The sequence below is a fragment of the Brachyistius frenatus genome, unplaced genomic scaffold, assembly GCF_029030835.1.
Source record: "Brachyistius frenatus isolate BFR_SWC_R1_liver_20210118 unplaced genomic scaffold, ASM2903083v1 Contig_18, whole genome shotgun sequence".
Taxonomy (NCBI): Eukaryota; Metazoa; Chordata; class Actinopteri; family Embiotocidae; genus Brachyistius; species Brachyistius frenatus.
This window is the reverse complement of record NW_027210617.1, coordinates 843071-906696: the sequence shown is the minus strand read 5'-3', so window position 1 is coordinate 906696 and position 63626 is coordinate 843071. Positions and strand designations below refer to the sequence as shown.

Below are 63626 nucleotides of genomic sequence, written 5' to 3'. Positions count from 1 at the left end.
CACACACCCCCGCCTTCTACCCACTCTCTAAACAGCACCCCCCTCCCGCCCCCCACACACAGCTGTTTCCCTCCTCTGGGAGACTCTTGAAGGCCAACTGTGCAGCCACTGAAATGAGCTGCTAATCCCTGTACAGGCTCCCAAGCATATTACAATGCGCCACAGCCATCGGTTCATCCGCCACTGTGTGAGCGCGTGCTGTTAGTCTATATGCATGCATGTGTACGTTTAGGCAAGTGTCAATCTGTTTGAGTGCCAGCTGCATGAAGCAGCGTGTACACACAAGAGGGGGAAAATGATTGTTGTTCGTGTCCTGCGTGACCTCAGTAATAGCTATATATCCCCTTGCAGCATTTTCTAAGAGCGTAACCAATTGCCATCACAGGAAGAAGATTCACACTTATTCCCAACAAGTGTTTCAGCCTCCCCTCTCTGCCTATCATTGGAACGAAGTCATTACTGGTGCTTATGAAAGTGAAATGAATGAGAGTGTAAGGGGATGGATGAGAGGTCATGGCCTCAGGGCCTCTCTGGAGTGAGAATGCATAAACTCATCACCTGGTACTGATGGAGGACCGCTCACCTCAACCACCGTCTCCGTCTGTCTCCCCTTGCCACCGCCACCAGTGCCCTCACCACACAGGCGAGCACAAAAGTATGAGGTGGGAGCAATTTTCTTCGCAAGTGATGTTCACAAACATCCATAAATATCACATTTGAAATAAACTCAGTGCGATCACCTGAAATAAACTTCATAAGGAACTGGAGAAGCAGCCTGAATACTGAGTGCCTGATCAGCATGTCCTCCTTTTAATATCACTCCTGATTGGTGTAATTGCAAAGGTGAGCATTTGTTTGACTGGGTAAATGTTGTTATCACGGAGCTGTTATGAATTCATGAATTTTTAACAAGGAGAGCAGATTTTCGTCCCTAAATAAGAAGTGAAATATTCATCAGTGTGCCTTAAAATTAGCTTATCAAAATGACATTTGGGACTAACTGTGTAAACAGCTGCTGCTTTAGGGTTAGGGAAGCTGCTCTCCATCAAGTTGGCCAAACAGACGTGATGAAGATTTGATGGACTGTCCTGTAACACAAAGGTCATGTGTAATCCCAAAAATAAGACCTTGCTCTTTCAATGTCCTTCAGAAAAATGAACAGGATATCTACTTTCTTCTTCACTGCTAGTCTCTTGGCAATTGTCAGCCCTCATGTACAGTGACTCAGCTACAGTTTGATTGAACTACAGCTCTTTGCTTACAACTCTTATCCAAAGGAGCATTAAACCGCATCAAAAGCTGGTTTAAACATGTTAAAAATGGATTCAGGAAGAAGACATGTTCACAAAATTAAGATATTATAGTTGCAAATAGGTATCAGGGTGTAAAAACCTCACTTACTTATTATTCTCTTACAGTTTAAATGCTGAGACTGTAGACAAAAAACAACAACAACTGATATATACTTTTGTTGCCTCCACTAAAGTGGACAAACTGTCAAAAAAGCCTGTAAGGACTTTCTCTATTTTGAATTCCTCAGATACCAGACTGTCTACAGGCATAACAACAGCAATTTTTCACAGCTATCTGTCCGTGGCACATTGTCCACTTATCCATCAGCAGGTCTCAAAACGAAAGCATTTGCCATGAGTTTTCATCTTGTGCCTGTGACGTCTAGCCAGTCGTATCTCGCACCTTAAGTCTTTAGTCTATGAGAGAAGGAAGGGTGAAACTATTATACATGTGGATGAGATAAGACAAATTATGCCCATTAAAAAAAGAGAAACCTCTCAATTTTCAACAAAATATCAAATTTGTTAGAGAAATAAGTAGATCCAGAACAATCTCCGCTCAGGCCAATCGTCACAAATGTAAGAAAACCTGCTTGTGGATTGACACATGTCTGGCAAATTTGGGTGAGACAATTGTGTATGTAATCAGCAATTACCCTAATGACAGTGCTGACATACACTGTGGTGTAGGGTGTGTGTCCGGGGGGCTGGTGAGGGGAGAAGGGCCAGGGAGGACGAGGTCTGCTGAAAACCCTGTCGGAGTCTCTGACTGATGGCTTGTCAACGAAGCACTCCTGTTTCAGACAGACTCAAGGCTCAGGTGGCTCCAGCAGGGCCCTTCTACCTCAACATGGCGTTTCTCAGTTTAATCCTGTCCAGAGTGCAGGAACCTTTCCACACTCCCCTCCATCTGCAGTGCATTCCTCCCTATTACTCAGCTTTTTTAATCTGCTCATTTTACCACCTAAACTCCTGAGTTGTAGTAGTTTCCTTGAAACATGCCTGAATAAATTTCAAATGAGAAAGCCCAAGGCTTCCATTTAGCTTGTTGGTCACACTCAAAAACACCTTCTCCCACTACAGCTTCAGCTATGTTGTGAGTTAGTCATATATACAGTATATGTGTGTGTGCTGTAATATATTCAGTGGTGGATAAAGTATTAATTTCCTTTAATTGAGCAGAAGTAACAATACAACAAAGTAAAAATAGATACTTCACAACAAGTAAAAATCATGCATTAAACACGTTCTTTTAAACTAAAAGTAGTCCTGTGAGTATCATTATTATAGAGCACATTAGATATTTACTGATGCATCAATATGTAAGTACTGTTTATATCACTTCCTGCCACTGTCACTGATGTGTTATTAAGCACAGCAGTCCTGAAAGCAACCATGGGACCAGATTTATACTTTGAACATTTCTCTCTGAGCTAACTACAATTATTTCCTCATCTGGATCATCTACCTGTCTCTTGGATCCCATCCCAACTAAACTCCTCAAGGAAGTCTTCCCTTTAATTAGTCCTTCCATATTAGATCAGATCCACCTATCTATTGTAACCGATTATGTACCGCAGGCTTTTAAAGTGGCTGTAATTAAACCTTTACTTAAAAAGCCTACTCTTGATCCAGCTGTTTTAGGAAACTACAGACCAATTTCGAACCTACATTTTATTTCTAAAATCCTTGAAAAAGTGGTTGCAAATCAACTTTGTGATCATTTACAAAGGAATGGTCTGTTTGAAGATTTTCAGTCAGGCTTTAGAGTTCACCGTAGCACAGAAACACCTCTGGTGAAAGTCTTTTCTCTCCCATAGTTTTTGCTTATTGTCTGTTGCCTCACCATTCAGTTCCCTTGCTCGCGTAGTTTCTGTTCTTTCTTTTGCAGATGTCCTGGCCATAGAGCTACCTGTCTCTGCTCTGTGATTGTCAGCCCCACCAACAGTTCATGTCTTGTATCTCTATGCTGTCCTTTTCTCTCTCTGCTCTCCTCTCACCCCAACCGGTCGAGGCTGATGGCTCCGCCCACCTCTGAGCCTGGTTCTATCTGATCTATATAAATAGAATAGAATAGAATGAATTGAATTGAATTGAATTGAATTTAATTGAATTGAATTGAATTGAATTGAATTGAATTGAATTGAATTGAATTGAATTGAATTGAATCACTGTAGATGACTGAGGGGACTTCTTATACACTTACAGTTTAGTCCTGTTAAAATAATTGCCGCATGGATTAAGTTTTTAGTTTTGTACTACTAAAGTATCCATAAAGCTGACTATGTACAAGATGAATAAAATCTGTATTATATGTGCTGTATGAAAGAAAAATCTAAAAGCGAAAAGTTCTTTATCATTAGCCATTTGCGAATCAAACAGTCCTTACTTTGACACATCGAGTGAGCAATCAAACAATACATATAAAACACAAAGTGGGAGAGATCTATTGGCCATTATATGCATTTGACAGCTTAAGCATAACTATTATCATACAGGCGTGTGTGCAGCAGTCGCTCCAATTAGTACATGTAAATGAAAGCGCCTAATAACCACTGATGAATAATTCAGATGTAACACTGGTGTCACATTGATTTGTTCATACCAAGAGTTGTGATAAAAACAGCCTCTTCATTATAAATGACCACTGAATAACTCATTTGTGTCATAGCCTGAAGAGTGATGTGGGTCTCAGCATAGCAAGTGTTTATCAAATTATATTCGGAAGGGCATAGCCTTCAAATTATATTCAACAGGGCAGAGGCTGAAGTTTATTTACTGACTCACAAGAGAAGTATTTGAATATCAAACAAAACAAAAAAATCCCTGACTCTATGTTTCCAGGTAGCTGCAGTGTGCTTTGTTAAACATACAAGCCATCTTTTGAGCCCTGTGTACTTATGAGCACATCCTCCCGTGCATGTATTCATGTCATCTTCTGAAAAGTAAGAATACGTTTGAGGTTGTTTACCTTGCTTTATGCTCATTGCATTTTCATATTGAATTTAGCCTGCCCATTCAAAAATGCACTGTGCTGTGGCTGCAACTGGAAAGAGGCGATATTGAACCAAGTTAATGTGCATTTCTATTGGCAAACCAATGCACTGTAGAAGTCTTTGACTTGATAACATCATTCTTCTTTCAATGTTACACAAAAGAAGTCTGCATGCTCCAAGGTACCCAATCCAAGAAGATCATTCTTTGGAGACGGTGTCAGCCAGGCAGAACCTGACTGAAAAAAACAAAGAAAAAACAAACACAGGATGAGTTGTTTAATACAAAATGTTGTCACCACTAAATTCCCCTTTAGTCACTTTAAAAAAGACTAATTACGCTGCTGCTGATTCTGCTGTCTCACAATGTGCTTTGCTGTCTCGATGTGTAGGTGTATGTGCCAATGGGAGGGAGGTTGTCAAGCGTTGACTGTGACAGAATTTAAATACCAGATTGTTACAGACTTAATTATGGTACTTCTGAGTTATTTTGTAACGTGCCTGAACCGGCTGAATGATAAATTAGCAGTTTGTGCACAGCAAAGTGATTTAATTTGAAAACACACGATGTTAGTGACATTGGCTGGAACAGCATTCGTTCTGTTTACTAGTGATTCCTGACAGCTCACAACACAGGAGGCGTGCTATAGCGATTCATAGGTCTGTGTATGTCAGATAAAAACGAAAATGCTTACTGAATCATGTCATATATAGCACTCTACACGGCCACAAGAACTGCACATGTATTGCAGACGAGACAGGACAGGATGCTCGATTGGGTGACTTTCAAACCTGGGAGAGTGGAGAAGAGGCAAAAAGAAGGACACGCAGTGACCAGCAGATAGATAATAAACACAAATAAAAGACCTTCCATTTGGAAAAAAAAAAAAAAAGAGGCAGACCTGAGTTGAGAACTGAAGAGACAGAAATACAATTAGAAATGGAGCAAGAGGAACAAGCCACTGCAAAACCTTCCAGCATGAAAGACCCTAACCACTATATCTCATCCTTGATAAGGCTCCAGAAGCTTATCAGTCACTGGGTAATTTCAATTAAAAGGGGTTTTGCAAGACAAGTGGTTAAATACCTCAGAGGGAACCTGTCACCACAGGAGAGGTGGCAGGCTGTCTCCACAACACACGAGGAGAGGAGGAAGAACAGAGTGCTGCATGAATGGCTGGACTTGGCCTCGGTAGCGGCACGTGACGAGCGTTATTGCATTAGCTCCTCGCCAATCACATAATGAACTCTCTGTCAGATGAGACAAAAGTCCGGCCACACCCCTGCAGCACTGCAAAAAGCTTGAAGAATGCGATCGGTGGGATTAACAATGAAGGAGCCCTAAAGGGAGGCAGAGAGAGGCCTTTTGCCAGAGAGAGATAGGAAGATTCAGGAGCTTAGTGTTGTCAAATGTTTTATTCAGCCATGACCGTGAGTGCTGCCAAACAGATTAGCCTGTTTACCAAAGGTTCTCATTTAAGAGATAAATCTTTAAATGTTGGATTTGGCAGGGGGAGATGGGGAGGGGCAGCATCTATGTCACACTAAGTACGAGGAAGGGGTGGGGGGCACATATAACACAATGGAGTAACAAAGGAACTGAGAGGTAGAAATAAAACTTCTCATTAAGCTCAGAGTTGTCTGAATTAATGACAGCTGTAAGCAGACTTTGATCAATATGCCTCAGTATATCTCTCTCCCAGGGTGAGATGAGGATCGAGCTATCTTCACGCCAAGCAGGTTGAGCAGCTGCTGTAGACGGTGTGATGGGGTGGAGGGGCGAGGGGGTGAAGATTTGACTGTTCTTTGTTGTAGCTCGGTGGAATTCTTACTTGCCTCTCTCCTCTCCTTCCCCCTCCCCTCCTTTTGTTCTTGTCTATTACAGCGGGGGGGTGATGAGGCTCCCCTGGGCGTGTTCAACTACAGAAGCCCAATCTCATAGGATAGTCATCTTCCAGATACATCAACAGGCCAGTTGTCATTTTGACGAGTGGGGGGGAGCACAAAAACTGCAAAGCTAAAGAAAAAAATCAAGTGAGAAAAGAGAAAAAAAAGTGAGGTATTTACTGTACGTTGAATTATAGAAACTACCTTTCTTCTAAAAATGTTTCCTGTTTTCATCTACATGGCACTCTCCCATCACATTTGCTGTCCTTCCTACTGTTTCTATGCTGAACAGTTTGGCTGTGAAAGCCTCAGTTCTGAGTCAACTTGTTAGAAAAGGACCATGCCAAGCATTCCACACCATTTCCAATTAATGATGCTGCTCTTGGCAGCAAAGTAGTAAATGACTACCAAGAGGGTTGTTTTATTACCCAAGATGAAGTATACACCGATTCCGTTTCTCTCTCAAGAATTGATAACTATCAGATCCTATATGACCCACTTTCTTACTAATGAGAGGTCATCACACACTGGGTATAAATGTCAGGGGAAAACGCTGTCATTTCTGTTGGGCAATTCTTTAGTGCTTTATTGACCTTAAGGGACAGAGCAGGAATTCCTGGCAAGTGGCAGGTGTATGAGTTAAGGACAAAAAAGGACAAACTACTGTAGGGCAACTTTTAATGGAACCAATGGGACCAATGTGTGTGTTTGTGGGCATGTGCGAGCACTTTGTCCCTGTATGTACACACGCACACACACACACGCATGCATGCACAGCAATATGATAGAGACGGAACTGGCTGATGATAATGACGTGATGGACAATGATTGATGGATGGATTGCAGTGTTGAGGAGCCGTGACTTGAACTGGCCATTACTTTTTCAGAATATTCAAAACTCAACTCATTTCTCCACTGACACATGAGGATCGGAGCACCAATCTATCTACGTGCAAAACAACAACATTACCTGGAAATCCCATTGGCCACCTGGCTATCTTGTTGAAATCAATAACATCTCACACTATCACAGCTGTAGAGTGAGTGACCCTCCAGAGTGGCAGCCATATGTCCAGTAAAAGCAAAGAAATGACATGCTTAAATCTGCATCAAACACTGGATATAAGCTTTACGCAGCACAATAATTTCTTTTTCAGACAGGCGACAGTTGTCAAACTGTCTCTCAGAGTGCTCAAAATTTGGAAGTAGTGAAGTTGCAGAGTTTCAAGTAGGTTCAAATGTGCAAATCTGAGAATTAACATAGGTCTTGACATGGAATAGCGGGGAGTTGTCATAGAGGATCATGAATATTCAAGGCTGTGACCTAGTTTGATACGCTCGAGCAGGACAGTGGGGTGCAGGGTAAAAACCCATCTGAACATAAATGTACCACAGCAATGTGGTAATATGAATCAGTGTGGGAGGGATTTAATTTTAATTACTCAATCAACTGTTGAGCTACCTTCTGGTTTCGGGGGGTCCTCTATCTGCTCGCATCTTTATAATCTGGCAAACGTATGCAGTGAGGTAACAAACTGAAAATATACCACGTCAGTTTTACAGTCCAGCCACAAAACACTGAGCCACTCAAAGCGGTCCCCCATCAGAGATCCCTCCAAGACAAAGTGTGAACACCCTTCCTCTGAATCATGAAGCAACATACTGAAGTACACAAATGAAAAGTGTTTCATTCTTCCCAGACCATAAGTTAATAAAAAATCCACTCTGTTGGCACCAGACTGTCTGACACAAACTCAAATTGATTCATAATTGAGTTTGTATAGATTTTTATCCAGCTTTTGCTGGTTACATTAGGGCTTGACTAGTCTCATTTTGCAGTGGAGTGTAGAGCAAATGCAACCCATGCTCTGGGCTCACAGTGCACCGTGCATTGCAATAGCTTGCTCAAATAATAACTGGCTTTGAAGGACAATTTTGCCTCTTTCTACTCATCAATGTGCAGCCACTGAAGGATGTATTTAGGGTCACCTTTCTCCACTGACACAAGCCTTTCTCCTGACTGCTGGGATTTACACTTTGCAGTTGAATGTTACCCGGGACTCAGAATAACATGTGATTTTTACATCAAATACAGAGAAAGTTTTCCTTGAAAACACCATTGATAAGTTTCGCTTCAAATTTATAATCCCACATTTTAAAGGTTTCAGACTGCACTCTTCTGCGGACCCCTTCCTTCCTACTGGACATAAATTCTTGAAAAAGGGGGTAACGATTATGTAGTTTTATATAAAAATGCCAAGCAATTTCCTAAAACAGCTGGTGCTGGTATCTTTTAGCAAACATCAGCCAAACAGGAATAAAATTTGCATTTGGTGGGGACTACTTTCAGCAGTGGATTAACACACATTTGGAGCTATAGTGACAGTAGGGTAGTATTTGTGTAAGTTTTTTCTGTTTGTGTAAGTTATGTGTGTTGTGTAATCTATGTGAATTGTTGCTGCAACACACACATTTCCCTTTGGGGAAGAACAAAGTAATTTATCTACCCCACCCATCTAAACTACAGGTCCCAGGTTCAGCACAAACAGAAATGGTGACTTTTTATGTGTGTTTTTAACGCATCAGTGGAGGTCTATGTCAGACTAAATTCAATATTGACAATAAGGGAAATTCAGAATATCACCAGACTCATCCTGTAAATTTGGTTACAACACAACTAAGGGTACACAAATAGCAACTTTGACGGATGTGGACTAAGCAGGACAGCTGGTGAGACAGGCCTTCCACTGATACACCACAAAAAGTTCCCAAAGGTATACTGAGATTCTTAGACTTGCCTCATGCTGCCACACTCGCCTTTGTTGGTGTCTCATTTGGAGTCAGTGCTTTGTGATTAAGAAGGAGGCAGGCCATTCATCAGACACTGCTGTCCATTCAGTCCTCAATGGGGCCTGTCATATAGGTCTCTGTCCCGCCCTGAGCCATGGTCAATCTTCAGCCAGACAGCCACATCCCAAAACACAAAGTTTGGGATTTATAGCCGATCTGCAGCAGGCCTGAACATCTCCTAAGGGAAGACATAAAACATTGAGGAAAACAGAGTGTGAGCAGTAACACACACATTTGTCTTTTTATGGCTCAATGTACTGATAATGATGTTTGATTTTCCATTATGTTCCGATGAAAGGTGAGAGAAACCAAGGCTGGTACTTTTTGAAGTCCTGACCCTCTGCTGTAAATGCCTACATCTGTAATGTAAACTTCTCCCATTGGTTCCGCTGGTATTAGACACCCTGAAATAGACGGTCATGTGAGGGCCCCAAGGCGCTCATTAAGTCCACCTAGCGAACAATATCATCATAATAAAAGGATGCGCTGAATCTTATCTGTATGCAATGCTGTTGTTTTTCTGATGAGGAAGGACCCGAGGTGGCTCAAAGCAGCTCTTGGGTTGTAAAAGGCAAGGCAGATACCATCACTTACCCATCCTTTGTATAATATGTCTTTGAAGGATCATGTGCATATTTAAATAAGGGTATATGTGGTGTGCATTGACAGTGCTTCATTAAAAGACTGAAATATTTCCATTTCATTTGGTGGAATCCCCAGTGCCGTATTTATTGGTTGTCCCTGGCAATACCGTGGAACATTAATAAAGCACACCAATATCATTCAGCTTGTGGGATAATTAGGCAGCCCATCCCCAAGAAGACGGTATATGGCACATAAATTCTATTAATAAGCTATGTATTGGTTTAAGATCTAGAGGCCTCAGATCTAAAGTTGTCATGAGAGTAGTAGAACATTATAGCACCTTGGTTCTGTGGGGACGAGAATTAATGGATTTTGTCCTCAATTAAAGTTGAAATGGGAAAACATTCCCTGTCTCACCGTTTCATTATACCACTTAAATATGTTTATTTTTTCACAAAATATAGATTCTTTCTTTCATATTATTTTACTTTTAAAAGGATTAGCTAAGTTTACTCCGACTGCCTACGTAACTAAATCCTACGTGCCTGGTGAGGGACTGAAAGGAAACTGTTGGGGTGGAGAAGCAGGCTAAATAAAAAAAAAAGGCTCTTCGCTGTGTTATTAATACTTTTTTTTCATACAATGTGTGTGTTTACTTTTGCTAATTTTATTAAAGTATCTGCCACTCTAGTTGCATTTCTACCACAAACCTTGCAAGCCACTTCACACATAAAAACACATATTCATTATCATCATTAATCAAAACAAGGTTTATGAACCATACTGTAAACATAAGTCTCCATTTGTGACATTTTGATATAGATGACTTTAGCTTTGGTCTATCAGGAAGCTACTCCTGATAGGTATTTCAAGCAAAAATACTTTTTGATATTCACTGGGAATTATAAAACTATACTTCGAAGACCCCCACACCAATTTTTGGCTTGTTCAATTGTCTCTAAACAACCAACATCATGTTTTTTTTTTAAAAAAAAAGCCCTGCTAGTCGACCCAGTACATGGACTTGCAGAAGGTGGTGTAGCTCAACATTTTTAGAGCAGGTTCAAGGGTAGCCCTCCAGCACTGACTCTCTCCCACCACTCTGGTCATAATTACCTTGCTGACAGAAAAGTGGGAAAAAGGCTGGATGGCAAAGGAACTGCAGCAGAATAGCAGAGGAGGAACAGGAGGGTGGCTAAGTGGAGCCGGAGGAGATTCTGAGGTGGAGCAGCGCTGAAGAGGTCGCCTGCATCTCCTATTTTACCACTAAGTTCTTGTTACGTCACTTATTTGCCATACAGCCATTTGTATGGATGCTGTGATTGATTAGGCAGGCACATTTGTCATTGAGACAGATTTCTAAACTTCATTGTTGCCTGGACAAGTGATCCTTCAGCCCTTCAGACCCATTGCAGTAGCAAACAGCCTCCTTACTCACACAACTGCACATAAACAGACACGGCCCAAAAATTGTTATGCAAACATTGTGCTGATTTTTCTGAATGCCTCAACTGCATCCTCAAAGGAAACGGCTGCCACTCCCATGAAAAATGGCAAACTTTATTGATTAGTAGGCCATGGTTGAAAGCAAAATGAGATGTACTTTTCTAGATTGAGCCAGGAGACAGTTTCTGGACACGATTGTGTTTAAACTGCATCCATATCCTGCTTGGTGACACACAGGCCCCGAATCACACACACTCTAATTCAAATATAGCTATAAACAAGGAGTCACTATTTGAAATATTTCATTTACCTGCCCATTCCTTCACAGTGATGCATTGAAGAGATGGTAAACAGTACAAATTGGCATTACATAGGTAAACATTCAGAAAGTCACAGTTATCACGTGATCAATTGATAACACATCATAATACCTGATCCATAATGAACCATAATCATTGTTTTCACATGTGCAGTGTGGAAAGTCTGGAAATGTAAATTGATTAACACTGATTGAGCGTTATGTCATGCATCCTGATGGCCTTGTCAGAGAGTGAATGATATGCTTTATGTGTGACCAACTTCATCTTCAGCAAAGCTTGCAGAAATACTTTTAGTGAATAACTATTGATCTCCCATTGGCCTATTAGCTATGAATTGGCAAACATCTCAGTGGGAAAATAATTTCAGTATGCTGGCAGAAGTGATCTCATTCACCCTGAAATAAAGAGGGTGAGTGAGATCAATCATATCTGCCAGTGAATATGTTGTTGAAATATGTCCTACCTCTCCAATTAGACAATCACATTTTTTTTTTTATCTAATAACTCTAACCTTTTATCATGTTCTTTGGTGTGCTGTGACTGCTGAGATTTAAATTCCAAATTTACAAGAAAGGGCAAAACTTTCCCAAGAGAGGCCAACTCCCTTTTCTTTCCATTAAGATGGTAACAATAGTCTCATCATTGTTTCATTGGCTGTTGACTACACCTTACATTAAAATATGGGGTGCAATTAAGAAGTTTCAAAACTGTTCCTGTTGGGCACAAACGGAGCAGCGGGAAGCTCTAACTTTGAGTGGTAAGAACTGTTGGTCAACAGAAGCATGTGTGTTACACATGTTGTTGTGACCACTGGTACGATCGCATTTGCAATTTCACTATGGACCTGAAACTTGACCAGAGGGCGCACACAACATTTTTTTTCAAACTCGGGCAATGGAAACCCTTCAATTACTTCAGAAAGACTGAGGCAATGAAGCAATGAGGCGGGCGAGGTGTTCTGAGTTTCAAGATGACAAGAACATCACTGTCCAAAACTGAAGAAGATGCATCGGGTCAGGAGCACAACCAGGGGGTGGGAGGGTTCTTTGACATTCGCAGGTTGGTGCGACGTGAATATGTGCCCCAGGGTCAGACTGTCAACACCGAGTTCTACTCTGACGTTCTGAGGCTCCTGAGGGAAAACCTTTGGTGCAAACCACCTAACTGTGGCGTGATGTCACTTTGGTTCTCCAACATGACAACGTGCCCATTCACAGCACGTTCAACGCACGAGTTTGGTACCCACAACAACACAATCGCCGTTACTCACACCTCCTACTGCCCAGATTCGCCGCCCTGCGACTTCTTTCTGTTCCCAAAAAAGGAAGGTCAAACTGATGGGTCACCGTTTTGACACGGTGGAGGAGATGTAGCATCAAGCAGATGGTGCTTCACACCTTACAGAACGGGACTACCAGGGGGGCGGGGCAGGAGCACTGGGAGAGGTGTATCGCTGCACAATGAGACTACTTTGAAAAGGATGCTGGCCAGATGTAAATCAGATACAGTTTTTGGTTGTTACATGCATAGTCTCGGAATTCTGCGATCATACCTTCTATATACCATGTATAGAAATCGAGGTCCAAGATTTGTGATCACAATACTGAAAATACAGAAGGCAAAATCTGTGTTTCTGCAGTGACTTCTTTTTTGTAACGTTATCTGTAACTGGGCAGTGACAGCTCCCTGCGACAGCAAAAGAACTCCGTGACAGTGTCTTCCAGTCAACACACTGAAGCCTTTCATACTATAGCTGTACAGGTTTTGAGGTGATCATCCCTGCATTGACATGCAAATCTGAGTCAGGGAGATGAACTTTGTCGCTTAGAAACTATATGCTGAGTGATAACATTCCTGGAATGATAGCGAGGAAGTTTTTAACGACTGGAGTTGCTTATTGCCTCCATCACAGTCCTCCTTGCAAGCAGCCGAGTCATGTCTGGCAGCCAAATGAGTTACTATCAGCAACAGTGAAGTGGCACAGGACCCACTTAAACACAGGCTGAGCCAAGAAACAGATCTCCTGTGAGAAGAATGTCTGGCCGCCTTCCCGTGTCATGCAGTGGTGCTGATGGGCTGATAAAGGTTTTGCCAACTTCATTCCTGTCTTCCTGTGACACTGCTGATCAGCCAGAGCTCTGGGAGACGCCTTTTTTTTTTTTCTTCCAAAGTGGAAGTAAAAGGACCTCGAGGATAATTGTGAGAAGCTGCTGACCCTCGTCGCCCAGGTCAGATTTCTGCAGGACGGGGGCCATTTCCTGGCCACAAACAAACTATCCAATGAGGATTCAAAACCATTTCAACTTCTTTACACTATCAGCAGACCTGTTCCCCTGAGGCTTATTTACTTATCAGGTTCCTCAGTAAGATAAACGTTACACATAAACTATGATGGCTCTGACTGACAAGTCAGTGATACAGCAGGATGTGTTGCTTGGTGATTTGTTTGCTGATCTACATGTTGTTGAGACGGGTTTTTTTCAGAGGAAGGCAGTTACTGCCGGCTGATTAACTGTTATTGTCTTCATTTTGGATGGATTTCAGAGCATCTCTAAACCTGAATGAGAACATTAACTATAGTTTTACGACAGTATCAAGCTCAAATGAATCCTAACAAATGAGGAAACGAGGAGGTAAATGTGAGATCATTTAATACAAAACCATGTCTGTCATAAAAAATGTGATTTAAAAAATGAACAATACAAATGTATTTGGCAAGAACAAAGTGCTTTCCCTTACAGAATAGTTAAGAATAATGATGGTTACCAATTGATTTAACAGCAGAGCACCCACTGACACTAAATACGCAAACACATTCCTGCCTAAAGCATGACGTTAACAGATGATTTCCTAAGGAATGGTTTGTTTAGGGGCCAAATGTATCTGAGCTGTGTCAACAGCTAGTTTCACATGTCAGCGGCTTTGTATATTTAAACCTTTTTACACTTTTGATTAATGGTGCTAATGAGTGATATACTAGGCTTTAATTTGGGTAGTCTTTACTTCAAATGTCAAAACAACGAGATACGCAGACCATTGCACATGTGGAAGATAAGAATGGAGTTAAATCATGTATTTTTCAGATTTTTTTCAGCCACGAGTTGGCCTCACCATTATTATCATTCATTTTTAGACCGTTTCTGAAGTCCTCATACAAATTCAACCTTCCTACACTCATTTGTTAATTTCCACAGTTTATAAATTGATTTGCAGAAAAACGCTGTCACAGTGGATTTACAGTAATGACCTGGCCTGCCGGTTAGCACAGTGGAGGTGAGAGCAATTTTACACTCGGCCCACAGAGACCACGATTCTAATTCGAATAGTCCTGTGTCTCTTGCTTTTATTGTTTGGACCATTTATGAAAAGCACATGTGGCTTGTCGGATGTGCAAGCAAAGAGAAGAGAAAATTATGAGAAGCATCTCATTAACTCATTGGAGCTTTGCTGAAAATGTCCCTTTTCATTTGTTGCAGTTGTGAAAAAAATATTATGTGATGGAGAGAAAACGAATGCTGATTATATAAAGATTATTCATAATGTAATGATTGATGTTAAAAACATTTGGCAGTGAATGCATAACTGAAACACTAATAAAAGCGGAACAGATCAACAGCAGATTTCAAAGTCACATTGAAAAGGCAGCGTCTTTAACTTTAGCAATGTGATGGATTTTTGACTAAAATTGAATATGTGGGCGTGGTTTAGTTACAAATAAAATGCTATGAATGTACACATTACACGTTAAATGCTTGTAAAATCCAAGATGGATTAAATTATTAACAATCATGCAACTTTGCAGTTCGGGTCAAGTCTGGTCTTACCAGAGCCAAATTCACGGCAAAAAAAAAAATCTAGCCGTTGCATCCGAACCAGAGACTGTGTATAAAAATGAACACAGCATCTGGGTCTGAAAAGTAAAGCCTGTTCAGAAGAGCCATGACAAGCAATACGTATGAGGTTCATTGGCTGCACAGACTCCCATTCAACTTCTCTCGTGCAATAAAAAGTCAAAACTATTTTTCCACAAATCATAACAGTGATTCACTAAATTTGCTCATTCTGATCAGTGTCCTGGCGTTCCATCTGAAAATAATCCCTGAATTCATTTGACATTATGCCTCAAAAAGTTAATATTTGGGAGCCCTCTGATTAATTCACTGGACGCTACCTTACTAGCGCCAAGACATTAGCAACTAGCTGATGAACACCATAGATTCAAACAGTTTCATCAGAAATGTGTGGAGACCAAATCAAAGCTAAAAAAAAAGGAGTAAATATTGAAGATCCATCACAGGTAAATTCTGCAGCATGACACAAACCACACATGCAGTCTGAGTCATACAGAACTATTTTCAGCAACAGGGAGAACAAGAAGTCCTGCAACAGATGGTATAGGCCCCACAGAGCCTTGATCTCAACACCATGGAGTCAGTCTGAGGTTGCATGCAGAGACACTGAGGTAGCCTAAATCCACAGAAGAACTGTGGCAAGTTCTCCAAGATGTTTATAACAACCTAACTGTGAGGTGCCTTTAAAACTGTGCAAGTCTACTCAGAAAATGTGTTTTAAAGGCAAAGGGTAGCAATAACAAATACTGATTTTTATTTAGGTTTAATTCACTTTGTATGAATTTAACTGATAAATAAAAAAAACTACTTATGGCATTTTTAAAGCCTCCTCACTCTACTTTTGCTGGGTATTGTACATCAGGTGACCAGAAACACAATCAAAGGAATGCTAATGCTGTTTCATGTCCTCTGGGTCTGTAAATAGAAAACTGTTTGCTGATAAATTTGCAATCGTCAGGTTTTAAAGAACACTCCAGCAAAGCTGTGCTCTTAAATGAAAAACAAAACAAAACAAAAAAACATACTGTAATTAGGATTAGATTTTCTACATGGCCATATTTTCAAACTCAGGATTATTCTGACACAACTACACTGAAAATTATCCAATCTTTAATCATAAGCATCCTAAAATGTTATGACAAATTAACAAGTGGGGCAAAAGTAGAGTGCAGCTTTCTGACAGGAAATGTTCTGGGCTTCAGTGCTTGTTAAATTTGGCACTGAGGATGAGATTTATTAGAACTGTGTGGAGCTTGTTTTGTAAAACTCCAGTCAGTGCAAATGCAACACACATCTTCGCTCTTATGTAAACATTTTGAAGCAGAACAGATGGGTCTGAATCCAAAGGTCATACTGTCATATCACAAATGGACTTATGATGCAGACATATGCGGCAGCTCTTTAGAGCTTATGAGTCATGTTGTCTAGGGTGGCAGCTAAACGTTAGCCCTGCTTGTAATCCACAGTGCTCAGCCTCCTTTGGGAGGCACTACAAACAGCACCTTGTCTGAGCACATAAGCACAAACCTCAGCCACACACAAACCTTGTTAACTGTACTCTTAAGGAGGGCTGAGCCGTGCTACGCTACCTGATTTAGAGAGGAAATCTATGCTGAATGAAATCTATTCTCACGCTCAGCCACATTTCCAGAGTAAACACTTTTACACCTTTAATATTCTCAAAGTGAATTCTCTGTGTAGGTACAGAGATTAAAATTGACTGTTATGTTTGATCTGAATTTACTAACTTGAAACTGCTTTCAAGGGAGGTTTAAAATTCTATGTGAAAATTATGACAAATTTTAATCAACTAATGTTTATTTTGAACTCGGAGGGAGTGGCAACACTCATATTATTTCCAGTTTCCAGACTGATAATCTCTGTAACGTGAAATATTTTGGATACCGATGAGATTGACAATGAAGTGCAAAGCTCTCCCTCCAAAATACTGATGTTGTTACTGACTCCAAACACCAGCCGGATTCTGCCCAACCTCCTGTGTAGCTACAATTCAGGATTTACTAATCTACAAATATCCTAAATCCCCTTCACAAAATAATTCTGTAATCTGCAACAGAAGTACAAAAAAAAAAAAAAATCGATTTAAACATAAATTCAGTGGTAATCCTGCTGTATTGTATTAGATTATGGAATCAGGCATTCAGTAAAACAGAAAATTTGTCTGAAATGTATCTGTATATATAGATATATGTATATATCTATATATACTCTCCCTTCATATCAATAACTACCGTACACTTTTAGAGTAAACATCACAGAACCACAGTAAAATATGTACACACACAAAAAAGAAACAATTTTTGGCTACTATGCTTGTAGTTTTGTTTTTTGTTCATTGTGAGGGGACCTTTGACATTATTTCATCATACCAGACATCTCACAGTTTGTCTCAACCTAACTGTTGCTTCAAAATGAGGTTAAGTCGAAGCTGTCTTTTTCTTGGCAGGCTATTAATGTATCCCATAATTTGCTCTTCCACTGAATAGGCACAGAGCTGAATTGCAGTCGTCTGGATTTCAGGGTGTCTGAGTTGGGGCGGGGGAGGGGGGGCGCAGGGGCTCAGTGACACTGTCACTTTATAGCAGAAAGGTTCACGTGTTTGTCCCGGTGTTTTTTTGTGCATTTCCGCCAGGTGCCCCCCCCCCCCCCCAGTCCAAAGACACGCATGTCAGGGTGACTGGAGACACTAAATTGTCTGTAGGTGCGAATGTGAATCTGTCTTTTCTGTGACTTAGCCCTGTGATAGACTGGCAGGTGTTCACTGCCTTTTACCCAGTGCGTGCTGCGATGGGCTTCAGCCTCGCATGACCCCAAAAACAGAAATAGGAGAGTAAAGGAAATAGAAGGATGATAACAATAATGCAGCTAGTTCTTTAAAATATGAAGACGCTGGTGTCACAACACCAAAAAGTTAAATGTTCAATCAATTTTCATAAATGAAAAGAAAACTGGTTTTGCAATCCTTCATGCCACATTTCAGTCTTATCTGTCTGCACCAAAAATATTAAATTTATAGGATATTATTCATTACACAGTTATTAGTTATTAGCTTTTCACTATCTTTATGTGTAGCTACAAATACTAAAAAAATATGCATGTAGGAAACGAGGGTTTAAACCAAATAAAAAAGAAGGAAACTATCTTTGAGACTGTGGATTTGCTATTCATGGGAAGTTATAAAGAAACTGCTCACTGACAAGTTTTAGACTTTCTGCTCTCAAGACTGATGTGGAATAAATCTTTAATTTTTAAAGCAGTTTTTGGAGCACCCTGGATTCTTGTTTTTCATTATAACCGATAGCATGTTTGTTCTTCAAGTACATGTTTCAAACTATTTGGTTTGTTAATTTATGCTGATTAACTGTTTCCCCGGTAATTACGCTCAAAGTAATTACAACATAAATCTTTTGCACACAAAACTTTAATTTGAGCACAGATTCAGTGACAAAGATGACACAATAAAACTCAGATGAGTGATGTTCAATTTCAGCAAATACATCTTAATCTGAAGTGTTGTTTAAGGGCTTCAGGAATTACAGAGAAATGATGGGTTGAAACGAGGGCTCGCCCTCTCCAGAACTATGTATGATCGGGAGCTCAGATGGTCATTTTTAGAAGAAGGATAAAAAGTCCCATCTGGGGGGCTGAGAGCACAAGAAACCATCTGCAGGTGCATCAACATTTTTTCAAAAAGACATCTCCTGGGGTAGCTCATCTACATTCCCCACGACACTGTGCAGGACCCCTGGGGGACCGGACAGGACATAAGAAGCCATAAATGATTTTCTTAGCATTGCAGGTCCTTACTGTGTTCCAGGAAATGACCGGAGTCGATGAGATAAAAAGCAAACGTCTTTTAAAGCCCCAAGAGTCGGGACAACGTGAATGACAATCTAGATGTTGGAGGCTGAAAGAGGAAAGCACAATGAGGAAGTGAATATTTTGTATACTACACGTCTATATAAAATCTATCAACTTTAACTACCTGAAGATAAGTTTTGATCTGTGCAGTACCGTTCTCTTAAAAAAATTACAAAACGACTTTTTGTAATTTCTTTATTAATTATTAACACAGGTCATAGACCTATTACTTCTCGAGGTATTGACAAAACCTGCTGCTCTCACCCTCCCCCGCCTCTAACCCAACAAACCTAAATTGGAGAATCGTTGAACAAACTTTTGCATGTAATCATACACATATTTTATTCATGTAATGATATGTTATAATAGCTAAATCCTTCCGTGTCAGCAGTTCCTGCATGCGTGGCCCAAACAGAGCATCCTGTTACTGAATAGATAAACAGTGTTTGCCAATAAATACCAGAATGAGTCTCTAAATTTAGGCCACTCAGAAATGCATATTTCACTTTAGTTAAACCCACTGTGCATTTTGTCCAACTTAATTACACAGAATGTTGCGCCCTACTTATATCTGCACACTTCAATTTCTCTACTCGAGGACCGAGCAGGCAGTAATAATAAATTTCAGACTCTCCTTGACAGACAGCCCTACCTAACTTTGAAGGCAGTAGCACTAAGATGGCTAAGCTGCTCCAGAAAAAGTAAAAACTGTCAAGTATGACTTGTGTGTGGTGAGCAGTGAGCTGGAATCTAAATCACACTGCAAGAAAAATATTTCACATCTACTGTATCCTATTCTAATAAACCACATTCTCCACCAGTGGGGAGATTATGACTGTCCATTTGTCTTGGCCAGGCCACCACTGTTAGGCAGATATTCTCTCCCTGTGTCTGCAACATGCAAAGTTAAAAGCGACGCTGGCGACTGCTGCAAGTCATTTGTCTCTGGTAGCGCTGGTTCGCAGGAAGCCGGGACCTCAGCTCTAGTGGATGATACATTATTGCTATCACTTGCCCCTTGTTTAATTACATCCATGTATGGGGTCTGGTATCATATCCTTCCAAGCGTATCCATCATGGGAAACTTTAACCAAAGTCTGCATTATTGTGTCACACAATCCTGTGTTTGACAGAATATGTGAAAGAATATTTCAGCAATAACTTAAGAAACAGTATGGTATCTCGACAGCTAATCCATTAACACGGTTTATCGCAGCCACAGAATATAAAATGAATTCTTTGGCTTCTTCCTGGACTGCACATGAATAATGAACAGCACATGTAGATATTCCCTGGAAAAGCCTTTGAAGAGCAACTTCTTTTTCTTTAAGTGACTGATTTTGATTTGAACCTGTGATGTTTATTCTTCGCACGTCATTTAATTTCTTTGCACAGCCTTTATGTTGGAATTAGATCCAATAACCGCTGCAGAACATACGCTGTATTAAACACAAAGTATATTACAAACGATCACGGCCATATAGCTAAAGACAAAATATTAAATCACCTAAATCAACATTGATTATAACCCTTATCTTTGTATATGTATGTTAATGAGGCATGCTTTAAAAATGTATGGATGTTAGTCCATTTTTCTCCAATTTTAAAATATGTATGAAGGATTGTAAAGTATTGGCTTATCTATGCTGATGCAAACATTATGACAGATGCAGAAACAAATGCTATACAGCTACCAAATAATGCAGATGCTGGAGGATGTTATTTAAAACTTCTGTGTGATTTCCACTCAGGCATTTCCCCTTTTATTTCTCGCAATTCTCTTGCTGAGGTAAGTTTATTATTTTCTGGCCATATGTGGACTACGCAGTCTTAATTATTTCATCATTAATTATGTAATGATTAATGCATTGACTTATCCCTTCGTACTCTGTGCTTACTATATAAACTATGTATGTGGCATACAGGCTCTCTTTAAATTTAAAAATGTAAATTTAAAAAGCAACAAAAGATAGAACCTTTTGAAGGGCTGGAGTACACATTGGTATTTAGGTTTTTATTCAATTCTATGAAATGCTAATTAAATATGTATATTTTTTAACATTAGCAAATATAATTTAATATAATGTCTGGGGGTGTCATGTAATTAGATTTTACTCTGGTGGTTCGAAACAGAAATCTCAAAGCTGTACAGAAATTCACAATCATTTTTCAAAACTCATTTGCATGCCAATTTGTGGAGTCTAAACAGTTTCGCTTGTGCTTATTTTGCCTCCTGTAGACCACCAAAAAAACCCCACATAAACAAACTAAAATGAGCTCTGCATGAAGGTTGATACATCTTGTTAGATCCCGGTGCAACACAACAACTTAATGGGCAAATGATAACACTTAATAGACTCATATATCTGGTCTGAATTTTTGACTAATGTATGGTAGCTGTAGTTGTACGTTTGTTCGCAAGAATAAAAACAACTCACCAAAATAAACCACGCATTTGTCTGACATGGGAACACTCAGGGGACCAGTTGGTGTGTGATTGTTGGCATCTCTGTGATTTATATAATATAAAACTAAACAATCCAAGCAATTCCCTCTGTTAACGCACTGCGTGGAAATTTTGGGAGAGTGAAGCTCTTGTCCTACAACTGTTTCCTTCTATTCACTTTAGCCATTTTTCATTTGTATTTGCATTCCACATGCAATAAGATCCTTGTGTATTCATTCAAGAATGTACTCCTCTACATTCAGGAGCAGCGATCCTAAGTCTAGTATTTTTTTCTTTCTTTCTCCAGTTGATGAATTGAATAAGAAAATCCCTCTGTGTTTCTCCAAGGAGGATATTTCTGAGTAGCAAAAATGCAACAAATCCTCAATGCAGAGTAACCAGACTCCGTCTCGACTGATACCCTTCCCTAATCTGTGCTTGAGAATTAAATAAAAGCTACATTTTGAGTTTACCACCTAACTCGATCGCTCCCTGGATGACTAATGTGTTGCTAGGACAGAAGCTTTGCAATGCGTGCTGAGATCTCCCAGGGCCTTTGTGGCTCTCACATGCTGGACATCCCCATTGAGACAGTAAAGAATAGGTGGTCACTAGGTATGGACACAATAAAACAGAACTCAGGGACGAGAACAATTGCTTGAGCTGTCAAAGGGTGACAGAAACTGTAATTAATGATATTTTCTATTTTCATAGAGGAGAATGAGCAGCTGACAGAAGTATTATTAATGAGTGCAGCCTTGTTGAAAGGAATAATGGTAGTTTATTAGCAGCAAGACAGATTTAACAGATCTCCCTCTAACAAAGGGTTTAGACACATTGAAAAATGGAGACAATCTGCCCTAAAGATCTTATGGGGGAAAATGTTCAATACAACAAAAATGTCAGTATTGTGATCATATTCTTTCCCCCCTTGAAACCATCTGTTAGGCATAATAAAAGAAATCAGTTTTTTGTTCTGAATCTTATCTTTTGAAAAGAGATGTTGAGACCCAAATTGCATCAGGCTAGATTTCTGTTTTACTATGTCTGTAATTAATGTGCACAAACAATTGTTTGACAAGTACATAGATGGATAGTTTTAGTTTTAGTTTTAGATGCATGAATATACATGACTATGTAGTGAAATGGTTGTCTATTTAACGAGCGTTTGATTAGGGATTGCTGCATGACTTGCACTTCGTATCAAAGAGTTAAGACTTTTGTTACAACTACGTTTAAATTACCAAACTAAACAGACTTATACTGTTATTATTTGTGACCTCATCAATTTGTACTTTTAGGAACATAAAAGTAAGAAACTATGCAATTACCCAGAAACAATCCCATTAGTCCTCAGGATATTATATGTATTTAGGTGACAAATTACTATTTTTGAAGTAATGCAGATAATAGCTATTATCACTGGAGGAAAAAAAGATGTGTGCAACGTATTCTGGCTGTGTTTCTGCAGATACTCCTCTGCTTCATTCATTCCACTGGACTGAAATACGGCCTCGATGTGATACTACAGGCGCATGTCACTCAATAGATGTATTAGATGATTTCCAGAGATGAAATGATATCCCCCCTCCAAACCTATATTCAGTTCATGTAATTGATTCTCATCCAGCAAGTTTGACTGTATTATGTTTGTTTGAAAAGTTAAAAGAATTCGGCTAATTTCTCCCCAACCAGGCAATACTTAACCAGATTAGAGTGGCCACTTCAAGCTTTGTTGATGCATCCAAGTGAGGCAGGGCAGCCCAGCTGCAAAAGCTGATCAAAAGAGAGAGGGGGAATGTGATATTAGCATCAAGTGCTTCAGCAAGTGACTCAGACAAAAACATTGAAAAAAACATCATTATTAGACACTTCCTTTACCCATGTTTGGAAGTGAATATATCTGTTTGTCAAGCAGCTGTGTGCATCCATACATGGCATTGATTCGTACTTTAACCAGCATTATAAGGCAATTCCTCTTTTCCCTTTTGCATCCCCTTATTGGTAATATGCTAATGACATCCGCTGTGATTAGTGATTTTCTTCTAATCTTTATTCCATGGTGGCCTGAGCAATCACAGAGGTAGAGCTTCAAGATTTACAGCAGCAAGCTTCTTCTGACTGCTCTTCCCGTCTGCCCTGACTTGATTTAATTTGAATAATAACTAGAAATTTTGATTCAAAGGCCACTTTAGTGCACCACTGTGCATTTGCAGAATCAGGAAACACACTCACAAGGAGAGATTTTTTTTTCTGTCATGACCTAACCTGTTTTGAGTAAAAGGTATTTAAAGGAGGAAGTGCCTGGTTCATCACTCATGCTTAAAATGGTAATGTCTCATTTGAGTGTGTTAAGTACACATGGATATCTTATTTTCTTTTGGGTCGCTTTTATTGGACATCTTTGTCCAATCAACACAAAATTAATGTAAAATAAATTGATGGTCAACACTGAACAGGAAGCTTACATTCATCAAAAATAACCTTACCAGCTAAAGTAAGGGTTTGTTATTGTGGTATCTCAATCTAAATCTGTGGCTACTTAAAGTTCCCATTTTGTAAAAATTCAGATTTCCATTTTGTATTTTAATTAAAAAGCCGGTCACGGGATTAACCAAATACATTGAAAGTGTCAAAATGCTCAGTCCACAGAGAAATACAGACTGACGCAACTGCACCGTTTGGAATTTGTGATGTCACAAACTCACACTCATGTCATATTTCTACCCAAAGCAAAGCACACTGTCCAAGCTGTTATACAGAAGAAAACACCAAGCAATTAGCCTGTCACGCCAACTACAAACCCAAAGAAAACCTGTGGTTGGCCTGGTTGTTTATTATTCAGAAAGAGTGAGCCAATCAGAGGAGAGGGCAATTGATACAGCATCAATCCGCCTTAAAGACACAAACACAAAACAGCCTGTGCTTGGTAGAGCTCCAGAGAGAAGCTTCAGAGAGATGTAAAATTGTATTAAGATGTCTTTTCATACTTAAAAAAAAATATATTTCTTTAAGAATATTAAGACTGAAAATAAAACACAGAAAACGTGTGAAATATGGGACCTTTAAATCCTTGTCAAAAGGGATCTGTTCAATATTTGGTAAAGGCGGATTGTAGGCAACTGTGTTGCAGCACTTGTAGAAACAACATTAAAAACCCATTGTGTCCCACGTGGAGTGTGGGGGCTGTCTGAATAGCTGTGTGGTCTCACACTGTTTCCAGGCATTTTGACTGGAGTCTATCCAGAACACAGGAAAATTGATTATTTGATTTTTACAGTTAACTTTCAGCATTTAAGGGGGAAAAAAAGAGGTTACACAAACTGTACTGACAGAAAGTCAACTTAAATTCCTGCTTAGAACATTTAGTAAGACATCATTCCATAGTTGACCCCCCCAAGTGATGTATTGAATAGGATGTCTGTCATTTATTCTGGTAATTGAAATACTTTTAGAAGTTTCTGTTGAAGTCTACCTGTTATAAAGTGTCTTTGAATGGAGACACTACAGGGTGCAGTTACTGGTGCGAGTTTGCATTGAAATGCACCTGGAAGCCTTTCCTAATTGGTAGCCATCTCATTTCGCTTTGATGCTGCAAACCATCAACTGCATGAGCAGAGAAAGCCATTGTCAGGAGAGGAAGTAGGTGAGTAACAGGCTAATCGCCAAAGACAGTGCAGGCAATGCTGGGGAGAAGGCACAAGTTCAACAGGAAGCCACAAAGCTACTCCAAAATAGTGTCAATTACAGCCTATTTGCATAATATACTGAACTTCCCTGCTATGTTTTAACTAAGCTCGCGAAGAACTGTATTGTATAAAGTGATAATGCAGGCAGTAAAATCTGACTTTAGACAGCAAGATCCCAGGACCTTCTAATTAAGAGCGCCACCTCTGCGACAACATGGGGAGTGATCTAATGGTGAGTGCATGCATGTTTTTACCTGGAGTGTGCTTTATCTACCAATGCCTCGCAGCAGGACCTTCGACCAGCCTGCCTCCTGCTTTACCGCTGAGATATGGACTGAAAAAAACAGGCACGAGTAGCAAGTCAAGCACCATTACAACCTGAGTGAAACAAATGGGAAATGTGTTTATGCTGGGTTGTACAAACAGCATCACTAGTATGATGTATCATAGGTGTAACTTGGCTTTGGATACAGGCACGCTGCTCCAGAAGGTGTGGCAATAGCAATCACACCACCTGCAGAAGTGAAAAGGACCTCCCGCATCTTTTTGTGATGGGGTGAAAATAAGCATTCATGCTATTACGGTCATGCAGGTTTCATCCTCTCCTTAGCAGTCGACTGTAACCTCTCTGACACGCGAGGTGCTAATTGCAAAAGGATCAACTTCAGAACCTGGATGAAAAAAAAAAGCAATGGCATCCAAGTTCAAGGTCTCATAGCTAATCTTCTATTTTGGATGTTTTCTTTTGAAAACGTTTTCTTTGTGCTCAATCCATTCGGCACATCCTCTTTCTGTGAATCTATACAATTTACTCTGAACCTGTAGCTGCAAGAAGTGATTAATTATCTGAGTTTGCTGCAGTCAGCATCCAGGCAACACCGTGTATGATAAGTGAAGCTTAAGAATTGAGACAAGAATTCACACTGATGGGAAACGACAAAGCAATGGCCTATTGACGAACTAAAGTCAAATGGATAATTGAAATTGAACAGAATTAAACTGAAGCAGAAAAGTAGTTCAGGATAATCATTTTCATATTTTGATAGAATTATATTCAGTCAACTGAAGAATATATGCAGAAATACAGAGTAACTCAGTTGTAACCCCCTTGACCATTTAGCTTAGGCTCATTCGTAGTGCAGGCTATGAAATGTCTTTTAATAAAATGTTAAATAAGCACGACTGTGCTGCATGTTTTGCAAAGATTTAACTTTGCCAGACATTTGTGCAACAATGTATTGGTCTGTCATAACTCTTCTGAGGGTTGAAAAATGGATTTAGTTAAGTGCAGGAAGTATTATGTTTAGCTCAGGGCAAAGTGTTCTGTTGAGTTATAGCAGCCGATTACCCACTGCTCTGGTCCTGGGACTACATGGGGTATTTGTTTACACCAAAGGAAATGAAACTATTTCCATTTAACTGCCCTGATTATTGGCCTCCCTTGCTTCATTCCTCAATACATGTAAAATGTTTCCCACTGTTACAATGAAGGTATCTCTGCTTTGACCACAGCAGATGGGGGGAGGGGGGGAATCCTGTGAGTGAGGAAATAAAAAAAGGTGTGTATTACATGAAGCATTGCGGAGGATTCCTGTTTTCCATTATGTCTTCATAACTGACTGACTTCTTATGCAGAGGTGCTGATGCAATTAGATGTTTTCCTCCTCAATGTGTGCCAGATCGTGCTTGGGTTTCAAAGAGTCAAAGAAACACTATCTTGCTCCAATTTCGGTGGACCTGTGCTTAATTTGGCCTCCTTTATCTAATAGAGTTTTTCTTTTTCAGAAAATGTGGTTTGCTGTTGGCTGAATTCAAATAATGGACCACAATGGTCAGTGACCAGGGGCCAAGAGACTGATGTTTTATCTATGACATGCCATATTTTTATTTATAACTTTAACAAGTTTATCCTTAAGAATCCCCACCGCCGCGGAGACGCTACCTCGTGAATATAAAAAGGACTCTTACAGGAAGCAGAGAGAAAAAAATATAGATATAGAAATGTGGCCCTTGGTTTTAAAAAGAGCTGAGTGTTAAGCAGAGCTCCCAAAATGAAACGTTGAAAACACATTTTACCCACATTTATCTCCATCACTTGACAACAGTACTGACAAAAGCTCCATATCTTGATTTCCGACGTGCATATATTCCTCCCTCTACAGAGTCAGCATAATCCCTGCCAGGAGTGGATGCTGCAAAGCACTGCAAGAAAGCCAGGAGAGATAGAGGGGAGGTTGTAGGTTGCTGGAGAAAACGATGAGGTTGATCCCTAGTAAGCTGGCCCATGGCCTCAACCCTCCAGCATTTATCTAAGCAGCATTGGGTGGTGAATCCGTCCTCAATTGCACAGATGAAGAGACACCCCAGCTGACTCTAATTCTAACGCCCCCTTGAGGAAACGACATGACAGGAAAAGGCAATAAATGCATCCGAATGCATCATTAGATTCTACGTTGAAGGTGGTTGTAGCTATCAGTCATTTTCATGAGCCTTTTATAAAGCAGATCTACATTAACTACAAGTGAAATGCACATCTTTACTTTGCTTCTCAGATTTTAGAGTACAGAGTATACGACACAAATCAATATGCAGGCATGGGCTTTTCACAGAAAAGGGGCTCTGTGCCTTTCATTTACACACAAAGAAAAGTTAAGAAAAAAAGGGTAAAATCATTCTTTATTGACGTGGTCCCTGATCCAGCATTACAGCTTTGGAACAAATCTGTGGAGCAACTCTACAATACTGTCTCCATATTAAATTGTTGCCCACCCATTATGCCAAGCGCAGATGCCTCATGCAATCAGCAGCTGGTGTGCCGTATATTTCCGTTAATATTTCACATTAGCCTGTAGCGCTACATAATACCAGATGATTGCTTGTCTGTTATGGTATATGATGGGGAGTGTTCGGGGCTGCTAATGTGAGACGTCTCTGTTTACCACTTTGATGGATGGCCTCCCTGATAGGACCTGAGTTACGTTCAGGGGTGTCGCAGGAAAAAGATGACAGATGGGCCCAGCTGTTAAAGATATCGACACTTTGACCAGACCATGAAGACATTAATCACAGCATGGCTAACCAGCACTGAGGGAGAACGTGTGACTTCTCTTATTAAGACACAAGTTGTGACGGGGGGGATGCACGGTATAATGGACCATTCAGTGATCAGAAGTTATAAATATTATAGCGGAACACAAACGAAGACTATGAGGAAAGCTCTGAAGGACCGAAGCGACCCAAAGAACTTGTAACATGATTAACTGTCACAAGAGATTAGGGGCCAGTAATAAAGATAAACGGGGGGTTGTTGATGCTGTAATATAATATTAAGTGATGGCAGATATCCAGAAGTCAGTGTCAGAATGAAAAAGAGGACACTAATGGCTCTTTGGGATCTTCAGTCTCAGTCGCACCATGTTCTCATGCTGATAAGACACAACTCATCCTCTCACTGAGAAATACTATTACCATGTTGTTCATTGTGTTACTTCTTGATTAAATATTAATTCACCCTGTTAGTATCCCCTTGTAGTTGTTATCAAAGACATTTATCAATAGTGAGACAATTGATCTCTTTAAATCTGTGAATTATTTGACATGTCAGAGTTGATATTTCATTGATACAGTCAGTCTTGTACATACTGTGATATAAGATTTTAGTGTGTGTTGATTCATGAACAATGAGCATGTACGCTTAAATAATTTTTTTTTTTTTAAAGTCAGTGCAGGAAACTCCTCCCACATTTGTGGCAGCTGTCTCAGTTTCCACAGACAGACCAGACCAGCTGGCCGACACCAGTCATACGGTTCATGAGTACAAACTAATATTCATGGGAGACGGAAGAAGTGAATGATGATGTATGTGTCCCTATCGATCAACAATAAGACATGATGTCACTGAATGATTGAAGACCCACAAGTTTTAGATCATCGCAACTGAACAACAAACATCAAGAACCACATTCAGAATGAGTCTGAAACAAAACAAAGTTAAAATAAAATAAGTTTGTGAAGTTTGTCAAAACTTAAAGTAGAGAACGTCTGAAAACAAAATTGGTTTACACATTTAAGTTCTTCAGTATCATCCAATCACACCTTTATCACTCTGTCATTAGTGATGTTATGATGATGCCCCATAATCTGCATACAAAACTGATAGACCAGACAACAGAAGTCGGGCTGACAAATTAGACTTGAAATCGTTCATTAACATAATGTCTAGAAGTCCATTAATAACACTGTTTTAAATTATTCATGGTCTTGTTTCACTAGATCCAGCGTTTTTCCTCCTGCTGAGCTACATATCTGAATTGGCTGAAAATGGTATGAAAAAATAGAAAATGGAAGGAAGTGAGAGAAAGAGGGCATCAAAATAAAGAAAACAACTGAGAGTGAGGGAGAGAGAGAGAGAAAGAGACCACAACGCATGCAAAGATGGGTCATTATTTCAGCACTGCAGGGGAGACTGTTAAACACTACTTTGTTCTGTTCAATTTGACTGCGCGACACAACATGTAACCATTGGTGTAAAACCAGCTTATACCTTATTTCAAATAATTTGATGTATCTCGTAAGTATGACTGTTTGACTACCCACGGTGCTGTGTATTTGCAGTACAGCTTTGTATTCTATAGAAATCCCACCAAAGTTATCAGTTACTTTGGCCAACATTCATTAAAAAAAACAACACCATATGACTGTCTTAAACATGACAAACTTACAAACAACTCTTTGGTTGTTTTTGTGCTCAGTCACTTTTTATAGACTAAATCCTTCTTCCTTTGATTTTGGCTGGTTTCACCTGGAAGTTTTCTCTTTCCTGTCATCTTATGTGATTATTGTTACATGCAAAGAATGCGATTGAACAATGTTTTCAATGGTGTGTAATTTGCTGGTTTTGCTTGCTCAGAAGGACACCTGAAAAAAAAAAAAAATTGTTGCCTGATTTCAAGAAAAAATATGTTCAAGTTTCACTCTCGAATGCCATGCCACACTTTAATCCTCCAAATCTTCATGAAACCTCAGCTTCATCAAGGTCAGCATTAGCACAAGAAAAAAAAGCAACAAACATCATCTTTTTCCAACTTCCTTCTCTCCTCAAATGCAGATGAGACTTGATGTAAGGGATTTCCCTTTATTTACTATAAATATTAATATCTCTGGTACGTACAAGCCTATGACAACAACCTGGTCATACATGTCTACTATTCCACAGAAACGTCATAGTGGCTTCCAACACAGCATACCTGCACAAATGAAAGTCATCCCACAGTGAGGAACAGAATAAATATCTGGATGGTTTTCCTCACTCCAGTATACAGTATAATCTCAAACATAGTTGCTTTCCCCGGTGCTTAGCAATGTTGAAGCGGAGCAGATAAAGGGAGACGGAGAGAAAAATCCTTGCTGACAGCTGCTTTCTCCATGCTTCTCCATGTTGTAAAGATGTTACCGTCAGAACTGTATTGAGACAACTGACCCCATTGTTCCTGGTGTAATTAAAGAGACCACAGCTGAAGACACCGAGCCACATGGCCAAAGGGGGCTTTCCACACTTTTTCAGCACACTTATCAACTGTAAAGCCATGAAGAGTGAGGGGCCAAAGCTTATCAGGTCACGGACCAAATTTCATAATATTTTTTTTTATCAACATTAAAGCCTCCATAATGAGTGCATGTACCTGTTAATCCACTTTAAGGTTTGATTAATGTATTTATTTTATTCAACTCTTGCAGAAAAAAAAAGTGTTTGTTGCTATAACAAGGTTTCAATCATAATAAACATTTTCAGCAGACTACTTGTTTTCTTCTTCAATTTTAGATTGTATTTTACAAACACCAACCATTTAAAGCAGATCCTCTGACCTGTATTTCTCCTTACTCAAGTTTAAAGCGTTTCCTTTTTTGTTTTTTTTTTTGGTAAACAATAAGCAGCATTGGCAACTTAAAAATGTAGTCTCTTATGAAAGCTAATTTACAATTAAATTTCAGATCACAATTATTACAGTAAAGGTATTCTTCAGTCATTTATCTGATCAAATTGAACAACTGTATCCCAGCTGTGTTACGGTGTTGCACAAACTTCAGTATGTGCAATCACATTCCTCTCACTTGTCCATGAGTCTCTGCCCGAAGCAGCTGTAAATCGAGTAATTTCACAGTACCATGAAAAGTTGAAAACAGGCTTAGCAACAATATCAAGCGAGACATGGAATCACATTTATCTATCTGTGTGACTATTTGATACATATCTGCTTTAAGCTTTGAAAACAGAGCCTATATTCCCTCCACAATCTGAAAAATGTCTCCATTCTGTTTGCCAGATAATGACCAGTCCGACTTCAAAACAGTCTATTCTAATTAAAGAGTCCAAGGCAAAGCTACATTCCACAGGCAGCAATCTGATGGGGCGGGTGGAGTCACATGAAACAGGCAGCATTACAGCACACTTTGATCACCGAGGTATTCATCGAATGTCAATCATTCAGTAAACCTGCTTTGGGTTGTTGGTGCACATTTGATATTTGATATTTCTGATGTTTTATAATCACCAATAGAGACACACAATATGGCACAAAAAAGAAAACATACAATTTATAGGCAATGTATATATTACATATATATTTTACAACGAAATACTGAATAACATTTTTTTTTTTTTATTGCAAAAGGTAATTATAAATACTTCAAACCTGGATTTCCACTTTTAAGTGTGATGATGTAGGATTTCAACCCTTGTGGTTTGATACTGGTATTTAAGTTTGTAAACAGTAGGCAATTAAACACTTCAATTCAGCTTTTTTTTTTTTTTTTTTTTTTTTTTAAACCTCTGTCATGTTTATCCCTTTTCTCTTTTGCAGCTGGTTAATGTTTGTTCTGGGTTCATGTGTGGTTTTCTGTCATTTGTTCTGTTGTGAAGTTATGGAAATATATGAAAAATAACCAAAAATTGGTCTTAAAAAAATACAAAGGTATTGTTAATGGTGCCTCTGTAGCCTCGTAACCATTATCTACAAGCTGGTGGGATAAAAGGTCAGGGAAGCAGAAGATCACAGACTTAATGGTCATTAAGGGGTATGGCTGGACAGCAAAGCAAAAATATTAGATAGCCACTTTTTTTAGGTCATATGAATGATTCACGATTTCAACTGACTTTTCAATGATTTAAAAATCCTTTTCTTTAAAATTATACACCTTTCCTCAGCAGCTAAATTTACAGGTCCAACAACAGAAAAGCACCACTTACAAAACTTTTATCCTTCTACATTTTGTAAACAGTGAAGAAAAACCCACGGCGCACATGTGCAACAATAACCAATTATCAGTCCTTGCAAAGGTCTGTGCAATGTCCTGACACCCTGTCAGCTACAGTAATACTAGCTGCTTGCAGTGCTGCTCTCATTGCCTGCTTTTGTCTCAAATGCTGGAACAGGTTTTCCTGCTGCCACTTTTATTTCGAGCAGAATTTTTACAAACTTTTACGGTCTGTTCGGAGTTCAAATTCAAAAACCAAACCATTTCTATATAACTTAAGCAATATGATCATCTTACATTGTCATCAGCTGGTGCTGCATAAGTGTGTTTGACTGACAAAGCTCACACATGAAGGTTCCTAAAAAAAAAAACAGCAATAGCTTACATTAATATTTTGACAATGAAGTATTTTCCATTGCTAGCAATGGTGGTGTTTGGGAATCAGCAAGCGAACATGTCTCAATTTTGCAACATTTTTTCACATTGCTAAAAACTAGGTGACACTTAAGCATTGAAGCTTCTACAAAGAAAGACATTAAAACGCAGAAAATAAACGTATTGAATTTAATTAAATGTAGCAGTCCAAAAGGAGATCATGTTTTTTTTTCAGAACATTTCAAAGAATATTTTGCATATTTAAATGAAATCTCATTTCAGTTATGAACCTAAAAAAGTGCTTTGATTTTTGTAAGGATTTGGCAGCAGAAACCTGGCCTTTTATAATGTTCATGAATTTTTTTATTTATTTTGGCTTTTAAATACTGTGTTTTGAAGAGTAAAACTGCAAAATGTGATGGCACTTGGCCAGCATGGTGCTATGGCAACATAATAAAATGGGTAAAAATGGTCGGACTCAGTTACATCAGTCTGACTTCAAATCTGGCACAACTCATCCCTGTGCTTTACCCAGAGAGGATAAAAACAGCCTCCAAAAATCATCGCTGTAATCAGCCTAGCAGGTGTGTTTTGATACAGATCTGGACCAGATGCAATTTGAATTTCTAAACATTTCTGCCATAATAAAACAATGCATTTACAGGGTTATGCTGCTCTGGTAGGTATGTGCACTGTTCCAGTATTTTCAGGTTCTTAGACTTGTGCCACCATTGAAGGGTAAACCAGCTTTGGTACAGGCAAAATAGTGCTGTTTAAAACTTAGTATTGTTTTCTTACCTTCCTCCTGCACTCACTGTATCTGCAGACATTTCCTTTGTGAAGGCTTTAAATACTCAAGCCCATCTTTTTCAGCTTTAAGGCAGGGTAATCAAAACTGCTTCATAAATGAGCAGCTAAGAATTTAAACAGCTTTACAGCACACGTTAAGATGTTTGCCACATAATTACATACTGCGGTGATTTGAAAATAGTACACAACAAAATTATAAGTTTTATCTCGTGTCCCCTCCATTCCTCAATGTGCCATCCAGTTGAAAAAAACAAAACAGATATGAAATCCCCCAAATGAAAAACAACCCACTGTGAGCCATTATCAACCAAAAGTGATGCTAGAATTGCTTTGACCAGTGCATAAATACTGTAGCTTCAGTTATCCCATCTGCCTTCACACACACACACACACACACACACACACACACACACACACACACACACACACACACACACACACACACACACACACACACACACACACACACACACACACACACACACACACACACACACACACACAGATGCTCTGCTCAGCGTACTGAAAGCTGCACTGCTGAAAAATATAAAAACAAAAATGATGGAATGCATAAAGAAGAGATATGTTTCTGCAAATTTAAAGTGTCCTAAAGGTCCAACTATTTTCTTTTGGGAGTTTTGAAGCCCTGAAGTATAAAAAATGAACATCACTGCTTAAATGTGTTTTGTTGATTTTCAATGAATCAAACAGCTGTGCCTTTGTGCCAAACTCTCCCAGATGCCAGGAACTGTTACAAGGTGGGCAATACTTCTGTGTTGTGTGATTAGCCCATACATCAAAGTTTATAACTCACCACATCAGGTGTACTTGGTGAATGGAAAATTAAAACTGACCACAGCAGACGTTTGGCACAAGCTTTCCGACATCTATTATAAATCAACTATTTCCATGTTCATTTACCTGGAGTGGAACTTATAATGTTTTTATACTACAGACAGGAAAAGTTAATTCCTGTCCGTACACAATTTTATTTACAGGCCAAGACATTCTTGTACGAAAGAAAATGTAGGGCGGTGTACACGGTGCAAGCTGGATACACAAAAAACACCACACTAACATCACGGTTCACGTCCAGCACCCAGCAGGAGGTGAGGTTAAGAACACAAAAACAATGCGGGTAAGGTCAAGGAAAGTGGGTGGTTTTGGCTGAATATTGCAAAAGTAAATGTCTTGTGTTGTGCTTCAAGTCAGAGCTGATATTATTTCAATGTTTAGCGAAGACCGTGACCTTCCCTTACCTTAAGCAAGTCTTAAATATTTCCAAAACAACTGGGAGGCCATTCAGAAGTTAGTAGAAAGCTGTAATGCAAGTGTCATCACTTAATTTTAGTTGTCTTCTCACTACTTACTTATTTCTGTGGTCCTGATATGATAATGCTGAGTTAACATGTCTTATTCCTTTGAGTCTTGCCTCTTGACTTTGAGATTATTACCAGAATGATGTCTCAGTTAGTTACCGAAAATTCACTGTGTGACTGGCGACTCTTTCTATTAATTTGTTCATCCCTTTATGTACAAAAAGCTGGACACTGACACCAGTGTTCACATCCTCCAAGTATTTTCTGTTTTCAGGTAAAGAACTTTGGTTGAGGTTTGAGAATTATGGTTTTCAATAAATTAATAAACATTTTGTGTCACTGCAGATTTTTTTAAATCGTAATTTATTTCTTATTTTCAATGAAAAAAATAAGTTGTGTAAGCGCATTAATTCAGCCCAAAGAAAGAGACAAGTTTAACAGTGCGACAGTCATTATGTGCAGATATTTGCAAGATGGGATATTTTGGCAGGAAACAAATGAAATACAAGGTCAGTAAACATTACATATTCAGCATCAACATTAATCAACAACAAACATTTCATCAAATATAAAACATAATCCAGGGAGCATTATGTTTCCTTTGAAACATATTTGCTGTTGCATATTAGCTGTACATAAACATAATTTCTTGGAGACAAAGCTGGAAGTAAATGATATGAACACGGTGCCATTAAACTGACAACAAACATGGAGTCAAATAGTCAGTCGGGGACTTTTCAGCTGACTGAGATACTTCAAATTGGGCAGTTGGGGTTTTATTTTGGTTTAGGTTTTTTTTACCCACAGTCATTGAAACTCTGTGCACAGAGAGCAGCGGGTCAGACTGGGTGTAACCAGAGGGGAACCCTGGGCTGGCCTACGCGTGTACCCTAGCAATAAGTCTGTCAGGCTTTGGAGCAGGTTGCCAGGAGTGTGTCACTCTGGTGGAGGTGGTGGGGCAGGTTTTTAACAACCCTGGTCACCACCAGCTGCAGCCTGCACGCCTCAGGCGATCCACATGGAAGCCATGGAAGGAGCCATGGAAGGAGCCAAGCAGGGCACTGTCGTGCGCAGCCGAAAGCAAACCGGGCGAGGTACCCAGAGACAATGGAGAGCACACTGAGAGTTGTCTGATTGCCAGATAGTTCATGTGGAAAAATAAAGGGAACTAACAGTCTTATCTTCATATTGAAAAGCCAAATCTTTTTTGAGTCGGATACAGCCCGAATAAAACAAAGACGTACCAGGTAACACACCTTCGTATGTGGCAACAAGGTTCATTACCTGTTAAATATCCTTGAAACATTGTCTATATTCGCACATTTATCTGACTCTAAAATTAACTTGTCCTTTTGTGTCACTTTCAAAACCCAATATATATAAAGTCATTGCAATTATTTCAAGTGCAAGTGAAATGTTTAACCTTGCCTGCAGCTATCCCAGCGAAGGCAACTGATTTAATCAACATAAAAGATTCTACACTTGTTGTGGCAGGTTCACACATGCATTTATATTAGTCAAAACTTTTAAGATGTGTTAGTAAGCAAAGTGTGAAAACAACGTTGCTTGCTAAGTGTCCTATTAGCACACAAGGTTTACTAAAGAACGCAATCACTGGACACAAGGTTTAATGGTGATAAAGTAGTGCTGTTAACCAATACCAACTCAGTGCAGTTTTGTCTGAGTGTAAATAAAGCCACCTGTTATTGCCAGCAACTTCAAATTACCCTACTGCTACTGTGACTGATTTAAAATATTATTATGAACAGTGTCACTGGAAAAGGTTATTAATATTATTAGGTATCAGTTGACTAAGATCTGATAATTATAACTTGTAAAAACAAACCAGTTTTAACCAGTAAAAAACAGATATTATCAATTGAAAAAGTGGTCAATATTGATTTTTACAGCTGCTATAACAACTGTACTGAATCATAATCTGATCCCTGATTCCAAACGCACACATAACAATTACACATAGGAACCCAAACAAACCAAAAGCAACCTACAAATATAACACAAAAAAACAGCTTGCAAAATTGAGTTCATCATTTTATATGCTTATTGTAAGGCTGCACGATTAAAAGTAATAAAACTGCGATCTCAGTTCAGGCCTCCATGTGATCAAATTTTTAAATGACAGCGATTCTGCGCATTTTCATACAGGACATAAGCTACATCAAAACAAGTGCTCTCACTCTCCCCCAACCAATAACAACGCAGCGTTACACCAAGTGATGCAGAGCAGCAGAAAATGGCAGCAAAAGCAAACTGAGCGAGAGTGACGCTCAGAAAAAGGGTCTGACACAATCTGATTGGAACTCCGGCGATACTACGTACCAACCACTGATAGCTGCAACCTGACTGCTCCACAGGCCTGTCAATCAAGCAGCCCCCCCCTGCTTTTTTTGAATTAATTATGGGATTTATTTTCAGATGGATGGCCAGAACACTAATCTGGAAGAATAACATACAGAACACTTGTGGAAAGATTTTATTGACTGAGAATTTGAATGGGAGTTTACGGAGCCAAAAGCTTTCTGGAGCCAACCTCTAGCGGCACTTGGTGGTATTGCGGTTTCAGGCACTTCCGCATTGGCCTAGTTTTTCAGAGCCGGAAGTTACGTCCACTTTTATATACAGTCATTGGCTTATCGTTAATATTATATGACTGCTGTAACCTGTAACATCTATGTGGAAGTTTCTTGTTATTTCAACATACCAAAACGTATAACTTTATAATGGTAAAAAGGTTTGGTTGTGGAAAATAATGGGTTAAAGTCATTTGTTGTAAAAGACAAGTTTCTTCTTAAAACAGGATAATGTGTTATCTTTTCACATACGTTTGATTTACCTATATCGTGGCACTTCTTAGTTCTAAGCAAAGCAAGATATACATTTCTAGTTTAAGTCTAAACAAATAAACGTTCCACCAACTCACAATACCTGTAAATATTCATTGTCCATGCCGGCATCTGTTTGCCCAAAATTACTTGTAAAAAACAATAATGTGACTGCTGTTGTGTGTCCGGGCTAAAGAGGCGAGGTCAGTGGAACAATCAGCTTCACCTCAGGGAGATGCCTGTCATCACCTGTGGAGTTAATGCAGCACTAAGAAGCATTGATATTTTAACAGCAATTGCAGGGGGACATCCAATACAGTATACATCTAGCACATAGCAGGTCACATCCACTCTATGGAAACTGATAGACAAGGTCCTGTGGGGCTAGATGGGATGTTGGGAAGGACCTTATACAGAACACAGCTTAGGTGCTGCCAAAAAAAAAAGTACAAAAAAACAGCAGCATATAATACATAAGTGCATACCTTTTTTTATGTTATGCTTATTGTGCTAGTTTCTTTAATGCATTTTTTCCAAGACAATGATGACTATAATTTACTTCTCTGTTTGACCCTGTGAAGTTAAGCAGCTTAATTCCTCCATTTTAAAATTCAAACCTTCTTTCATCTTTGGAAAACCTCCCAGGGAGAGGTCTCTCTCCTGCTGACCTCTTTCTGCTCTTGAAAACAAAAAATCTTTCTGCATACAGGCCTGATTAAGCAAATACTGAATCTGTTCCTCAAATGGGAGATAACTTGAACCTTCACAGTGTCCTGGATGTTTTTTTATTTTTATTTTGGTGATGAATAAGGGAACATGTTGTTGCTCATACCTGCCCAACTGTAGCTCATCTTTCTTCCTGTTACCTTGGGCCTAATTTAATAACCTAAAACTCACTCAGCCAACTGTGATCCTACTGTGCACCCTGATGGCAGAAATATGTGTAAACACCTGCACTAATTACCTTCTCAGGCAAATTATTTATGAAATGCATTAAAGCGTGCGTAAAACGATTCATTGGTCAGAATTCGGAGCCATTTTTCACTCGACCATCCAAATATCTTGCAGCCTCGTGGAGGCAGAGCACGTTTCCACTGAAACTAAACGGCATTATCTCTCCGTGACTGTTCATTTCCAGGATTGTTTGTTGCAAGGACACTAAACAAGATTATCAAATAGACAAAGATGAGTATTGCTGTGTGCTCTAAATCAGGACACAATGATTGTTTATGTTTGATTTAATCTGCTTAATGTGTTTATCGTCCTGCGGACATTCTAGTTTTTCATGAATCTCCCTCAATTAAATGATGACAATACCCATTCCTAAAAAAATGTCTTTCGTTAATAACCTTTGCCAAGATATGCCTCTTAAATATTGTCTTTTTTATAAAGTTTGTGAGCGAGTGCATTGACTGCACTGCAGGTGCTGAGTAGAGGACAAAATTAGCACAGCACTCAGCCTTGAGTGTTCAGGAGGACTAATTGAGCCAAAACTTCTCAGAGATAGACATCTCTGATTACATTACATCAGTGAAATATTCTTGTCTCACAAGTGTGCAGATACTGGAACGACAATGAACAAGACAAACTTCCACCATGATTAACAGTGGGTAATGATTTCTCATATCTACTAATTATCCACGTTTAGTTATCTTGTACCAGAAGTAACTGGGAGGCAGCCAAATTGATCGAGAAAATTTATATTCATTTTTAACCATAATGATGAATGAATCTAATTTGAATGGGCGAGTCAAATTCATTGCTATCTCATCAGTGAAAATCACAACAGATAATAGAATTTCAGACCTCACCATTCAATTGGCAAATCATTTAATAAAGTTGATACAGTATAATGGGTTTCACTGATAGCCCTTTACAGACACAGAACAGTGCCCAACTCTTGCACCACACCGAATAAAAAATTTCAAAAGCTTACGCAAGTGTTTTGCTGATGTTAGTGTTGGTTTCACTCTGGTGCAGTATGACGTAGATCACAAATCAGGTCGGATGACGTCAGTATAAAAAAGAGATCTTGCGACAGACCTGAATTATAAAAAAAGGAAAATCAACATGCCTCACGCACAAAAAGAGACATCCAGTAAATACGACTGAAAGGATTATGTCAGGGAGATTTAGCCAGAGGCAGGCAGAGGTTTTGGTAGAGGTAGAGACAATGAAATAGCACCGCAAAATCTAGCAGGGAGGGAAGTTGAGCTTTTCTGTAAATTTATTTTATTTTATTAAACCCCGATTAATCTCAATCAAAGTTTCATCTCAGCTACTTTTTTATTTTGACTTCTTTATACTTGTTTGTCCTTTTTAATTTCACAGTCTGTGTAATTTTGTTAAGTTACTTATACTTTATGTCAAACATTGAAATCATTGGGTACAAAAAAAAGGCCAACTAACAACTAACATCATGGCCCAAATGTGCAAAATCCAACCAAACTCGCAAAACTGAGACCCGGACTGAGGGCAAACCGCCCAGAATCTGCAGTGACCCAATGTCAACTCTTATTGTGCAAAGTGATATTACAAGACGGGACTTTGATCTTACATATTGCACCTGTAAAGTATTGTGTCAGGATTGAAAAAAAAAACAACAAAAAAAACAGGATTGGGAAATCCCTAGAATCAAATTTATACTCAAACCCGGCCCAAAAATGTATGCAGGCTCTAATTATTTACTATCTGAACGTAGTAAGATCTGAAAGTCACATTTCTGCGAAGGGCAGCAGTTATGGTACCGCAAATCATGAAAATGTGCTTGCTTTGACTCTGCCTTTATTAGCTGGGTGTAGCCATGCTCCAGCAGGTGACAGCTAGTCATATGTGACAGAGTGCAATATTATCCCTCAGACACAGACTACCCAATTTCAGACAGCTACATCATGAGAGGATGATGTGTTTGAATTATTGATACATTCTCAAGGTTGAGTGCATCGTGCTTTTTAAGGGGCTCTGAATGCAATGAAAAGGTTTTTTTTTTAAAGAAAAGGAGTGCATTCAAGTCTGAAATCCCACAATTAGAGTGATATAAGTACACTAGAGGTATAAAATGATAACATTCCCCCCCCCCCACTCCCCCCCATCTGAGCTCAGGAAGACTGAGAGATGCAGCTCTTGATGACCACATAAGGCTTAGGGGTTTGTGAAGAAAGAGACTTGTGACAGATGCTTCTATCTTCTTGCTGCAGTTGGAGTATTTGATTGGTGAACAGTAAAGATCATGGACAGGGAATGTGTTATAATTAACTATGAGGAGTGAATGCATCATATGGAGATTATACTAATTACTTAGGCTATTTGGAGCTTCACCACAAAATCAGAGCTCTAGTGTGTATTTCTTTGTCACATGGTCTCTTGGAGAAACTTACAAATCCTATATTTTTTTTCTGTTCAAATGAATACTTCAAACTCAGTTGGAGACACTGATAATCTTCAACAATCTCATCACGAGTTCAACAGAGGTTTTTTTTATTGTCTGAAGTTGAAGGAATTCATTGTATCTACAGCTTCAGCTACGAGGTCGAAACATCAGTCTGGTGTAGTCTTTCAGTATGTTTGTATTTATTATTTTTTAAAATCTTTGTAATTGCTCTCTGACAATTTGCCCCGTACATTTAGCACTTGTAACCCAATCATCGCTACCCATTCACCTGCCCCGTGGTCTCGCCTGCAGGCAAGAAGTCTTTTGAAAAATGATTAGAAAATTTGTGAATTTATCCTTGAAAGTGACTCTTCATATTGAACTCAACTCAACTCAAAGTTGCGAGCATAATGTGCCCGTGTTGTCAGCCATATTAACAAAGTGAACACACCATTAAACAATGTCATTAACCACCGACTCATGCTAATGTCTTCGTTTAACTATCAATGACGCTTAGCTTACTGGTCTGAAAGGGAAATCTGTTTTCTGGATTATTAGTCCAAAATAGAAATTCACTGAGCACTTCGGATGTTGTTGTGGTGCTTGAGAGGGTGGGACACTGCAGTTAAATTGAATTGAAATAATTCAAATGGCAAGGATGGGCAGGGTAGGACTACGTGTGATTGTTTTTATTGATGTATTTGTGAGTGGTTAGCACAGAGTCAATGAATTGGGTGTTGCTTTTATATAGTGTCCCGTGCAATTTCCCATTTAGCATGCCCATCTAAATGCTAATAAGCAAAAAGCTGTTTTAGAATTGCTCAGTATAACTGATGTGGTAATTCACTGATTGCTAACTAACTGTAACTTTGTGGCAATTTAAACTCGACACCTTAAATTCTCACTACAGCACTTTGTTTGTGCTGAGATACTTCTCAATCAACTATCAGCAGCCACTACTGCATCCTTGCCCTGAAGGCTTTGTCTAAGGTTTTGTGCATCAGATCACTCAATTCACACCAAAATGTTGTCATTTACCTCTTTATAGAGCTACTCACATCCCACTTGCCCAGATTCACAACTCTCAGATGCGAGGCCACAGAATACTTAACAAATATGATCCTGAAAGCACCCAGAGCAGATTTCTTCGTACCCATTTTTTCTCACTCTGTAGTGACACATGTCTGTATGACCAAAAGTCATACCAACTGATACTACCTTGGTGAAGCATCTACATCAGCCTGATTGGACTAAAGCTTTAAGACCTTCAACTAGTTTAAGAAATACTATTTTAGGTCTCTGTGACTTTAGTTCCTTTGTGACATTCTCATTCAATGGCTTTATCAATCAGCCTGAGCCCGCAGGCCCAAACAGATGGCTCTGATAACTTGCTTAAAGCAGTCCAAAACTCCACAGATAGCGCTACAGTAAACTAAACATCCATCTTTGGCTCTATTTGTTCCATTCGCCGTGCAAACAGAGTCATTATACACATGGCTTCGGGGAAAGATTCTGTGTCACAGAGCCTAACCCTCTCCTCTCAAGGATTTGGATCCTTGTCATCTGTATTTCTTAAACTAGTCAAGTGACGCTAATATTAAGTGAGCGTAGCTGGTTGCAGCCACCTTGAACAATCTGACATTTAACCAGACTTTTTTTTGTCATCTGCTCAAAGTGAAATTCAATAAGAAAGCTTCATTTTTTCACAAGGAAGCCTTGTGCATCAGGCCTGAACTCTGACACTGTGCCATTTTACAAACTGCAGATGCCAAAAAAAAAAAGGCAACCCTTCCAAACACACTGTGGTTATTCTGCCCAAGATAAGTTATGGAACATAACTACGGTACAAATTAAAACTTTTTTCAAATAACAGCCAGTTTTATCCCCAATAATTACAGTTAAAATAGATACTTATGGTGGGCTCCAAATTCATTTAGAAAGTGGCTTTTTGGCTGTGTACTCTTATTTTGTTGGATTACTATTGATGACTTAGGGGTACAGACAGTCAGCTTTAATGTAATGCCACGATGATCCCGTTCATAAGAACAATTACACATCTACAGCACTTTTGATGGATAGTTATATTATTTCAAGGTGACTCAAGTATTTGAGAAGTAATACAGTATTTAATGTAGCTTCACAAATGACACGTCCAAGTCAGAACAAATTATGGAGTGACTTAAGAAAGACTGCAATCCTTAGCCACCATGTACTATATCTTATTTTCAGGTGGCCCTTTATTCAAGGATAGAATCCATTTGCATTTAAATGAGCACAAAGCTTTACTCTATGTTCTGCTGAATTTATTGTAGTGTAACAGAGAACTGATGAACTGGGGAACCGAAAACATAAACATATGGTTCATCAAACTAGCTCCAAACCACCGGTTTAACACATTTTAAGACACAACTCACTGGGACAAAGATTCTCCTTCATTTAGCAGACATTAGACTGGTTAGACATGTCGGCCTTCAGGCTTCCATATGTTTTCGATGCAGTCAGCTTGTAATTGTCATGAAGAATTTTAGCGCATTTATGCAGACAATGCAGTCATTACAACCTGATAATCAGGCTACATTTATATTTTGTATATTTTGGGGATATGGGCAGAAATTCAGTGGTCTGGTGTCAAGCTACAGTAAGTGGTGATTGGATTTTTAACAGTTTACGATGCAGGTCAGTGATTTGTACATACAGAGACATGAATGTCTTGGTATGTAGCTACAGCCTCAAGATTCAGTCAGACATCTTCAACTCTTCACGAGTTGTTGCCTTCTCTTGGCCTTCATTCCCTTTTCTTTCTTTAATAAATTGCACTCCTTTATTCACAGGGATTAATTGTCATTCACGCCCCATAATTATATTCTCGTATAAAACCATTAACAGGCCAACACACATGCTCACAGTCAAGGTCAAGTTTGTGATTTATTTATTTGATTTCTTCTCTCAACAGCTACCTTTGTTGTATCTTGTTTTTGTATCCTTTGCTTCCTGTAAAGCTCTGTGTGACAAAACTGTTTGCCAAAAACACTTTATAAATAAATCGGGCTGAACTCAAGTTGACCTGAGACAGTCTGCAAACACAGATTTACAGTTGGATATGGTGCGCTAAAAGGCTTCCAAAAAAATTCTATTGAAAAAGGAGTGATGGTGAAATTAACAGATTGCAGAAAATCAATACAGCTCTGCAGCCATTGAGCGCCGGCATTCACCTTCAGTAGAGCTTAACTCTCATGCAGGACAAAACATATGTTTGGCAAACACATGCATGTGTGGGTTATCTTACAGAAAACAGTTTTTAATATGACACAGTAAACAATAATTTAATAAGTCTTGATTCTACTGTTTTTGTGACAAACTGTGATACCTTATATTAATGTAGTAAAGTGTGTGTGTTGTATCTCTCGGGTGTGTTTGCTCAAATGTGATAAAGGGAACCATGGATGAGGAAAAACAGTAGAGAAGAGCGAAGGGCAGATGAGAAAACTAAATTACCACCAATTCTGTTTTTTGCTGATAAATAAATGATATCACATGGTCTTACTTCGTACACTGTGTGATCACACTGACATTAAAAAAAAAAAGGAGCACACAGTCAACAAGCTCGCCACTAACCTAACACTCTGAGGGGGTCTGTTTTTGAGTACGTATTTCTCTACCATTTGTGTAAAATAGTGCTGCAATTGCAATATCCCTCAGATGAACACTGTTACGATGTTATAATGCCAGCGGAAACACAGACAGGCCTTTCAGAGAGCCTAAAGCCACAAGAGTGACCGTTCAAAGATTGCCTTGGTTTTACTTGCTTGATAACAAGTCAAACATTACAGAACTGACTCTGCTCCTTTATAAGCAAATCCCTTTTCTCTGTTCAATGTTAAGAGTTACACCCAAACACACCCATATAATATGACTGCAGCTACACCCATATATTTACATATTTTATTTTTATGACTACAATATATTTTTCATGGCAAAAGCTATGGCTACTAGGCCAGTATTCAAATGAGGCATTTGGCAAAAATAATATATTTCTCTCACAAGACGTCAACGTTGTTTTTCCAATTTCGCTATATACAACTATTTCAAGCACAAATTGGACACAGCTTCATGGAATCCTAGAAACTGGGCAAAGAGTGACTGGTCGGCAGATGGGCAGTGGATAAAGTATTTTATTTCCACCATTGAGCAGCTCCACACCTTGGATAATAGGAGCCAATTCAGTTCAGCCCATAAAGAGGTTTATCAGTTCCTGTCAGCATGCCCTGCAGGGGTGAGGCGACAAATAACAAGGTAGTGAAAAAGAAAAGTGGTAGGAGTCCAGCTCCCTAACCTGTCTCCCCTCTGTCAATGGCCATCTGCATTTTCAAAAAACACTCATTTCCGGTCATGACTCGAGATGGGAGATTAGAGTTGAAAGTCATGTTTGAGCAGCATTAGAAGGAGATACTGGGATCACGTGAATCGAAGACGTTGCACTCGGCCCATCTGATAAACGTCACAAAATGTCAAGCACTGCATAGGCTGCCAAGTGAAAGACGACTTGCTGCATCAATCATATCTCACTGGATAGTTTATTTTAGAAGAAAGATCAGTAGAAAGAAAGTACACGTATGGTATACGACACATTGAAACAGAGTTTAAATTATAATTACTTTGGTAATACATTTTTTTAATAAATAATAAACCTGCAATGCTTCTAGTATTTATGAATGAGAATTACTGTGCCTCAAGTGTTTGATGTGCAGTTTCGTTTCGGTCAATACTATACACAGAGTGTTCAGCACTTCACATTATCTATTTCTGGGGAAAGACCCTATTAAAGTGCCACAGGATGAACAAACCGTGTCAAATTCTAGCCCTCAGCCTGATTCGACAGGCTTGTCAGATCCAAACTAAATTTCGGTCTCCTACCTGACTATATCTAATACAATATATATATATATATATATATATATATATATATATACATATGTGTATATATATGCTATACACTGAATGAAAACTCTGGAGCTGCAGTCAAAATAATAAGCTGCATTGTTGAAAATGGTTCCACTATTCTGCATCTGCTGCACCAGATTTGAGGAATTACTGTACTTCCTCAATTAAAAAAAAACATGCAGGTTTTATTTTCTCTCAAATATGAGTCAACTTTCATGTGAATTGGTTTCACTGATATTTGATGAGGAGGAGGAGCAGAGAGATATAAGTTGATGAGCACTTGCGAGTGTGTTATTCTTGGTTCTGCACACGTTTCATGTACAGTACTAACCTGTATCACAGGAGTTAATGTAATTTTCCGAGCATAAAAATAGAAATGGAATGTGGGAAGACGCCAATAATAATATTAATGATAATAATAACAATGGGAGTCAATTAACAATATGTCCTCAGCCATTACTTATGGCCTTTCTCTGTGCCTGGACCCCCACAGTAAATTACTTTTTTAAATTAAAAATAACACTGCACACGTAACTTTAAAAAAAAATTGGCTGCAGTATGTTTCTGTGTGCATGTGTGTGTATATAAATATATATATATATAGGATATGTATATAAATATATATATATATTTATATGTATATTTTTCCCTCTGTTTTGAAAAGTGTTAGAAGCGCAGTCGTGAGAGCTCCTCCACTGCGTTTGCCTTATGCTTGCTGGAATAAATTGGTACCATATGGCGTGATGACAGGATCACTCAATCTTCTGTGTACCTGAACACCACATTAATCATTTTTGGGGGGGATATTCTTCCCCTTTCATCACACAGGAATTTCCAAATAGCCCCTGCCTTTATTTCTCACACACATGTAGTGAATTTACATACACAGACTACACTCTGCCCTTGTTAGAAGCCAGACCATTTGACCAAGTTCAAGCTGGAGCAAAACAAAATGTTAAGGTTAGGTGTCAGGTGAGACTTTCTTCCTGCTCAACATGTTGACTTACTTTGGTTGGAATATGGTTAAGAACTCAGGGTATTTTTTTTTTTTAAATCAACTTTTTTTTAGATTAACAAGTGATATTACAATATCTATAAATAAAGATTTTAAATAATAACCACATAATTGTTTGTTTGAATATTGAGAATAAATCTATATTATTTCCACAGATAAGAAAAGGCTAAAGCGAATGGCTGAAAATATTTTTTCTCCAAAAATGTAATGCACATTAATGGCACTAGCATATAAGTAATTAGTAACAAATAAGAGGAAAATAAGAGTAGCAACTTTTAAAATGAATTAATTACGTTTTCACCTACCTTAATTGAATGGCTATGATGAAATTCCATAAGTATATGTGTGGACATTAAGCTTCTTCTGCTAATTCAGGCAAAGAGTTTTTAGACAGAGAAAGGTGAACGCAGTGGAGAAGGGTGAAATGGACCAGAGGTGAGAGAGGAGAGAGAGAAAAATAGAGAGAGAGAGGGACAAATGGGACAAAGGAGAAAAAGTGGTCTTTATAGCAATGTCCGCTTGATGAATCAGACATGTCTTATTTGTTGGCTGCACTGCCAGGGAATTTGCATTGATTATTTTCCCCTCAACAGATACATTTAAATCAATGTGGCACAGCGCAGCCAGAAAAGTGTGAGAAAATGTGCGAGGCACACAGTGAAGCCCCGAGCTGTAACCTTGGTCAGACAGGAGGAGCCACAGCTCCCCCTTCATGCCAAACAGATGAGATCAGGACTAAAAGCAACTCTGAGGACAGCACCATCTCTGATCTCCCTATGAAAAAACAATCCCCTCCCTACACCCGTAATAACATTTCTATGGGCTAATATGTCTTCATTACACTGCAATTTTTCATATGCAGATGTGCCAACGAGTGTTTTCTCCCTAGTTTTACAGAATGTGGTTTTGCTTTTGTTCTTTTTTTTCCCTCCAGATTTCTCTCTTTTAAACTTATGCTTTTATTACTAAATTTGTTTTAAGGTAAAAAGTATGTAGTAAGGATTTACAGTTCTGGGTGATTTTATATTTTTCAAGGGTTATAAGTAGGTCAATTAAAATCCTTCTAAAGTCAGCTTCATTCAGCCTGGCTTGATATGTTCATCTAAATGTGGCCATTTTAGTTTTAGAGAATCATAAAGAGAGTTTGACGAACGCAAAAAAGTAATTTCCTGATCTGCTGCTTTTTTTTTTCAAAGGTCCTGAATAAACTTTCATATTCTGCTATATAAATATTTTCTGCATGCTACATTTAATGCACATTCTCCTTTTTTTTTTTTTTTTTTAAATACAATTCAATAAGGATGATTTGCACCTTGTGTATAGGATTCACAACACAAATGGCTTAATGTCGACACTTCTTGAAAAACATTGTCAAAAATGTGCTTTCATTTGTAAAAATGGGCTTCTGGTAAATTTTTATGAAGAAATAAACAATAATTTCTGATTTCTGCATCGTCATTTCACCATTCTATGATGACAAATACTCTGCAAATACATTGTTGCTCAGTAAATGTGTTTGATCATCTGATATTTGCCAGAGAAAAGTAGGTTAGGTTATTATGTATTCGGTAACAGGTTCACTGGCTTTTATGCAGACCCAGTGTAGAGATGAATCACTGCTAATGCTACATCACAGGCTTTAGCTTAAAATGACGGCTAATGGGAGTTGAGTTGAATTTTTTTTGGTCTCTTCTAATAAAGTCCTGTACTGCCCCCTTGCATACACTTAGCTAGATGTTTCTAGGTTGCCAGGAGCATGATATTTTGAGAATAGGTTACCACAAAAGGTAACTTCTATTGTATGTTTACAATTTAAGAGCACTGAGTAGCAAATTACAACTTATTTTTTTTCTCTAAATGTTCTCACTGTTTTTCATTTTTCCTGGACTCATAAGCTGTGGGCACTAAATAATGAATTTCACATTCTAACTGGGCGGACCATTTTTAACACAAGCACACACACACACACACACACACACACACACACACACACACACACACACACACACACACACACACACACACACACACACACGCACGCACCCGCACACACACACACACACACACACACACACACACACACACACACACACACACACACACACACACACACACACACCACTGCTGCCTTTTCTCTTTTCCTGTCTCTCTCATTCCCCATCTCATTGATAATTTCTCCTGGAGCTTCAGCCTCTCACAGTGAGATCAAAGTGTCTGTCACACACTGGCAGTGGAGGACGGTTCAGGAGCATCTCACTACAATATATTATTCCTCTATGGATGATGAAAGACTGTATACCGTGGGTGGAGATGATGCTGTTACGAGGCAAATGCAGTAGGGGGCATTATATCAAGCGCCCCTGACATAGGATTGGTTTACAGGATGATGAGAAATGGTTTGGGTCAGAACTGTCCTGCAAGCCAATCCACAACTGAGCTGACCAACACATTGGGATTCCAAAGTAAAAATTAACCTCTTGTCATGCATGTGTTAGTGGCATTTACACTGGCATTACAGGGAAATGTACTGTACCAGCAAACACACCCACACCCACACCCACACCCACACACACACACACACACACACACTGATGTGCTAAAGAAAAAAGCATAATAAGGCCTATTTTGAACTCATTTTGACAACAAATATTCCCACTGTTGTAAACAGCATAAAAAGGAGCAAAGCGTTATGGAGAGTTTTCTCACTACCTTCTATTGTATGCAGTTGTCTTTTCTCGGCCGAGAAAAAAAGAAAAGAGAGGCTTTCCAATATCTCCTTACTGTCTCTCTTTTCTCTGAAAGGCACATCTTAAGTCTGACTAAAGCGTACACTCGTCTCTCCCCTAGGGTGCAGTGGCAGTGGTGCAGAAAAAGTGAACTGCTGAGGACCCCACTGTTTAGCAAACACTCCTACTGAGGGGAGGAATTAATTATTCAGAGCCAAGGACCAAAGCAGCCCCACAAAAGAAAGGTCAGAGCTTTTTCATTCGAGGAACCTCCTGGTCCTGCATCCTGTCAGCTGAGGGGACGTGTAAAGTATATAAGGCTGAATGGCAGTCTGGCTAACAGCTCAATTAAAATGACAAGGATGTCTGAGGTGAAGATGTCTTCACGAGACATGTGACAAAAAGCAGCTACAGCACCGTCGCACTAAAAAAGGTGTGGATGTCCTGGAGGATATGATTAGCAGCTGAGCAGAAATTTGTAGCTTGTGAAGCAAGTGATTTGCCAACTCAACAAGAGCTGGAAATATTTTTATTTAGGGAAATTCTGAGATGTCGAACCAGAATGATAAAAAACTCACTGAAAGCAGTTTCCATTTCATTTCTTCTGTTCGCAAGTTAGCAAATGATCCATTACCATGTTTGAATAGTTAATAAGCAATAATGGACTTCAAATCAAATTAATAACATTATTTAATCTCCAGCAAAATGGTCCTCTAAAGACTGAATTATTAGGCTTCAAATTCTGCAAATACAGTATGGACTCTCGTGGCAATTAATAGAGTTGGAGAAAGTTTGGTGCCCGGCTTCTGATAGCGTGAGCATAATCCGATCACATTTCACTGAGAAAAGGCCAAAGCTTCTTTTTTTTTTTTTTTTCAGTCATGGTGAAATGCCTGATTTTCATCAAGTCCTTTCTCTCCATTCTGAGCACACAATGCCTACTTCACAGAACAGATCATGAACATACAGTCGCAGTGCAACAAAATCCAGCTACAGGATCCTCGGGGTTTATGGAGTAAATCTGCCGTTAAGGTCGAATACTGTTGAGGCCTCCTGGCATCGTGGTCTGCTACTGTAGGTTATAATCTCGAAAAACTGTGAACTAGCGAGCTAGCAGCAGGTCTAAAGATGGAGCCAGGAAAGCAAATTCTACAACCATGCAACAGGGGGTGCCTCGTCAGTCACTCACTACTGGTGTGCGTACGCTCCACACATAAAGCCTGGCTGTTCTATTGGCTCTGTTCAGTGCGCTGTCAGCCAATCATCGATGGCCAAGCGCTACCATTCCATAGAAACCAGGCCTGCACCAATGACATCAAATACAACTCCATTGAGCTCCTGTCTTCTCCCAGTAAATCATACTACAGTGTGCAGCAGATTTTCAAAAAGTCACAACGTATTGTGGTAAAAAGTAGGAAAACCATAAACAAAATCAACAAACATGCATGTATTATTGGTAAATATTTTTCTGTGTCAGTTTTCACATTTATAGATCACAAGGAAAAATAATATAATTTATCCTTAACTGTAATTGCAGGTCATCAATCATAAGGTTGTGTTTGCTAACTGTGGTGTCTTCACCTTAATAGTATGAATTAGCTCACTGATTTATGCTGCAGGAGCATTAAGGCTGAACAGACAGATACAGATAGTAAAGGGGATAGGTCCTTTCTAGGATGATTTCTTGCAGATGGTTGAGCCATTACATCTTAGTCTCTCAGATCATTAATTTCCCAGGTAATAAACCCCCGTGTTGTTAGCAGGCCCCTTCCCCCTTCTACTCTGTGCCGTAGGATGCAGCTGGGTGTAGCTTGTGAGCAGTTGCCAAAATGGAGATGACAGTTTTCTCCATTGTTCATCAGTGAAACCATGGAGCCATGCTGAGTCTATAGCACATGGATGAAAAATTAAACTCAACACCAAAAAATTAACGTCTTGTAATACAGTCTGTTATTTGCCCCCACAGAGATTTCTATCATTGCCTCAGGTCTGCTTCAAATGTGGCCATTAAGGCTTGACAGATATGAGGTTTTTCAGACGGATTTTAATTGAAGTTACAGAGACAATATTCCGTATTAAAATTCAACATGTGCCAGGGCAGAGAAACACCTGAAAAGGCAATTGGATCATGGACACCCACATACTTAATTCTAAGTAGGAGTTTCTTACTCATAATAGATCATGTAATGACAACTGAGACTTCTCCATGTGCTGATTACTACTGTGAGATGTGTTTAAAAGCTCCGTAAGAGCAAAGTGACCTCGTGTTGAGATTTTTTTTCAAGGTCACAAATGAGCATTTACCATGCACACCACATTTTTAATTTAGTTGTATTTTAATTGTAGGCAAACTGGTAAACAACAGGCCTTTGAGTGAAAAAATAATTTGCAAAGAGAACAGAAAATGTGCAAAGAAAAAAAACCTTCCTATGCTGCTTTCTGTAAATGTGGCTGTGGTCTGAGAAGATTGGTCAGATTTATTGAATTTCTGATGTTTCAGAGTGAAAATGTAGTAAATGTTAAACTAGTTTTCCCACTCCTCTTGGCTCACTAATGTCTGTATGCATTGCATATTCTCAGAAGAGTTCATAAACAGCACTGAGTCTAAACATAAGTGTATACAAATTCAGCTGTATTAAAAAGCATTATATACCTCATGTAAAGCTGAACTAATACAGTTCACGTTCTTTTTTTTCAACAGGTGTAGAGCAGCAAAGAGGCAAAAGTGAGAATGTATTCAAGATGGTCCAGGTATTATCTGCAATAGTGAGTGAGTGTAGCTCTTATCAACTTTGAAGTCGGGCAAAATGCATGAGTCTGTGGAAATATGAAGGCTTCTCTTCCCGATAGCTCAAGCATTTCATCACATTTCACACCAAAATATACTGTACTTTTGGCTACTCAGTTCTCCAGCAATCCAAAGGCTATCTGCTGTGTAAGAAAAGAGAGAGAGAGAAAAAAAACAATCTAACCTTGATTGTCAAACACTTCAGTGCTGTGCCAGCCTCATGAACTTCTATGAGGCAAAACAGCAACACAATCTTTCCACTCATAACACAAGCGAGGATCTCTGGAGCAATAAACTGATTCTGAGAGCCCTCATCAATCTTTAATCCTTCCTCAGGCTCTATGGGGCCGCAGTGAGTAAAAACCTCCCTGCAAAACCAGAACGAGGCCGGAATCCAGCGCATTCAAGGTTCAAGCAAAGGCCTAGAAGACTTGTTGATGGGGCCATATTAACCGAGGAGACCTTTTAAGTCTTCCTATCCAATGGTTGAGACATGTGCCAGTACCCATCTTCTGTCTGGACCAAAGATTTGTGTGGAGGCTCTTCAGTGCTCTTTGGTAGATCATAGAAATAATACATTACACAGGTTTTAGAGAGACACAGCCGTATGCTGTGTTTAGCCTTGGTTACATTTGACTCACAGAGGAAGATTGCTATGTATATTCAGGCACTCAAGACCTTTCACCCGGGGCAGATGAAATGAATAGCAGTAAATCTAGGCACAGGCAGTGTTGACAGTGTGCTAAAAATTGGTCAATAATTCCACTTAGCAGTTATTTTGTCAACATTCATTGCCAAACCTGTTCCCAGTAAAATTGTATTGGAATTCAGTATTGGCAGCAAAGAGTTAAAAAATAGTTGGAGGGAGTTTTAAAACTAAAGCTCGTGGTGTTTTGTGGACTTTGGCACTTTTTCCCAGCATCCAAAAGTCAAGGACACATCCTAAGCTGATACGACAGAGGACAATCTAAATAACTATCTGTGTCATCGTACCAAAGCCACAAACATAGCAGCTGCGTGTAGCCTGTGAGTTGTTGCCAAATGGATATGACAGTTCGCTCCACTGTAGATCAGTGAAACCATGGAGCCTTGCTGAGTCTAGAGCACAATGATGAAAAATTAATTCAGACACCAAAAAAAATTAAGTGCCTCAGGAAGAGTGTGTAGTCTGTCCCCAGAGGTTGTTCTCTCGGCACTGAGGTCTGCTTAAATGTGTCTATTCTCCGTTGTACCGGGCAGCTTGTAATGCGACCTAAGTAACTGTCTGCTGACTGATAGTCTGAGCTTTAGACCCACCATATGTTTTCTCACCGACACATCACAACTCAGTCCATTCAAGTAAACGACTACACTGCAAACAAAGAGTAGCGACGTGGCCTGTCTTGAAGGGTCTGGTGAAATGTGTGCATGTATATCTGCATCAGAGGAATGCTCAAAGAGAAAAGGTCTTGTTTATACCGGCTATGGTGAAAAAAAAAAAAAAAAAAGCTGGTTGGATGCCGTTTTAAAAGTAAGGCCACTCGGTGTGTGGGCTTTGGCACTTCCACCCAGAATTGCTACGTCAAGGACACAACCTAAGAGGATATGGCAGGGGCCAATCTAACCATCTGTATCATCACGCTCAAACCACAAACAAATATATCTCTTTACTTTTCGTATTAGACAACACTACTGAACTTGCTGGAATAACGCCATACAACCTCCGCTGGCCTTTCTAGCTAATTTGTATCAAAATCTGACTCGGCCCCGGAGTAGTTTGGTTTTCTGTTAAGGCTTGTTTTATAGAGATATAACAAGCTGGACTGGGGAGGTAGCAATGGGAGGGTGTCTACACTAGTTCAACCCGCTACAGAAGCAAAGCAGGTGGCCAGGTTGATGACAATGAACAGACAGCATTGGTGGCCTAATTTCTTCATGTCAAACAACACCATATGGCTCCTCTGCTCAACTCTACCTATTTAGAAACTGCATCCACATAAGTATGCAAGTATCATAGTCTTCACAATTAATTAAAAAGGGGAGGAAAGAGGATGCACTTCATTCTATATACTGTAAAAGATGTACTATTAAACAGGGAAAAAAACATATCCCCCCAGGTATTTATGCCATATGTATGGCACGTCCTTGAAAGCAGCAAGGTTTCAACAGACAGCTTCCTTTTTTTCCCCTCTCAACACATCCTCAAATTTTGCATAAAATGGAGACAAGGACTCTCGCTGTTGTAGAGCATTCTTATGGAAAAGTGGAATATATCCAATTAATCTTTCTGACCTCTAGTGAACGTTTTGTAAGATGACAAGAAACCATTGCTTACCCGCGTTACGCACACCCAACATGATATCGGCTTACAAAAAAGACGTCAAAAAAAGGGGATCCGTACATTGTGAAAATACATTGCTTTAGACACCGTAATGACAGTTATTAACTTTCAAGGACAAGCCAACCTCCTTAAACTTGTGTTTTTATTGATAACAGTTCACGATGTCATGATATATTTGCTATGGCTGTCAACAGTTGGTGAGCTAAATTACAATAATGATGTAAAAAATATGAAGGGTAAAGCTTTAAAAATCTCGGTCAATGATTTTTTTTTTTCTAAATATGAAACTTGAAAGGTTTTTTTTGACAGTTTTGCCTGCACACCACCAAGAGAAGTGAAAGGCTCAAAGCACTACCACTAGAATTTATTCATACCCACGTGACTCATGACAGTGATTGCTGACACGAAGTCTCTCAAAGCTGAGGTGGTGACAGGTAATGGCGTAAACTATGTGCGCCATGGAGACCGGCCAATCCCTTAAGTAGCAGCAAAAGAATATGGCGCCATATGGCTCATTTGTAGCACCCACCGTTGGAAAGTAGAACACATGATTTATTACGGTTCATATTCAATGTAAATTGTTTCAAATGCAATATGAGTTTTTGCTGATGTTTTTTGGGTCTCATCAATTATATTAAGTGTGTAAATTCATAATAATTGGGGTTATACACAAGCAGTCTAATTCAAACTGTATCTTTTTTTTTTTTAAGTAAAGAATTTGTTTTTTACTTTGTAAGGGATCCTGTTTATATCTACAAACTGTTTCCATTTACAGCTTTAGTTCTAAATTTGTATGTTTATTCAGAGCTGGGTGTAAGAAAAAAATTGGGAAAATGAAGTGAGGGGCATGATCAAAACATATCCAGAGTTGTAATAGTTATTATGCCTGTTATGATGAAAGCATTTAATCTAGTTAATTTGAATTCCATTTATATCAAACCCCCTGGGATTATTCCCAGGTGTCATCTTAACATAGAAATAAGACCGTAGACAAAAGCAGAAAGTTTTCAGCGAGAAGGTGGTGAAGGGCTCCCCCCCCCCCCCCCCCCCCCCCCGGGTTCCCAGCAAAATCATTCAGCAGGGGACGAATAAAGCAGAAAATGGGTTTGTGCGGCAAACAATAGCACGTAGATAACAAGAAGGACAAGTATTGAAACTGTCCTATGGGGACGAGTTTGCAGAAATGCCTTGGTTTTGTAAGACTGAGGAATGCCTAGTTCTTAATGGCACGCTAGTGGGGGTCACCGTTAAGTGACAAAACAATATCAGTGGGGAAACATTTGCATCATGGTGTTCAAATACGCAAGTTGTCAGGCATAGAAAGCCTGGCCTTTTCAACATGACAGCAATCCCTTTAGGTGTGAGGCGAGTACAGTTCAGTGGCGCAGGGGACGGCAAGAGATTTGGTGGTGGGGGACCGGCGGGACTGCGGAAGTTGCATGCAGTGAGGTGTGTGTCAGGGCACCAGAGACAAAGCAATGATTACACACAATGAGTAGAGCATAGTGCCTGCTGACACTAATGCAGTCCGAGGGGAGACACGAGACAGAGCACTTGTGACAACTGTGAGAGGGCGTTACTGCTTTGACAGACAGCATTATGGGCACCAAATAGAGCAAATGTCGTCTTTTTTTCACACTGCTAATATTTCAAGTCATGAATAACACTGAAATGATGCAAATACATTTTTGAAATGATTTAAAAAAAATTGTCATAAATGAATGACTGTCTGCTTGAGAACTTAAGAAAGTTATTTAACCTATAAGAAGTTCATGTTGAGTTATTATTTTTCATGTAGAGGTAAAAACACAAATTTGATTACAATAATTGTAAGACCTCCGATGAGCATTACAGCATGTCCGAACACAATCAAAACACTGCAGAATAAACACAAATTGACCTGCTGTAAAGATCAGCTGGCAGCTTTCAATTTGTTCACATTGGCCTGGTATAAATGCAGTACAATACATAATTGTAATATAGACTGCAGATGTAAACTATTTGTTTGGGATTTTTAAAGGCAGTTCTAACTTTACTCAAGCTCTGAACAATTTGCTTAAAGGAGGTGTGTCACACAGCCTTTACAACTTCAAATTAAATTTGATTGGAAACAAATGAGGATGTTGCACCATCATGGAGTTTGACAGCACATTACACATGCAGCACGATTATTGATTTTACTGAGTCTGCTCGTGTGAGTTCCTCTGGGCCGGCCTCCATCTCTTTATGACAGATGGAGATCCTGATGTGTTCCTTACTGCATCTCACTTAAGGGATGTGCTTAGGTGTGTGCTGTTTGTTAAAACAACACCTGTCTACATCTCTCTGTGTGAGAAATATCTAAGATTTCCTGCTCAAATACCTATCATTAAATGTGACACCGCTGCCACTGAAATTATGTTATTGCAGTTCCAAGTCACCTCATTAACTGTAAGCAGGATTTCACGCTAAATAAAACAGCAGCTCGTAATATAACATATGCAACATACAGAAGCTTGAATAGATACACAAGCAGGGGTTTCAAAAGAAGAGTATATTCACAACTAACATGGCAAAATTTGGCAGATTGTAGATGTCTTGAAGTGACCTGAATAATTAGCTCATACCTACTTCATCACTTCAAATCATTATAAAAGATTTTCACGTCACACCTGCTACCAACACGTGATGAACTTTCTACAAATATATGATGACACAATGAAGAACATGAAAGATGATCCCATTCCAGCATCACAGAGAAGGGCCTTTGCAGTGAGGTGCTACTGACACTGGAGCGGCCACAGAAGAATTCATACAGTTAAACTTCTCCAGACTCTTTGCTGAACTGCACAGCTATTTCTGAAACAAAGACTATCAAAGATTCTATCCTTTTCTTCTTCTGGGCTCAACACATAAAACATGCCACGGGCAATTGCAATGATACCTCAGCTCAGTAAACACCTTCCTAAATTCAATAAAACAAACATGCAAGGGCCAACATTCTTTTTGGATTTTAGACAAAGCCTCAAACTGTCTGAATCACACTGATGTACCAAAAAGGTCAGAAGACACCAGAAACTGCATTGAAAAAGCTTAAATGTAAAAACAGAAATTTCAAATGCACTGTACTGTTGTTTTTTGCATGTAGCTAGACCTGTTTGTTTTAATTCGAACAATGCTGTTTAACTTTCACTAACATAACTAAATTCTCCAGACTTTACAATAATGACTATTTATATAATGACCATGACAATATTCTGAACCTCTGGGTTATAATTCACAGCATCAATCATTTCTCTTCACGGTTTTAACAACAAGCAGCATGAACACCTTGCTGCTTCCCCACCAAATAAGGTTACTGAATGCCTTCTGCATTCCTGAAGGAAAGTTTAATCTATTTACAAATACTGTCATACAGTAAGCCCAAAGGGAACAATCTCACACTGAGAGGAGGAATTACCTGTGCGAATGACAGAGAATTCCTATCAAAACATAATGATATTCTATATTTTAAAACGCACACAACGCTTCAAGAAAGGACTAGCCCTCCCTGAATGCCAGTCAAGGTGTCACTGTAAGCTCTGCTCTCTTATGACTCCTGACTGGGAGACACTTTTGGGAAAATCAACAAAGGAGAACTCTTCATCATCTTGGCAGGCAGGTCTCTTCACAAATTACCTTTCCCCCTCCATCCGTCACACAAGGGAGTTCACCTGCATCTGTAGCACGATGCTCTGCTGCTCCCTTCTTTCACATCCCACTTCTCTTCAGCTCGCATCGTAAAATATTGCTTCATTATGTCTAAAAAAAATGTCAGATGCTGTGCATTTTAAATAATGTGCAAAAATGGTAGCTAACGCACAAATAAAACTGTCACTGGGCAGAAAATAATATTGGCTTTTTTTTTACTTGCTTGAGAATTTATATGATGATAGTGGAGCAATAGCCCTATACTGCACTTAATAGGTTTTTTTTTTTTTTTAATATTTCTCCAAACCACTGACCTACTAAATTGTGTTAAGACTTGTTTTGATAGGTATTCAAAGCAGCTGTTGAAGTTGCCACAGGTTACCATCCTTTGGTTTCATTTGCACTTGAAAGGAGGCCTGTGTCAGCCTTCTGCCAGGTTGCTCTGCACCTCATTCACGTACTGCATCCAATGATTAAGCCAATGTGAAACACTAATAAGCAGCAAGCATCACCCAGTGGACTTGCCTAATTGGGTCAATCAAAGATGATCTACAGAGACTTGCAGCGGGGAGAGAGTGAGAGCTTTCAGTTATGCCAGAGGTTGAAACTCTCTGCACAAACCAAATGAACAGACAGAGGACTGTGGACAATATGATGTGGACTTCCTGATTAAAAGAAAGAGTCTCCTGATAGCCTTGCACTGACATTGCATATCTCGTAGCCTTTCTCTGGATTTGACATCTCTTTAGGCAATTCCGCTTTTTTTCTGTGCCCTAAGAAAAGGAATGGTTTAGTTAACATGTGGGAACGGTACTTGGATGTCCTCAGGCCCTCTGTGGTGGAGTCCCAGAAGACCTGTGATTCTAGAGCTTCTTGTCCGGTGCTTTGCATGCTGATGGCCAAGTGTGGAGGCGTGCAGCTGCCATTTGGGCCGCGCAGCGTGCACAGATGCATTTGTTTTTCATTAGGCTTTATCTTGCCTCTTCAAGATGAAATATTGCATCAGAATTTCAGTCATTCTTTCATTTTACAACCCCTCTTGCCATTTACAGTTGACCTCGATAAAATCCAATCAAAGCACCCGAAGCAAAGGCCTGGTGTCAGAGCATGATAAATACAAGATGACAGGAATCACTGCGTGGTGATTCAAACATCTGAGCCTTATCTATACTCTCTAATTAGTAAGGGCTAATATGGCCCTAATGGAGAAAGCTGGTAGTATAAAGTAAAACTCAATTATATTACATATAGGGCACATGCACATACAGCATGATAGCATAAAAGTTCTCACGCAAGTGTCCAAACTACCTTTTTTATCCTGTACCGTTTTAAAATTTGGAATCAGGGATACCTATATAAGGGGGTATTCAAACAAAAGACCAGCAAAACACAAAAATAAGAAAAAAATTATAAAACAGCTTCTTGTCTAAATACAGTTAAAGCAATTTTGGCAGTGAGTACATGTAAATGCATCTGTATCAGCTTTAAATACCTCACCCTGTAAGCAATAACAATATAAAGACAAAGGTCGGAAAATTGTATAAATATTGTTGTACTGTTTTTAAATAAAATATCTCCCACATTGGACTTTCTCTAAAGACTGGCACCAGTTGTCAGCCAGCTTTAAAATCCATCCAGAACCATAGAGAGGCATCCACCACACCATGAAGCTCAACATCTCCAATGCCAATATGCAAAATGCCATCACACAGCCATGTGTTTTACAAAGTTAACACCATGGACAACAATTTGTTTGGCAACTAGACTCCACAACCTGGAAATCAGACAGAAAACATATGATCTGATGTGAGGGAATGTGAGAGCTCAGCTCTGAGAACCAGCAGTATCTGTGAAATTAAAAGAGACAATAGATGAGCGAGGCAAACTGCATCCTGCTTAGGCCAAGTTTAGAAACATTGTGCAACTGAAGCACTTGTGTCATCAGTAAAAAAAAAAAAAATGACAACACAGATGGTCCTGCTGTCCACAGGGGAAACATCATACAGACTGCACGAGATTTAAATATAGCATAAGTGATTATATTGGAAAAGTAGGAAACGATTAATTACTCCGGCACAGTATGAGGGAAAACACACTAGCTTAATGCCATGCAGCAGATTAAAGAGTATTTATGGAGCATTTTAAGGAAGGTGAACTTATTCCCCAAAGAAATCTAGTTGATGACAAGAATCAGAAAGACTACGGAAAACTTTACTATAGAAAGAATAAAATTACCAATCTTAACAGCAGTAAATCCACAGAATATTTAGAAAATCTCTGAAAGTGAACTTTCCTTCTTTCTTACCTCTTTGTCACGTGCATTTACTCTATGTATGTCACTACATTTCAATCTAAACATTTCTGAACTGTTAATGAATGGTTTAAAGAGGGAGCAGAGAGGGAGAAGGGTGCTAATAAATTATTGACAGAACTCTAATTAAGTATAATAATCACACTGTGAGTTATCTGTGTGCATGCAAGGCTATTGAACCACAGGTATGCAAGTTTACAACTCTCAAATCTCTGACAAAGCCATTAAATGACATGAAGTGTCCTTCCTTGTGTCTATGAATATGCAAATATGTTTCATTTTCCATTCTTTAATTACAGGATAGAAGAATTCTCCAGCATTACTGAAAGTCTATTCTAGTCTATGCAATGCAGATTCCCATATAGCACTTGGTAGTTAGATCGTTCCACGTATCTTGGAAAACACAGTTCTTCAGTGGATTTCGTCTGCCTCAGTAACTCAGAACATCTGTTGAAGGCTCCCATGTTGTTCTTGTCACTGAAGGTAGTTGTTTATAACTTTGACTGTATGTTTGGGGTTATTGTGCTGCAAAATTCAGACGCCTCCCTAATGGCACTACGTGATAGATAAGAATCCAAACATATGATGTGTCTAAAACGTTTGCGCAGGACTCTTTAGTCATAATTCATCCACTAGTTCATTGGCAAAAACATGCTTGGTATCATCTACTTGTAGCTGTTCTGAGGGCTAGGAAACCCCCTCATCCTGTGATAGGTAAAAACACAAGCACGTATGCACAAACTAATCAAAAAGGCTAAGTTGGTGCCTACAGCAGAAAAAAAAAAACATGTTAGCATAAATTTCCATTGCACTGCAGGATTGGACACTAAAACCTCTATTTTGTAAATAATTTCAATAATTTAATTACCTTAAATGTAATTATAAAGGCACAATGGAATCGGTGCACTGAAAACAAAATCAAAAGCAGTTGTTTGGATCTGCTCAGGATCATTAAATGCTGAACACTATATAACCCCAATTTCTAGCAAATACAATATATAAGATGTTAAAAAATGCATGCATGCTTCAAGTCTTTAATTGTCAAGCCGAACATGCAAACTTTAAAATGTTGAACAGCAGCATAAGAGATACTGTCTGACTAATTAACAGCTTCTGACGGCAGTTGACAGAAGTGAACGTCTGTGCTGTAACTATGTAGCAACCCTGTTGTTTTGGCATTGCATTTGTTATTGTATTGCACATTGTATTACAGATGTAAATGATAAATATTATTTGTGAGGGTCATGTAAAGCGACAGAAAAGCGACAGAAAAGCTACACAAACAGCCTGCGCATGAGTGACTGAACTGCCTTGACATCTGATTGCCACTGTCAGCCACAAGGCCTTTAAATTTTTAAGCAAACCTTTTGTACTCTCGAGCAGTTAAAAATTAATCACTACTCGACATGAGAAAGGTACTCGGCCCTCTTTTTTTTTTTTCTTTCTCTCTGCTTTGCCCAAATAGCGCAGTCACTGGTGCCCGGACAGCGTGTAATTCCTTTTGACTTTTCTTTCCATTTGCCTGGAGGATAAAGCAGTTTAAAAACATTTCTGCACACAGGAGCATGGCTAACAGGTAATCTATCTAATTATGGCAAGGGAGGGGTTCCCCTGTAAAATATTGAAGAGCCTTCATAACCTTTATTTCACCCTCCCTGTACACAAGCCTCTGACATAGAAACACAGCTCTATGTCCAAAGGTTGGAGTTGCAAACAATTTAAGCATGCTGGTTTTTAAATGGGATCCTTCAGCTGTCTCTCCACCAGTGTCATTTCAGAGACCATAAAAAGACATTTAATATCACATTGATCAAAAAATATAATGGAATTGCAGATGTAAGTAAAGACACAGGAATGCCTTCTAATATAATAATCAAGTGCAAGAGTCCTGCAGTAAATAGCACAATGTTTGTAATGTCTGTGATGTGTCTGATGTCAGAGACGATGATTTAACCCCGTTAGTTAGGCAAAGCAGAAAAAAAGTCTTCATTCTGTTTTCACTTTGTCTTTCGTTCTGTACAGTCTAATAATGCTATATAAACATTTGTTATATTAATTGTTTTTATTTGTTATAAGTTTTAATTGTTTTAAGCATCACTTTCCAAACAGAAAATCCTGAGTTTAGTTGATAAAATGTCCAATGTTTTCACCAGAACAAAATAACTAGAAAAATGTTGTTATTAACATCCAGAAGTTGACATGATTGCGTCAGTTATGTGTGTTTTCATACAATGTGTGTCTAATAGAAGTCAGATGGTCTTCTCCCTGAACAACATTTAAACAATACAACAGTGGAGAAGGTAGCTTTGTTCTTCAAACACGTGCTGCATTTTTTTGTGAAGTCCTGGAGTCATAGAGGTCATACTGAGGAGCGCTGTTCCTGAGCTCCTAAGAGTTTAACATGATTTATAATACAATGAAAATAAATAAAGGGAATATGAGCTAAACCCAGGAATTTTAAGTTAATATAGCAAACAGATTTGAGTTACTTCAACTTCTAATTGTGATCATGTGAAATGATGATATTGTTACTATGTGGTTTGTTTGTTCGTTGTACACGCTGACAGGTATGGTTTCTTCCAAGCATTGTGAACTTGCCACAGTTCTTCTGTCAGTGTCTCTTCATGTAATCACAGACTGACTT

General features: G+C 39.1%; 1 long non-coding RNA gene across 2 annotated transcripts; it reads right to left on the bottom strand.

The window, feature by feature from the left end:
• Positions 1-3112: 3112 nt before the first annotated feature.
• Positions 3113-47517, bottom strand: LOC138618698 (uncharacterized). 2 transcript variants are annotated; one of them, XR_011310752.1, is made up of 5 exons: positions 47474-47517; positions 23260-23328; positions 8971-9200; positions 4981-5077; positions 3113-4524 (listed from the first exon to the last, which is right to left on the bottom strand). It is a non-coding gene; the product is annotated as an uncharacterized lncRNA (long non-coding RNA). The 2 variants fall into 2 exon arrangements; XR_011310751.1 differs by lacking the exon at positions 47474-47517 and adding an exon at positions 25496-25572.
• Positions 47518-63626: the final 16109 nt, after the last annotated feature.